The sequence below is a fragment of the Anabrus simplex genome, chromosome 14 (genome assembly GCF_040414725.1).
Source record: "Anabrus simplex isolate iqAnaSimp1 chromosome 14, ASM4041472v1, whole genome shotgun sequence".
Lineage (NCBI taxonomy): Eukaryota > Metazoa > Arthropoda > Insecta > Orthoptera > Tettigoniidae > Anabrus > Anabrus simplex.
Window position 1 is genome coordinate 50,129,011 of NC_090278.1, and position 62,774 is coordinate 50,191,784.

Here is a 62,774-nt window from a genome sequence, read left to right on the forward strand (position 1 = left end):
CAATAATCTTTTGAAGGTTCGACACTTCCTATCGGATGAGGACATGCAGCAGGCAGTTACCGACTTCTTCACGCAGGAGGGCACGGTGTTTTACCACACAGAAATTTTCAAACTGGTTCATTGGTGGGATGAGTGCCTCATTGTTTTCAGCAAATTTGCCTGATTAGTATCATGATTCGGGACTGTACGGCCGTCGGAAGAAAACCTTTTGATCATCTATTCTTATACCTTAAACCTATATCCATGGTTACACATAACTTGTGCAAGGTAAAACCTGCCTTGATATCCGAGTATTGTAGCTGGTCTTGACTCCAAACTAAATTACTATTAGTCCAGCCCCGCGGTGTATGGAGCAACGCGTCCGCCTGTCACCCGACCCCGGGTTCGATTCCCGGCCGGGTCGGGTTTTTAATTGCAAATTATTAATATCCCTGGCCTAGGGACTGGGTGTTTTTGTCGTCCTTAATGTTCCTTTCCTCACATTCAACAATTTACACTTCTGCAATTTCCAAATACACGCAGGTTCATAACATATGCAAAGTAGAGGCAAGAGACCTTTTTAGGTCGAAGCCCCGAATAAATAGCTTAAAAAACGTACTATTACAGAATGGACAGTAACATCCATCTATCAGGTGTCAGCATGTAAATAATCTCTGGGAACACATTTGGTTTTTATCCAAACTAAATAGATTAAAACTCTAACGTAGACAACCAATTAAGGTTAGGTTATTCTGCCAAATTGTAACCTTACAGTGAAACGGAACGTGGAGATTGAAATGCTTGCAGACGGTAGCAGAGGCATTATGATTATTATTATTATTATTATTATTATTATTATTATTATTATTATTATTATTATTATTATTATTATTATTATTATTATTTCGCCTAATCAAAAGTTTAAAACAAACGCAGTGACTCGTTGATGTGCGATGCGAAGTTCTATGATGAACTAGAAATAAATAAATAACAAGTCAACGTTACACGACATACGTAATAAATGTGTTTTCTTTTTCTTTTTTTTAGTTTGAAGCATACGATTAGTTGTTCGTAGTTTAAGAGCGAAATACATTCAATATTCATTTCTTTGTGCATTGCTACCATAGTACTCGTGATTTTTTTTCCGTTCTTTTCACTGAACATATCCATTACGTCGTACGAGGTCATTTCATAATTAAATTTACTTATTTTCTTCTTCTTGCGAAGTCTCACGAATGACATTTTAGTCAGGTAAAATAGGCCTAATACAATTTCAACTATAGTTCGTGAACCGTTTCTTGATACGTGAGCTCCCTAGTGCTGAATCGGAACTTGGTATAAAGAAAAGGTCCCCATTGCATAGCAGGTTAGAAGGTGTAAAGAAAGAAAATGTCAAAAATGACAAAAATTACGTGTGAATATGTGTGTGTATGTTTCAGCATAGTTCTCAACCAAACTAGATACACATATAACTTACTATCTGGAAAATTTACTGTAGGGGCAAGAAATTCCTCGCACCCCTACAGAAAGGGGTGAAATGTAAAAATCCAATAATGACCGATATTAGTGGCAAGTTCATAGTCGTTGTGGTAGCTGAGATGAACTGTGACACTCTGGATGCCATTTGAGCCAAAGTTCATTCCCAATCGGGTTGGGGGTTAGAAAGGGTGAAAGGAATGTCCAAAATGACCAAGATCACGGATGTACGTGTGCATGTTCCAGCATAGCTGAACCAAACATGATACTCATGTGACTTACTGTTTGGGAAAGAAAACTGTAGGGTAAGACACCCCAACGGGCAGAGGTGGAAAGGGAGTGAAATATTAAAATAATAGAAAATGACCAATATTAAAAGTGAAAATGATGTATGTTAATAAATATAGTTTTTCTTTTGCATTTAATTAAACGGTTTAGAAACATCGAACATGGTTGAAATAATAAATGCTGGTGAAACCGCAGGCACATGCTAGTTGGTTATAAATGGTGTTGAAAGCCTTCAGCCTCTTTCCTCTCAAGTAAGGTTTTCTAAATTTGTTTTATAAACTCCCGATATGTAAGTTAACCATTGTGGGAAGATCTTAGATGTAATCTATTCTAAAAAAGATGAAAGGGATATATTCAGATGCCTTATAAACTCTGATAGAGTTTTGAATTATGGTTGAGCGTGAGTGAATTGGGCACATCAGTTTCCCTTTAGAATGTACAGTTAATCGTATTGGCCATTCTTTTTACAAAGAAAGGATAAAATCGTAGATTAAGAATGAGTATATTATATTTCTAGCCATTGTCATCTCTTAACTGAGGTCACCCAGCCTAAAAGTCCTTGAAACCATTAAGATTAAAGAAACCTTGTTCAAATTCAAAGAAGGTCACTAGTATATTTTCAACAAGTCCCAGTACTAGAGAACTGATGTTTTCATGGTATTGTGACTTGCGTCAAGAGAAAAGACGAGTATATCCGTCTCACGAAATGGTTGGGTCACTTCTAAGTAAGGTTATGCACACCTCAGAATGGAACTAGAATTCTCACACTATAATAGGAGGATTGAAGCAAAGAAAGTGGAATCTACTGAGTCAATAAGCGTGGAGAAGATTAGGTGATAGATGTAAGGAGGGCAAGGTAGTACACAAGGAGTTCTGTTTGCCAAGTGTTAGAGAGGAATAGGGCAGTTGTTGAGTGAAAATCTTCTTCTGTGAATCTGTCTTGAGACAGGTATCAACTGGACAGCGTCCATGATTGTCTATCCGGAGCATCTTACTTCAGTTGTTCATATTTTCTCCCTTGTTTGACATCAGTTAACTTTCCAAACCTTCCTCTTCCTTTTCTTCTATCTATTTTTCCCTCCATCAGCATTTGTTGAAGACAATTTCTACGTAGTATGTGACACAACCAGAATATTTTCCTCTTCCTTATCATTTTCATCAGATGTCTCTTCTACTTTTCTTAGAACTTCATCATTCCTCAGTTTATCTGTCTACTTCACTTTTTACATTCTTCTCCCCAACCATATTATAAAACTTTCCAAATACTTTGTTTCTTTCTTTCTTAATGTCAGTGTTTCAACCACATGTGGCACTACACTCCACACAAAACACTTTGCGAACATCTTTCTTAAAACAATAGAGATTGCCTTAGATGTCAAAAGCCCTCTCACCTTTCCAAAAGCTTCTTTATCCATATATATTCTGCTTTTTATTTCTTCTGTTCAGCTTCCATTCTATTCCCAAATATTGGAATGACTTAACTTGTTCCAATTTCTTTCCCTCTAGTGTTATGTTAACAGCAATCTCCTCCTTTCCTATTCTCATTACTTTAGTCTTCCCAATGTTTATCTTCATTCCAAACTCTTTGCCCACTCTCTCAGTATTTTCCAACATGACTTGCAGATCTTTTTCTGATTCCACAAATATCGCCACATCATCTGCTTATTTTTTGGTCTTTATTGGTTTTCCTCCCACTACAATGCCTCTTGCTTTTTCCAGGGCATTCTGTAACAATTTTTCTACATAGCCAGTGACATGCAACATCCCTGTCTCACTCTTCTTCCGATACCCACTTCTCCTGTTTCATATTCATCTACTCTAACCATCACTTTCTGATTCTTATACAACTCTTTTATCAGTCTTCTGTCTTTCTAGTCTACACCAGTATCTTTCAGAAACCTCATCAGAATGCACCAGTTCAATCTGTCAAATACTTTTTCCCAATCACTGAAATGTATTTACATTTCCCTATTCATTTCTAACATCCTTAGGCATCCAATTGCATCTCTGGTTAGTCTTCCCTTTCAAAAACCAAACCTGTCATCTCCCATTTTCTTTTCTATTTTCTTTTCTATCCTTCTCAGCACTATCTTGGTCACTGCCTTAGTAACATGACATATAAAACTAGCTGTCCTGTAGTCTTCACATTGTTTAGCATTACATTTCTTCAGTAAGGGAACCATAATGCTCCTAAGATGATCTTCTGTTCAAATGTCTGTATCATATATTGTGTTCACCAGATTGCGAGGGTAGAGGTAGGAAGGGGTTGGCATATGAAAATAATCAAGAATAGTGTCGTACCCATAGGTTTTGTGGTCACTGAGGTGAATAGTAACACTCCAGATGTCATTTAAGCCCAAGTTCAGCCGTATCGGCACGGTGGTGAGAAGGGGCAAAAAAGAAAATATCTAAAATAACAGAGATTACGGATAAATGTGTGTATGTTCCAGCATAGCTCTCAGCTAAACATAGTACATATATGGCTTACTATAGCTGAGGAGCTGTTGTATGGTATACCTTTACCAGGCATATTTCATCAGTTCATTTTTTGTTTCATCTCTTCCTGGTTGCTTTTAAGTAGGGAGTTTCTGTACTGCCTTGTTGGAAAAACTAGCATTCAAAATAGCTGTAGTGATCATTCTAATTGTTATATATTTCCATGATGTGCTCATCTTTTTACAGATTCCTTTTCATAATGGAGCAGCCAGTTTATATCAAATGTGAGCCTGGATGTGTATCGGGTACAGGAAAACTGAATAATGCTGTAAGTGGAATTCAAATCTCACTTGCATCGTTTATTATTTTAATCAAATTTTTTAAAATTTCCTCATCAGTATTAAATAAATGACTATTTTTTTTAATGTAATGCCATCCTCCTACTTACTCTCTCCTCACTCTACTTTTCACTTCCAGGTACAGTATGGACTGTGATTTTGCATAACTACATTCTTAACAGCAACAAAAATTTAGATTCTGGTTCTCCTGAAAGCACTGTTAGTGACCGTATATGGGTAGACTTTAGTTACGTCATGCAACAATCTTAATCATTGATACTGTAAAGGGGGTTAGGTTACTCTTAGTGATAAAATTATGGATATTGTTAGATCCTCATTTAGTAGAAAGCACTGTTAGTGACGTGGTAAGATGAAGTTCAGTTAGGTTGTAAACTGACCATAATACCTATTACTTTTGGTGTCAAGGGGCCTCTGAGTGGAATTCCAGATATAAATGTAGTTTCAGATACCTTAGATAATAATCTGCAGACCAACATGTAGCTTAATTACTGGAGTTTTTATAATGTTGGGGCTCTCTCTGTCAAGGGGTTACAAATATAAAGAGCGCAGGTGAAATTCATGTTTCAGCAATTAAGACACATTCTTGTGTGCTGTCCTTGTTTCCTCATTTGACGACCTTCAGAAGAAGAACCATTTAAGACTTACGATCACCCAATTTCCAAGGATGATGGCCAGTCAAGGCCAAAACTAGTCCCATTATCACAATAAATGTAATATTATCATTACATAATAAAGGTATTGAGAAAGTGGACCATTCAGATATAATTGTTACTATTGCATTAGAGGCAGTGGAGGGGGATAGGTTACCTAGGAGAATAATGGACTCTTGTTATGGGGGGTGAGAAAAGTAGAGGGAGACCAAGATAACAATGGTTGGACTCAGTTTCTAACAACGTAAAGATAAGAGGTGTAGGACTAAATGAGGCCACAGCACTAGTTGCAAATAGAGGATTGTGGCAATGTTTAGTAAATTCACAGATGCTTGCATACTGAACCCTGAAAGGCATAATGGTCTATAATGATAATGTATGTATGTTGCAGTTTACAAGTGTTAAGTTCTTCAGTGTGCCAAAACCTACCCAGGAATAATAAAACACAACAACTTCATCAAAAACTGAATTGTGTTATCATATGTTATCTTTTTTAGGTACTTTCTAATTTTTGTAAATGGACAGAAGTTATCCTTTTTTTCACAATATCAGAAAGGTAATAAATGAATTGCTAAAAAGTCTGACCTTCAACATCTAAGAGGATCGAGAGCATAAAAGTAATGGCAGAAATGGAGGTTGTATGGAAGGAATCACGGGGACAATCGGTGGCAATATTGATATTTTGGCATTTTTCCTCAGTCACCGCCCGTTTCTTTCACGAGTTGGAAATGAGCAGCATCATATAAAACGAGGCCATAATGCAAATGCTTTCTGTTATCAAGGTTGTGAGGTTTCGAAGGAAGTCCATTGTCTGGCTTCAGAAGGAACGCTGATTCATTTTGCCCTAGAATGAAAGACTTATCGTAGATAGTTTGTTTTCTGAACTATTCAGTTACAAAAACATGTACATGAATGTGCCAGTGCAAAAGGTCATAAATATTGTTTATTAAGAATGTGTTATAAACTGAACAATTCACTGACTACCATAAAATCCCACCATTGGCAGCCTTGAACATGACTTCCTTAGGTTTTCCATTTCCACATCTGGCAAATGCTGAGGCAATACCTTAAATGAGGCCGTGGCTGCTATCGTGCCATTTCTGGCCCTTTCCCATCCATGCGTTGTTGAAAACCCTTGACATGTTGGTGCTATGTTAAAGAACCAGTAGAACAGTACTAAAAAAAAGGAAACCAAAAACAGAAAATATTGAGAAACACAATATGAATACCTCCTCATGGTGTTTATGTTTCTTATGCTAAAACTGCCTATAAAAATAATTAATTTATTTTTACATTCCTTTATACAATCTCTGGAAATAATGGCTACTTGTGCTAGTTCTCTAAATATGCCAAGCTAAGGTATATGGATGATTAACATTTTTTTTAAATGTTCTGTTCATTAATTTTATCTGCAACAGTTGTAAGGAAGTTAAGACAAAACCTCACACTTTCGGTAAAATCCCACAGTACATTATAATGATTCTGTAAAATATTACTGTAATTTACATAAGGCCTACTGAAGCAATAATTTCCATGGAAACTTCTATGTCAGTATTTTCTACCATTTTATGCCAATTATCACCATTTACTTATCCAAAAACTAAGTAAGTTGGCCGTGCGATTAGGGGCGCATGGCTGTGAACTTGCATTTGGGAGTAGTGGATTCAAACCTCACCATCGGCAGCTCTGAAGATGATTTTCTGTGGTTTTCCATTAACACACCAGGCAAATGTGACTATCAACTTTGCAAAACCATCCACAACAGAGTTATATCAAATATGACCTTCAAAAAGTTCTTGTATAACACAAACTGAACTTCAGTCTGCATTAACACGAGATAAGTCAGGACCAATCTGTAGCGCTCGGCTGGGTAAATGCACGAGCCACATCGGCATTGTTTTTAAAGTATACATGTCCATAGATGGTGATTGCTTCTGAAATGGAGACATATTTCATTATATTCGATAATCATTCTTTATGCTTACTACCAATTGCTGAGTAGTCAAAGGTGCATTTTTTTAAATATGATTCTTGTACTACCATGTGACCTCTGTGTCCTGTGTGGATATATATTGTATGTATTCTGTGTTGTTCTTGTGCTATGCCCTTACTTAGTCCATACTTTATTAGTGCTCGTGTAAAGGACTCTTATTTTTTTTTTTTTTTGGCACATATGTATGAAGTAGTTCTGACATCTGATGACTTGGACTACTTATAAGTAAGGTTTTAAGCCCATGTATTATGTAATGTTAAAAACTCAGTTTTATATTACAATTGTTCATTTGATCCCATGCATTAATTTCCTAGTAAGGGAAAGTTTTATGAATTTTAACACTATGAAATTAGCAGGTATGCATTTGAATTTGAATTTCATTTCCCTCTCTGTGTTGTTTCTTAGGATCGTGATATGAAACTGCCTACTGATGAACAGATGGATATGAAGACTGAACCTGAAGATGTATTTTATGAACCATTTATAAAAGGGGAACTTGGAATTCAGGTTAAGTACCCTACATGTCAATTCATAATATATTTAGATAATACAGTTTTTCATATAGCGCTTTAGTGTTAGTGTATTATATCAATAATGTGGTCAGTTTGTGGAAAAACATGAGTTGATATGTATGCAATAGCTTAGCAGGATGATCACTACCTGGACAGTGATTTGAATCTTTATCACTTCACATAGAAGTCACTAACATCTATTTCAACTTGTTCAGGTCCTTTGTCCTGCAATTTCAGTAATACAGTCTTGTAAAATTCCAAACTTGGTTGATGTGTTTTGTACTCAAAGAGGTTTTGGATTCAGATCCTTCTGATATTTGGTTGACCATTTTCGTTCAGTGCTTAACATTTCTTTTGCTTGTAGTATATATACCCTAAATGCAACCTTGTAAGCTGGAAGTTTATGTAGAGTATAATGCATTCTTGAAAATTTGAAATGTTCACCAGGAGTAGTGTAGTGGGAGCAGAACCAATAAAGACCATCAAATACACAGATTATGTGGCGGTATTAGCGGAATCAGAAAAAGATCTGCAAGTCATGTTGGAAAATATTGAGAGAGTGGGCAAAGAGTTCGGAATGAAGATAAACATTGAGAAGACTAAGGTGATGAGAATAGGAAAGGAGGAGATTGATGTTAATATAACACTAGAGGGAAAGAAATTGGAATTAGTAAAGTCATTCAGATACTTGGGAAGTTTGTTGACATGGTACGGAAGCTGTAGAGAAGAAATAAAAAGCAGAATATCTACTGGATAAGAAGCCTTCGGAAAGGTGAGAGGGCTTTTGACATCTAAGGCAATCCCTGCTAATTTAAGAAAGAGGTTTGCGAAGTGTTTTGTGTGTAGGGTGTAGTGTTGTATGGAGCTGAAACATGGACGTTAAGAAAGAATGAAACAAGGTATTTGGAAAGTTTTGAAATATGGAGAGGAATGGAAAAAGTGAAGTGGACAGATACAGTGAGAAATGATGAAGTGCTATGAAATGTAGGAGAGAAGAGACACCTGATGAAAACAATAAGGATGAGAAAAATATGGTTGGGTCACATACTACTTAGAAATTATCTTCAATCTGTCTCAAGACAGATTCACAGAAGAAGAATTGTAGAGAAGTTGATATAGGATTTGTAATAACATATGACAGTGATGACTACAATCAAAAACTTTACTATTCTATTTATATGATACATTTTTTAAAATTTTATTTTGTTTATTTGCTGCGGGTATCCACAAGGATAATAGCTATATTGATGGTTATGAATTTCATGTTTTTGGTCCGTATTGAACTGAGAATAATATATAAGTAATAATAATAATAACGTAAATGTTTCCACCTTTTCAATACAATATATTCACAAAATTACAAAGTTATACGAAACTAGTACCGTATAATTTTGTAATTTTGTGAATATATTGTATTGAAAAGGTGGAAACATTTACGTTATTATTATTATAATAGCTATATAACAGGTGGAAGGTATCTTAAAAGTAAATAAACTGTTGATCACAAAAAATATTAAATACTGTTAAAAAATATGGTGGTTCAAGTTTAATATATATTTTATGGCCAAGTTGTGAGGAATATTAAGATATCTGACCTAGTTTGAAAATATATGTCTATAAATCATATATATGAAGTTTAGTTGCTCTCCCTAGGCCACATTCTGTGAGAAGTGCACCTTCAGAGAAAAATACAGTAAAAAATAATTTTTTACACATTAATTTTTAAAATAAATGCATAAATGATATATTTTTTTGTTTAGGGTTAAAGAACTATATACCAGGCGAGTTGGCCGTGCGCGTAGAGGCGCGCGGCTGTGAGCTTGCATCCGGGAGATAGTAGGTTCGAATCCCACTATCGGCAGCCCTGAAGATGGTTTTCCGTGGTTTCCCATTTTCACACCAGGCAAATGCTGGGGCTGTACCTTAATTAAGGCCACGGCCGCTTCCTTCCAACTCCTAGGCCTTTTCTATCCCATCGTCGCCATAAGACCTATCTGTGTCGGTGCGACGTAAAGCCTCTAGCAAAAAAAGAAAAAAAGAACAATATAGTGCTGTGTAAAATTTGAATGTTCTATGCTTAATAGGATTGGATTAAGGTGGCATCTTAAAAACTTGTTTTGTTGTGCTTAGTTACCCAAATGAGCCTCCGTGGCTCAGACTGCAGAGTGTCGGCCTCTCACCGCTGGATACCGTGGTTCAAATCCCGGTCACTCCATGTGAGATTTGTGCTGGAAAAAGCGGAGGCGGGACAGGTTTTTTCCCGGGTACTCCGGTTTTCCCTGTTATCTTTCATTCCAGCAACACTCTCCATTCTCATTTCATAGCATCTATCAGTCATTAATACATCACTTTGGGAGTGGCGACCCTATCGTACTAAGAGCATATATCTGCTTCATTCATTCCATCCCTGACCCGGTCAATGACTGGAAAACAGGTTGTAGGTTTTCAGTTACCCAACTCTACCTTGTGTCCTTAAGACAAAATCTCAAACTTTTGGTATATGCCACAGTACATCAGTACTGTACTTGAGAATAAAAATATGCATACATATTGATGTGACATAATGATTCAGTGAATTACTATTCTAATTTAAATAATACCGAGCTCGATAGCTGCAGTCGCTTAAGTGCGGCCACTATTCAGGAGATAGTAGGTTCGAACCCCACTGTTGGCAGCCCTGAAGATGGTTTTCCGTGGTTTCCCATTTTCACACCAGGCAAATGCTGGGGCTGTACCTTAATTAAGGCCACGGCCGCTTCGTTCCAACTCCTAGGCCTTTCCTATCCCATCATCACCGTAAGACCTATCTGTGTCGGTGTGATGTAAAGCAACTAGCAAAAAAAAAATTTTAATAAGGCCAACTGAAACAATTATTTCCATGGAAACTTCTATAGGAGTATTTTCTACAGTTTTATCCCAGTAATCGCCATTTACTTATCCAAAAACCAACTAAGTTGGCCTTGCGATTAGAGGCGCATGGCTGTGAGCTTGCATTCGGGGGATAGTGGGTTCGAACCCACTTTTGGCAGTTCTGAAGATGTTTTTCTGTAGTTTCCCATTAACACACCAGGCAAATGCGACTATCGAACTTGTAAAACCATCCACAACAAAGTTATATCAAATATGACCTTCAAAATGTTCTCACATAACCCAAAATTAACTTCCATCCACAGTCACATGAAATAACTCGGGACCTGTCTGCAACGCTCGGCTGGGCAAATGCATGGGCCATATCCATGTTGCTTTAAAAGTATACATGTCCATAGATGGTGTTTGTTTCTCAAATGGAGACATATTTCATTGTATTTGGTAATCATTCTTTATCTTTACTACCAATTGCTGTGAAGTCAAAGGTGGAATCATGCTAGTAACATTTCTGTACCTTAGGTGACACATGATGTTGGTGTCCTGCGTGGATATATATTGTGTGTATTCTTTATTGTTCTTGTGCTATGTCCTTACTTGGTCCATATTTTATTAATGCAAGTGTAAAGGTCTTTTTTTTACACACATGTACGAGTTATTAGCCCACAGCAACCCGAGCTTGGTGGTGGGACTGCCACCTAAGCCTCCAAGACTGCTGTTTTCTGTAGGGGTTGTCTCTCTTAGCCTTTGAAGATCCCTCTTCACCACAAAGCAGTGATTCCCCTTGTTTTGACATCTGATGACTTGGACTGCATACAAATAAGGTTTTAAGCTCTCATATTATGTAATATTAAAAACTCAGTTTGATATTACTATGGCTCATTTGATCCCATGCACTAATTTGCTGGTAAGGAAACGTTTTGTGAGTTTTAATACTATGAAGTTGGCAGGTATGCACTTGGATTTGAATTTCATTTCCCTCTTTCTCTGTTGTTTCTTAGGATATTGATGTGAAGCTGCCCACTGATGAACTGATGGATATGAAGACTGAACCTGAGGATGTATTTTATGAACCATTTATAAAAGAGGAACTAGAAATTCATGTTAAATAGCCTACACCTCAATATATATTATATTTAGATGGTAGAGTTTTTCGTATAGCACTTTAGTGTTAGTGCATTCTTATATCAATATCAGTAATATGGGCAGTTTGTGGAAATACATCAGTTGATATGTGCAACAGCATATCAGGGTCATCACTACCTGGATAATGATTTCAGTCTTTGTCACTGCACATAGAAGTCACAAACCTCTCTTTCAAATTGCTCAGATCCTTTGCCCTGTGATTTCAAGAATAGAGCCTTGTAAAATTCCAAGCTTGGTTACTGTCTTTTTATTCAGGAAGGTTTGGGGTTCAGAACCTGACCCATTTTCCCTTCCTCCCCTTCTGTTCCCAGAAGCAATGCAGTGGCATGTGCTCTGGTATAACAAATACAGCAAGTTCATCAGTTTGAATCACGCACTCGGAAGTGACAAAGTAACCTTGTGCTTTCAAGGATCATTTTAGAGCGGGTGAAGGATGTTGTGGAATTGCGCCTTAGAAGGGAACAGCCTGGTTTTCGTAAACACCATAGCTGTGTTGATCTCATAAACACTCTGAGAATCATCCTGGAACAAAGTGCAGAATGGGAGAACACACTCTACTTGACTTTCATTGATTTTGAGAAGGCCTTCGACTCTGTAAATAGAAGAGTTATGTGGCAAACACTTGAAGAATATGATATACGACAAAAGATTCTGAATATTATAAAGGATATGTACGAGGGTTATAAATGTCAGGTTCTGCATATGGGAGATCTTACTGAACCAATAGATGTGACCTCGGGAGTTTGACAGGGCTGTATTCTTTCTCCGCTTTTCCTACTTGTATTGGATAGTGTGCTCAGGAGAGTGTATCCAGGTTGGAAAAGGGGGATCCAGTGGGGCCTACAAGATAGGTTAGAAGATCTTGTTTTTGCAGATGACATCTGCCTTCTGGGTCAATGGTTCAGAGATATGGAAGAGAAGATTAAGCGGTTGAAGGAGGTGGCAGAGGATGCTGGACTTTAAATAAATATTAATAAGACCAAGGAGATGAGGGTCAATTCCAAGATTGATGATAAATTGTCTGTAGATGATAAAGAGGTAGAAAAAGTATACTCCTTCAGATACCTTGGGAGTATGGTTACTATGACTGGAGGAGCAGAAGACATTAAGAGTCGTATCAGGAAAGCAAATGGTGCTTTTGTTCAATTGTATCCTATATGGAGAAACAAGATATTTCTGGAAAAACTAAGCTACGACTTTTTAACACAAATGTTAAGTACGTTCTGCTTTGCAGCTGTGAAACTTGGAAAGTTACCCAGAAGATGACTAAACAACTGCGTGTCTTCGTGAATCGCTGTCTAAGACATATCATCAACAGAAGATGGCCGGATGTTATTCCTTTTTAACACAAATGTTAAGTCTGTTCTGCTTTACAGCTGTTTCTTTAAACCCCATGGGAAGGTTGCCTTGCCTGCCAGATTTGCCATTCCAAAAGTATCTTTTTCTACCGCATCTGCCATTGAGGACTTCACCAGAGCCCCGCTAGCTGTCACATTTCAGGGTTCCTGTAGGGCCTTCACAGCTACCGTAGTGGTCACGGGGCACACACAGTCCCCGATGTACATCACCCCTGCAGGCAATCCCTTACTTCATGCCGTTGCCCACCTCCCATGACATGGACGAGGAGTTGGACTTATGGGAGGCATTCTTTTATTTGCTGCAGACTTATTTCAGTGTCCTGCCTTTTCTTCATGTCTGTTTGTTATGTAGTCGTTCCTGCGTAGGGGTGGAACATAACACTGATCCATTTGATCTGTGTGTGTGTTGAGTTTGTTTGTGGTTTTTGATTAGAGGCCTTTTATATTCTTTTCAGCTTTGATGTCTGGCTTGAGCTTATATTCTGTAATATGGTTTAACATTAATGCTGTATGATGCATGTTCACTTTTATGGGCAGTATGAATGTGTTATGTAGTGTGTGTGTTGTTATTTGGTTATGGTGTTGACTGGGTGAACCTGACCTATATTGCGGCATCCCCGATATCTGATCTGTGCTCTCAGATCAAGCTCAAAAGCCATCGACTGACCCTTGTCTTGCTGTTAAAGTTCTTATCGTAAAGTTTCTTGATACTATATTATTTATTCTACTTTTCATATTTGGTATCTGCATCTGTGCGTGGGTGTAGGTGTTGTGTGATTGTCAGATTTCTGTTATTTTTCAGTGCCTTATGGATATTGCTTTTATCATTATCATTATTATTATTTTATCTTACTATTGTTCTCGCCTTGCTCAGCCAGTTTATTTGCCTGTTTTCGGATCTTACTCTCAATTCCACTTGTTTCATTTGACTCATGTTTATTTGCTTCCATAACTATGGCAACTCCTTTCAACCTCCTTGTGTTTCATATTTGTTCTTTTTTTGCCAGCTTTGGTTCTCTGGTGTTTCGATTTCTGGGGAGTACATTCTCTTTGGAGATTGTTATGAGCCATGTTCCTTTTAAAATAATTGATTTAACCTTGTCTTATCTGGGGAGCTGCGTAAATAATATTTTTCTCTGGTGTGAAAGCTGCTAATTTCACCTCTTATTGACATCTTGCTCTTGAGAAAGAAATGCTTTGCATCAAATTTTAATTACCACTGTCTGGTAATAATGGAATATAACTGGGTCAATTTTCACAATACTTCTGCTGCGACAGTGTAAAACTTCTTGAGATTGAATTTAACGAGTCGAATGACTCTATTGTGGTTAAGATACCCTCACGGACTATGTATATGAGTATTCACCTCCCTGTATCTCCCCGTTTTGCTTGTTTTGTGCTCACATTTTAATTCTTTTGCCAATCTTATGTTAATAAAACTTATTCATTTTTATTTGGTCTCTGCTTTGGGTACATGCCTTTTATACTTTTTCTCTCTAGTCTAAGAGGCGCGGATTCAGCTCCTGGCAGTTTCTAGCCACTTTCGACCGGTCCACAGTAGATAGGCAGCTAGGGGGGTGGTGTACACCAGAGTAGCCATGCTTGGCGGTGTTGTGGTGTCAGCGGTAGCCTGACCAGAAGCACACATGATCATAATCCTGCTGCAAGCAGATGGTTCCAAATGGTCCTTGGTGACACAGCAGGTGCAACATATGACTGAATCTCTTTTCTGGAATATGTTCGGTTGGCCAACGCTGATCACACAATGCGTCGATCTTGACATGTCCGCAGACATCCGGAGCCTGGTCTACTAGTATGGTTGTAGGAATATTCCACAGACCACTGCTGAAAGCAGCGACACACCTTTGATACAATGTGCCCAACATGTTTAGCAATCCATCAATACGTCCATCCAGCTACCCACAGGCCCTTAATATGGCGCCATTCAAATGGCTGCAGTTCTTCAACAGGAGCATGCACTCGTCAGCAGGGCATGGTTGTACCCTGGAATGCATATTGCAAACACGTTCACCTGTAGCATCAGCACAGTTACTTCCTGCACATGCAGAATAGAGTTAGCACGGACTAGCGTCCTCAGCACCACGTGATCACTGATGTCGGTGACCAGTGAATTACTAACACAACAACCCTTCAGTATGCAGATAATATACCCTGGTGCCACCGAAAGCAGTCCTTGAGGATGTTGCATGGCTTTTCTCTGGCAGTGTATATCTGGTATTACATGGTGCTTAGTACGTGGTTATCCTCTTGAATGGCCTGGTTTCTCAAAGTAACAGTCACGTTACCATTGGAACTTCATTGATGGTTTGCACTAGGTCACTCACAGCTTACCATACATCTGTCATCTCCTTAACATAGCTTCTCAATTTTATGTCACAGCCCTTCCAACCCTTTATAATAATGCAAACCAACCAGCCAACATTATGAAACGATAATTCAAGAAAGGGACCGCTAGATTGAGAAGATATTGAGAATGGTGCTGTTTCTAAAGTTTTAAATTTCATCTGTGTTTTTTCCTTGTTACAGGCTTTTCGCCTGCATGTTACATCAGGTTTGATTTCTCAAATTTTTTCGCTCCCACTCCCCTCCTAGCCAATTCGATGTGATGGGTTTCTACAAAGACAGATTTTCTGCCTGAATTTTCGACAGTGATTTCAACCTGTTTTTGTTATTGTTACAAAACCAATATTTTGTAAACTATGAGGTCCCAAACCTCACCATGTGCACCTATTGTTCATTTCCATATATCATTTCTTTTCATTTCTTTTCTTCTTAGGTTAACACTTTTTTAGTATCAGTTATTATTTTTGCTTTAACACCTGTTTCACTGAATTTTGTCACTCCACATAATGATGTAGATATTGTATATTTATGCTATTTTGTTTCTGCCTACGCTCTCTTTTGTTTTTTCATTTGTTACTTCATTGTGTTTTTTTTGGCATTTTTAACTTTTGTTTTGTAAATTATTTCAACCCCCCTCATTTTCACTGAAGATGGCTCAAATTAGCCGAAACATGTTTAAATTTGCTTACTCCGTCTAATGAGGGAATATATGCTGTATTGAATTAGGAGGATACACTCATTTTTTCACCTTTGTAAAGTGAAAACTGTCATTAGAGAATGATTCTAATATCTTGTAACGCTTGTTATTTCACTAAACATTGCATGTCTCAAGTCTAAATATTGTACTTTGATTTGCAGTACCACACACTCTCTGCACGCTCTGAAATGCGGCCGGCTATCTCTGGGCAAAACAAAAGTGCCCGTCAGTGTAAAGTATGCGGGAAGTATCTCTCCTCTAACACGAGTTTAAAGGAACACCTCCTTGTACATTCTGGGCATAAACCTCGCGTAATGCAAAGAATGTGGAAAGTCATTCTCACATCGTTCAGCATAGTGTGTACACAAACTAGTACACTCTGGGCAGAAAGATCACATTTGTCCAATATGTGGCCATCGTTTTAATGTGCGATATATCCTGAAATCTCATCTTATTACTCATTCCAAGGAGAAACCTTACAATTGTGCATATTGCGGGAAGGCGTATGCTCGTAAACAGTTTCAAAAGACACTTGATCGTTCACACTATTAATCCTACACCTACTGTAAGACCGAAGACTTCTGAAATCTCTTTCCCACAACTTAAAACTATTACTAGAACATTTTGCATTTACAAGTAACTATATAACACTACAGATCTTGAGACTGCATTATATTTTGATTGTTATGAATTCTTCAATTTCCAAGGTAACTAAATTTATTCAGGTTATCTTTAACTAGATCAGTGGTGTCTTATAGGTATATTTACATTCATTTTTTATATGAATTGAGTGAACGGTCAGATTGTGTTTCCATTCTAATATTTTAGTGATATTACAAAATTCTGCTGAATTTTTAATTGACGTGTTGGCTAAAGAATGCTAGTGTTTCTTTAGTTTTTTAATTGTGATATTTTATAGGTTAGGCTGTTATTACAGTTTATTATTGGTCTAGTAATGACACTTTTTTTTTTTTTAACTTTTAGGCATAGCTATAGCTGAGGGAAGCCGTGGGCTCATAGTGGTTAAGTTGGCAATTTTTTCTTCTTCTAAGGAGAAATTAGTATTTTTCAAGATATGTTTAAAGTTCCTTTGTATTTTGTTATTGGGGTCTTTGTTCATTTCACTGAAGTTATTTTCTGTGAAGAATTTGGATTTTATTGATATCATTTTTTGCTAGAATAACTGTAGCGTTCCCTTTGTCAGCCTTAATAACTATTAGGTCATTATCTTAATTTTCTGTCTTGGATTGTTTAGGTGTTTTTTTGGGCCCGGTGAAATTTTCTTTTATTAGTTTATTGTGTACCTCATTCAATTTTCTTTTAATTTCACATCAACCTCATCCTGTTTATCCAAAGGGATGTCGTTAAGGGGTAATTCTGCTTCTTCTCTAGTGGTAGCAAAATGATGGTTCATTGAAGGGATCACCCAGTTATATTTGGGACCTTTGCTTAGGATACCTTGATCCATCTCATTAAAGTGAACACTAGTTAGGTTTTTTAATTGGAGAATGAAATTCATGATTACTCAATGTCTGAGAAGCTGAGTCAGCTTTGGGGGGTGACTTATTTCTGAATTTATCAAGTTGTCTAATTTCTTATTCAGGGTTTGCCTTTCTTAGAAATTATATTAGATAATTTAGAATTGATATGACATTAGAACAAATACCATTCTAATGGAGCCAGCATAAGGAGTGCTTCTAAGTGAGTTTCATATAATTTATCATTCAACAACACTTTTTGTTAGTGAAAGTTGATTTCACTTTCTAACCAAATATCATTAGTTCATATTTGAGACCTTCTCCATTTTGCTTCTTTCTGTTCCCTCTGATTGAATTTTAAAAATTTGGGGATGACCCCATTAATCATGCACTGTTTAAAAAAAATTCAAAGCTCGACATTTGCAACAAATATCATTATTCAGGAAAAGTGATTTTTATTTTCACATAGAGGCATATGCATGAAACATTTCAAATTTTTATCGATTTTAGTTCCAATACAAAATGGGGCGGGATAGATTTTTCTCTGGGTACTCCTGTTTTCCCTGTCATCTTCCATTCCAGCAACAGTCTCCGTTATCATTTCATTGCATCTGTTAGTCATAAATATATCACTTTGGGAGTGGCGACCCCATCGTAATAATTGCCTATACAGTAGAACCTCGATAATTTGAAATCTGTTAATTCAAAATCTCGCCTAATTCGAAGAAGCTCTCGTTCGCGCAAAAATGAGATACATTTTGCATGTTATTTAAATCGTTTAATTCGAAACACGGATAATTCGTAATTCGAAGTACAATGCCGGCCCCATTACCGAAATTCAGACTTTTAATTTGAAACTGCCTTTACAGTTTTAAACAATAGTATGTTTCAGAGTAATTTTAACTCAAAATTTATTCGCATCATAATACAACGCGTGTTCCAGAACGCTGAGGGGTAGCTTTCTGCACTTACACTCACTTCGGTGGGTCTACAGTGCACTTCATGATTGCTAAATTGAATGAATTCGGAATTCTTTTGTATTCAAGCTTTTAAGGAACGCTGTAATATCACGCAATAAGCAGTGCATAGAAAAACAGAATCAGCGAACCCTGGCGATGCCGACAGTTGACGAAAAAACGTGGGTCATATAATAAATTCGTAGGCACCGAACAATATTGTCATTGCCAACGAAACTGCATTGCTTTATTTTAATGTGAGCCCTAATGATCTCATGGTTTAAAAGCAGAATGTGCCAGCCAGGGAATAGTACAATGGTTGGGGATGGGGGTCATTGTAGTACGTTGCAATGCACGTGGAGGCAAGAAACTTTATCCCCTCGTCATAGGAAAGTTTGATATGCCACAGAGTTATAAGGACATCGGGTACTTTCCATGCCAGCACAAAGCATCTAAAAATGCAAACAGTACAGAAATCCAAAAAGTAATGCATTTGCACAGGGGAACCAGCATAATTTATCCCCATCTTCGAATTGCGAGATTTTTTTTTCTTTCGTTGCGTGAGGTTATGTTTGTCAGTGATTTATCCAAGTACATTATTTGAACATTGTAAATGCACCTTGTTAGACATATTTCGGAAATAGTTCTTTCCATGGCATTTGAAAAGTTTAAACTGTGAATCTATGTGATTGCATGTATTAATGGGTCTTAGAACACTTTGTGACGCGGCAAGTGTTTACATTTCTGAAGTACGAAAGAAGTGCCATGGCGGGAAATCATACAAGGATAGAGTCATAGGAAAGTTTGATTTTAAGGGCATCGGGTACTTTCTGTGTAAATACAAGGCATCTAAAATGCATACAGTATAGTAATCCAATGAATAAAGCACTTGCACATGGGAGCCAGCATAGATTTCTCCTCGTCTTTGAATTGTGCTTTTTTTTTCTTTCTTTCGCTGCGTGAGGTTATGTTTGACAGTGAGATTACATACAATTTACAAAATATTCGTTTAATGTTAACCTAGTCAATACTTACAATACCACATTTTGTGGTTAAATAATTATAAAAAATAGAAAGATCATGAACACGTTTTGCTCTTCTTAATGGGCATCATCAGCACAATGGATAACCTTAAAACAAATAATTACAATTAAGACTGTTTACAATTATTGGTCATATAAAATTGGAATGAGACGTTGTGATGTTAAAAGTTATTTTCAATATCATGATTAAAAAGTTTGACATGAATGTTATAAACACAAGTTAAAACTATTGTAGTACAATTTTACAATATTGTCTAAAAAATATATATTTATATTGGTGAGAAGTTTTTTAATCGGCATTCGTCTGGAATTGAAATGGATCCTTTTCTTTTAACTGTTTGATGAAAGTCAATATTATTGTCATGTTAACTACCAAGTAATTTGAAGAATAAAATATGTATCAAACATATGTTTCTATTGTAGAAAATTAGATCAGGAATGAACATTTGGTGTTTCTTCTTGAGTTAAATTGGTTAAAACACATTCAGGTGAGAATACGTTAAAATGGAATATACGTTGAAAATGTTTTTCCTAAGTATTGGTTGGAATATTTATCACTATCACAGTAGTCTTCCCATTTGTTGTGTAAATCTCAAAGGTTAGAATGTTGATAAGCTGCAAAGAAATATAAAAACGCATTTAATGTGTATGTATAAATAATGGAAGTGTCCGACTCGTTGGCTGAATGGTCTGCGTACTGGCCTTCGGTCCAGAGGGTCCTGGGTTCGATTCCCAGCTGGGTCGGGGATTTTAACCTTAATTGGTTAATTCCAATGGCCTGGGGGCTGGGCGTTTGTGCTGTCCCCAACATCCCTGCAACTCACACACTACACGTAACACTATCCTCCACCACAATAACACGCAGTTACCTACATATGGTAGATGCCGCCCACTCTCATCAGAGGGTCTGCCTTACAAGGGCTGCACTCGGCTAGAAATAGCCGTACGAAATTATTATAATAATGGAAGTGATTGTATAGTGTTATGGGTTACGTAAAAATGGATACATACTCGAATGCCGTAGAGTGTCTATCTTGTTCTGTTATTAGCGTTAGTCTGACTGGCGTTCCTGCTACACGTATTGTATGGGTGTGGTGGAGGGATGGGGACGGGTTGAGGGAAGGAAGAATTATGCGGAGTAATACGTATTGGTATCGGTACGGGAGGGGGAACCGTAGGTTTAGTATTCGCGGGGGTAGATGGAGTTGTTGAATTGGCAACTTTATATATATGCAGAATTTTCTTTTGATTTGGGATAATTGTTTTTAACAACTTAGGTATTAATGTGTATAAAGAACTCTTAATCTCCGTGTCATCATTAAGGTTGCGGTCTTTATTAAATGTTTTATCCAGATAAATATTTTCTAGTTCATTTAGTAGTTTTCCCTTGTTAGTATTCCTTATTATTGTCAGATCTTTTTCTATTGAGGTAAAATGGTGGTCCGTTTCCTTCATGTGTGTACTCATAGTGGAATATTTGTTATGTTTGTCGGCATTGAAGGTACAAGGTACAAAACAGAGTAAATGACATTTGGTTGAGGAATGAAATTAAAATAAGATACCAGAAGAAAGCCCATTTGAATTTTCAACTATATAAAACGCATTTAATAGTATCCCAAGAATTAGTCCCATTAGAATGGAAGTCATTCCAGCAGGATGTAAACAACAAACTAACGCAACTAATGGACAAAAAACAGACAACACTCGACAAAAAACTTATGCAGCTAAAAACAACCCAAACTCAACATCCTAGGCTAAATACAGATAAACAGAAGACAAATCTAATGCATTCCATCACACCTGTAGTAACAAATTTGACGAATATACAGTTTTCGAATGAAGAGATAGAACTCATACAAAGGTCCCAAACATAATTGGCCTAACAAAAATAAAGAAGTCGATATTATAGATACCATAGCCGAAATAGAAAGTAACATTTCCAAATTACCTTGTGATGTACAAAATGATTTAAGATCTGATATAAAGAAAAAACTCCCAAGGATAGCAGAAAACCTGAACACTAATTTTGACCATGAACAACATACATTAATACAGAACATGAGCACAAAAATAGATAATAACAACATCATTGTAACCAAAGCTGATAAAGGAGGCTCAATAGTTCTATTGATAACAACTATACAATAGTAAACAGTCCCGATAGCAAAAATGCAACGAAACATAATATCATTGCTAAAAGAATCAACTTTTCTTTTTAATGACCAGGAACAACAAAGTCTCATAAACATGAATCCCAGCCTCCCTAAAGCTAGAACCCTCCCCAAAATACATAAGAAAGATATCCCAATACGTCCCATCATTAACTGTCATAATAGTCCAACGTACAAAATTTCTAAATATATTCATAGCTTCCTCAAAAGACACTATACATTTAATAACAAGCATCCATTAAAGAATTCAATTGATTTTTGCAAGACCCTTAACGATTTCAACTTACAATGCCATCACATAATGTGCTCTTTCGATGTAGTTAACATGTTTTCAAATATTCCGATTAAAGACACCATTGATATTATATACAACAATATCAGTAAATACAGTAACCTCAGTAAAATGGAGATCGAAGAATTTATGACTATATTAAAATTTACATTAGATAACTATTTCACGTTTAATGGTAGAATTTACAAACAGAATGACTTGGCGATGGGAGACCCTATTTCTGGTATCCTAGCCGATATCTGTATGGATACGTTAGAGCGCACAAAAATTAAAACCAACATAAAAGGAATTAGTTTATGGTTAAGGTTTGTGGATGACACATTTGTCATAATTGCAAGAATGTCACCAATAATAATGAAATATTAAATTAATTAAACAAGATCAACCCCAACATAAATTTTACAAAAGAAGATGAAGATGGAGGCTCTTCAATTTTTTTGGATATAAAAGTTACCCGATCTAATAACTCTTTAGAATATCAAATTCACAGAAAGCCTACACACTCGTCAATTACAATAAATAATTCTTCATTACATCCTTGATCGCAAAAACAGGCATCTTTTTACAGCCTAATATATCGAGCCTTAAGAATCCCCTTATCTCCTGTAAATTTGAGAACTGAATTAAATTACATAAGAAATCTTGCAGTAACCAATGGATACAAAATTGAAATGATAAACCGTCTGATATATAAAATAAAAAACAAGCTATCCACTAACCTCAAACCAGATAGGCCCAACAGAAATAAACATGCCATTTTCACATATAATAGCCCAACTATTCACCAAATTACTAACAAGTATAATATAAACGTAGCTTACAGAACAACCAATATTACACAGAACATATTTTTTAATTATAATAATAACAGCAAATATTTAAGTTCAGGAGTATACAGATTGACATGTTCGCAGGGTGGTTATTGATACGTTGGCCAGACTGGGCAAAGTTTTATTACAAGATATATGGAACATTTCATTGCCGACACACATAACAAATATTCCAGTATGAGTACACACATGAAGGAAACGGGCCACCATTTTACCTCAGTAGAAAAAGATCTGACAATAATAAGGAATACTAATAAGGGAAAACTACTAAATGAACTAGAAAATATTTACATTTATCTGGTTAAAACATTTAATAAAGATCGCAACCTTAATGACGACACGGAGATTAAGAGTTCTTTATATACATTAATACCTAAGTTATTGAAAACAATTATCCCAAATCAAAAGAAAATTCTGCAGATATTAAAAGTTGCCAATTCAACAACTCCATCTACACCCCCCCCCCCCCGCCCGAATACTAAACCTACAATTCCCCCTCTGAATAATCCCCTCCCATACCGATACCAATACGTATTACTCCGCCCAATTCTTCCCTCTCTCAACCCGTCTCCCTCCCTCCGCCACATACATACAATACACAGAGCAGGAACACCAGTCAGACTAACGCTAATAACAGAACAAGATAGACACTCTACGGCATTCGAGTAAGTATCCATTTTTACGTAACCCATAACACTATACAATCACTTCCATTTTTTATACATACACATTAAATGCGTTTTTATATTTCTTTGCAGTTTATCAACATTCTAACCACTGAGATTTACACAACAAATGGGAAGACTAGTGTTATAGTGATAAATATTCCAACTAGTGCTTCGGAAAAAATTTTGAACGTATATTCCATTTTAACGTATTCTCACCTGAAAGTGTTTTAACCAATTTAACTCAAGAAGAAACACCAAATGTTCATTCCTGATCTAATTTTCTACAATAGGAACATGTTTTATACATATTTTATTCTTTAAATCTACTTGGTGGTTAACACGACAATAATATTGACTTTCACCAAAAGTTAAAAGAAGAGGATCCATTTCAATTCCAGACGAATGCCGATTTAAAAACTTCTCACCAATATAAATATATATTTTTTAGACAATATTGTAAAATTGTACTACAATAGTTTTAACTTGTGTTTGTAACATTCACGTCAAACTTTTTAATCATGATATTGAAAATAACTTTTAACATCACAACGTCTCATTCCAATTTTATATGACCAATAATTGTAAACAGTCTTAATTGTAATTATTTGTTTTAAGGTTATCCATTGTGCTGATGATGCCCATTAAGAAGGGTGAAACATGTTCACGATCTTTCTATTTTTTATAATTATTTAACCACAAAATGTGGTATTGTAAGTATTGACTAGGTTAACATTAAACGAATATTTTGTAAATTGTATGTAATCACTGTCGTCAATACGGACCTAATCAAGGTTAACTGCATGCAGTAACGGACCTTAGAACATTTTGTAATGCAGCAAGAGTTGGTACTTCTGAATTGCGAATTGGCGGTTAATTCGAAATCACGTAATTCAAAGTCCAATTTTTTAGTCCCAACGACTTCGAATTAATGAGGTTTTACTGTGTATGGTTCATTCATTCCATCCCTGACCCGGTCACTGACTGGAAAACAGGTTGTTGGTTTTCGTTTTCATTAGTTCCAATAGAGACAAGCATGGTACCTGAATAGATCTTGTTAAACCTTAAAAGGGTGCATGAGATGAGATTAGAAGACATACTTGCCAACTTTACAAAACCAAAAATTGGGAGATTTGGATATGAAAATCGGGAGATACAATTGGTCAAAACTGCTTATTCTATATATTTTGTGTAATACAGGAGTACTATTGTATATTATAATACTTATTGTCTGAAAACATGACTGTTACTATACGAGGCTACAAGGTTACACATCGCTAGTCCCTCACGGGAAGTATGTGAGTGAGATGATCTGCCTCTGATAAGTCATTCAAAAATAGTACCTGAACTTATGCTCCACATGTGTGAATCAGTCATGCATTTACTGTAGATGCCATTACTTAGCAAGTGCACAGAATATATTGCATCACCCACCCGCGCGATTATGCAAATCGCAATACTATTTTTTTCAAGCGATAAATTAAAGTTCCCCAGAATTGTCTCCGAATGGGCCCTAAAATCTCTAGAAAAGTCACCAGTCACTATCTTTGAAATTCTGTCTAATTTATTAAAAAACTCCAAACCTAGTGGCTAGTCTCTACAACTGACTAGACTGATGTGAACGAACACGAACATAGCACGCGAGAACAAGAGATTGCCGATCGAAATACGTGTTGTGATATACTGGCTTGAATAAACATCGCACATTCTCATCTTAATAAACGTCCATATTTAATTTAAAAGCGGCAGTGAGCGAAGGACTTCTGGCCACTTGTGTACAACGCTGAAATGGCGGGATTTGAAAAATTTTTCTGAAGTTCACCAAAAAAAAGCTAAAATCGGGAGGCGGGAAACACTGTCGAAAATCGGGAGTCTCACGCCTAAATTGGGAAAGTTGGCTAGTATGAGAAGATAATTTTCCCAAGTTTTTCAAAAGTCGATATATGCAAATATTCCGGTAAATGTGAACTTTACATTAATACTCTAACTGAATGATATAGTTTTGTTTATGGAATTATTTACTTACTTTTATTTTTGCTATTTTGTGAATAACATTTTTTGAATATTTATTGATTGTTGAGCACTGTTGTAATACATTTCATACTATAGGCTACTTGGTATTGTAATATTGCATAATATTATTGAATTCTGATATACTTAGCATCAAGCAGTGTAACACAAAACAAAATAAGGTATTAACTTATATTATCAATCATATTGTAACTTGCATGAACACATTAATATCACACAGGTTAAATTAAAATTGTCTTACAAAATAAAGTCTACTCAATTAAAATCTGAGAACTCATCACAACACACAGCCATCAGAAAGCAGTTATGTGTCTTCTAACATGACCCTGTAGAAGTCCACAGCATCATCCGGTATTTCAAAATATTTCAGCAGAGCTTTAACATACTTCTTCCTTTCTTTGCTCACCATATTTTTATTTGGTAAAACAGAGTATGTTAGCAATGCTTCATGTCTGGATTTCTTTTTCAGAACTTCAACTTCCACTGGGTATGCAAAGTAGGTATCCTGTACTGATATGGAGACCCTCTTATGTCTTATTATATGTGATAACACTTTCACTATTCATTTTAAATGACAACCCATTTCTATACATGGTAAATATCAACTTATGCAAAATATGATTGTGCAGGTTGGTGAGCAAGGTCAAACTGATAATATTAGATGCATAACTCAATTTTGAAAATATCTGCATTTATCGTGTTTTAAAAAAATGCTCCTCAATTATAAACAAATATCGGAAGCTAGTTGTGAATGTATTATAGACATCCTTCTGAAGACCATTAAAAACACAGACATCAATCTATGTGTTGTGGACCAGAATTTCATTTATCTGATTACTTTTTAACATTGTTGTCTTAGCCTGTTCAAATCTGTTCTGTTACCATTTTATATAATTGCTAAGGAAAAAAGCAAGTATATGGTATTGTATGCTCCTCGCATTTGATGTTTTATTGGAGTTAATTTTAAATATTAGCAAAATACAATTCACCTCCTGTGTAGATGCAAACCCTTTGAATACCCACACCAAACATTATGGGTCGATTGCAGAAATGGAATTTAGATGATGTTTACGGTTAAACCATGTCCAAGTATGGCAGCCGCATTGAATATACGTTATTTATCACTTAGACACTATATGAAACATATGTTCAACTGACTATGCTTAAACATGCTTAAACACTGCCGAGAACATGGTTTAATCTCAAATTATAGGAGTGAATCACATTCAGAGGTTATATACCATGAAGTATATGACACAAAGGACAGTCCGTTAGCTATCAACTTGACTACAATTCTTGGCTACTGATATATTTTATGATATTTTTGTGATAATTTCCCTGGAATTAACAGGTCACTTCCACTACATCCTTATCAGAGTCCCGAGCGTCAGAAGGCCGTCACATATTTCAACCGGGAGGGATTCAGTTATTACATTTACTGCCAAGTAAGCATTCATAACAGTGACACTAAAAAGTATGTTGTATTTGTGGGTTTATCAAGGAGAATCGTTGCACAAATTCAGGTAAGAGCCCGGCAACTATGAGAGATGAAAAGGCAAGGAGTGGGAAGGAAGATTCGTGGTCATAATAACAGCCCCAGTATTTGACTGATGTAAAAATGGGAAAACTATAATCTTCAGGGCTGCCAATGGTGCATTTTGAACATGTTGTACGGGTCATATAGATGTAGGTATGAGATCATACACAGTACTATAGTTCCATCTTCCCATTGCAGAAACTATTTAGATTACACTCACCATAACAACACTACTCATGGGTACACTTCCTCGTACGGTGGTGTGTCATTTTAGTGTTGATATTATTGTGAGATTTTATTTCTATCAAAAGCAATATTCCTATCTGTAAGCAAGTTTTGCTCATGCTTAGCCACATTTGAGTAATGTGTAGGAAGACGACAGCTGACTAATGTTTGGCGCATGCACCAACGAATTTCATTGGTTGTGACAAGCAATGAGTTGCATGGAAGATATACCAATTTTCATTTTCGAACCAGTATTGAAACTTTCAAGGATGTATAGCTAAACACCGGCTAAATGTTGTTTACGAAATGGAAGATTGTGATCTGCTTAGACATTGTTTAGGTAAACGTTGTCTAGGGCTTAAAACTAGTCATCGTCTCTGCAATTGGTCCTATATCTATAGGTTCCTTTGTTTCTGAGAAGATTGTACATGTAAGGACCTTATACGATACTGTTTTATTTTTTTGTGATTGTACATTCACCATGTAAAATCTTTCTTCTCTGCAGTCGTCATCTGCTTGTGAGCATTCGTCAGAGCCAGAATCCCTGTCTGTAGCAACTTGAGCGCTAACCAAGTGCTTGCGAAACTAAAAACCGTTTCTGCTCGGAGGAAAGTAGCCAACTTAAAGCAGCTAATGGATTATTTCGGTCAGCAGAATTAGTTTCTTTCTTCATCTTTTACGTCCTATCCCATAGTACCAGAATAAAGACTCTCTTCCACATTCCTTACTCCCGGAATTCTCTCACCAAAAGGCCTTCCCTATACATATTCCAGCATTGTTTAATACCTTATCTATAAACGAGAACCTAGATACATTCCTATTGTGTCCTTCCTACTGACATGATATTTTTAAAGTTATTTAATTTTCTTCTTGCTCTTTCCTGTCTATTCTCTTGTATTTAAGTGTGTGCTTCCTGTGTTTATATCATTGTTTATGTAAATATGTAAAATATAGGATTGTACAGTTTTTATTGGGTACATTTGTGTCCTTTATAAATATTTGTATATTTTACATTTTAGATTGATAACTATTTTACATATTAAGGATCTTTTTGTAATTTGGTGTTCTGATCATAAATAAATAAATAAATAAATAAATAAATAAATAAATAAATAAATAAATAAATAAATAAATAAACTTCAATGTATTTCTTCATTGTCATGTACAATCTTTGAATTGGTTTTATGTCAACTTTTGATACATTGTACCATATATGAAGCCTTGATTAAAGTTGGATGAATAAATTCAGCTTTTTAATCACCAAACACCTGGCACATTTTCAGAAAGTGCCTGTTACGTACAATTAATCACCCTGTTTTGGAATAGCCTTTCAGCTGATGGATTGTGTTGAGTAGAGGTAATACATGCTGAAATGGTGTTAAGGAAGTTTACAGATCTCTCTCTTCACATGGTTATGAGAGTATTTAAGGGTTGTAGTACCAGTAAGGATGTAAAGGGAAGGGCATATAAGTCTCTGGTAAGAACCCCAATTAGAGTATGGTCCCAGTGTATGGGACCCACACTAGCACTACTTGATATGAAAACTGGAGAAGATACAAAGGAAAGCAGCATGATTTGTTCTGTGTGATTTCCGACATAGCAATTCTGTTATTTGTAAACTTTATCTGTATGAATGCATGTAATATATTTCTTATTTTTAAACCCCTGTGTGAGGGGGACACAGGTGTAGAATACACCCACCGATATCCCCTGTCTGTCATAAGAGGCAAGTAAAAGGAGCGACAAGGGATGATTGTATTAGAACCACGGAACTACTTGTGATTAGTACCATCACACAGGGAACACCATAGGTCGCCTTTACTTGCAAGTAGTACCACTAAGTTGGGTACACAATAGATTTGTGATTAATAGCAGCAGAGAGTGTTTTGCTGTGGGTTTCTAGTATCCATGATAAGTCACAATGAGCGACACCATGGGTCTGCTTTGCCTGTTATTAATACCCACTATATGGGGAACACCACGGGAATATTGACGCCCATGATTACTACACCTAGGTGAGGAACACTGGGTTTGCGTTGCTTATGAGCCCCATTATGTGAGAAACGCCATAGGTCTGCGTTACCTGTGCGACGTACAATACTTGTGAGTAGTACCATTATGTGTGGAACACTGTGAGTCTCTGCTACTTTTGATGAGTACCACATGATGACAAATACCATGGTTCGAATTTACTACCGATAAGAACCATTATGAGGGGCCATTGATCTGGATTTTGGACCACTTTAGACAACAAGCATCCTCGATACAGGATTGTGCTTTAGAAGCAGTCCATTCATAAGTAATACTATTGTGTATGATAGTTTCTGGTTCAGATCCACTAATTGTTTTAAATTCATATTTTTTATCCTGGTCAGTGGATGATTCTGAACTTTTAAGTTGTCATTAAATTTCATACCATTAGAGCTGATGACCTAGATTATAGGCCCCTTTAAAAAACAAGCATCTTCATCTTATTTTTATATTTGAGCTGAAGATGACTCCATGTTGAGTTGAAACTGTTCCTCTAGTGTAATTAACTAGTTCAGTACTTAACAACTGTTGATTTGGTGGAAAATCTTCGTAAAGGTAGTTTTGAAGAAAATGTTGCAAACAATAGCTGGGAAAATATTGAGTAAGAAGACGAGATGTTAGACTATGTGGTATATTGAAACTAACTGGCTACAGTTAACACTTCCAGTGGTAGGATAACACGGGCAAGGAAGGGAACATTCACACATTTTTAACACTACAAGTTGTATAACAGACATCGAATATCACAAGCTTACTGGTTCTCCATGCATAACATCATGACAATGAGCAATAATCCCCATAAAGGATGTTCCCTTCCAAAGAAACAAATGTATTATCGGCACTGTTTATCTTGGTGCTTTTGTGTACGGGGGTGAGGAGTAAGGAGGGAGCAGTCCCGGTTATGATAGTGCTGCCAACTGAATGAAAATGAAATCTGAATTGAATCGAGAATATGATCGATCGATATGAAGTTTCTAAACCGTTATTATCTTAAGCCAACAACTTTGTTACATACACATTATATAACATTTCTCTATGCGAATCTTGTTCCTAGCATGAATTCTATAGTTTGGCTTTGCTGTGTAAACAACAACAGTACTAGTATGTAAAGTGCACGCCAGATGTCGCACAACTATGCTTAAGCGATTCATAGTTTGTGTTTCAAAGGTTGCCAGTACGAATCTCGAAGATTGCCGAGGTCGAACGATTCAGCACTAGGGTGTAAATGCACCAAGATAAAGTGTGCCGATAATACATCTGATATTAGATATAACTTTCTAAAGAAGACCCATTTGACATTAGTTTAATCTATACCAGAGAAGACAAATATATCCACAGTTCACAGAAGTGTTAAGAGTTCTACAACAAATACTGCAGCGTAACTTATTTATTTGTAACAATGATTAATTTCAATATGAGTTTTTAAATCAGAGACACCTTTATTAATGTAAATAACAGGACATTGAGGAATAATTTTCCACAACACACCACAGTTTGATAATATGTAATATATGATATTTTATTATAACTTTTATCTGTATGTATTGTATCCATACTGCGTAATTTAGGGCAGCTATTACATAATTCGGTTTCACAAACAGATGTATAGATGGAATTGTTGGATGAGAACCTTCAGAAGTTACTTCCCAGGCTTGAAGTCTCGTCCTCCCTACTTTCATTACGTCATCGGCTGAACTCATAAAGTATAAAGGCAATGGAATGTTTGAGAAAGAAAATAGGCACTACATAAAATATAACGAAAGTAGGATTCTCTATAATGTGAGAGGAATACACTAATATTATTAAATGAGAAGAATCTTCGTTGAAATATTTTTGCTAATCATTTTATTATACTGATAAAATCACATGATTAGTCCACGAGATGATGCCATATTACAACATATAAACAAAGAAATGGTCAAGACTGAAGCAATAATTATATATAGTATGCCTTAACGTCCTTTTAGTTTATTCACAGTTGTAGTTGTTGCTTGGCATACCTTAAATCATTTGATTCATACGCACTGATACGTGGATTTATTTATCTGTGTGTGTGTGTTTGAGTCATCAGTCCATAGACTGGTTTGATGCAGCTCTCCATGCCACCCTATCCTGTGCTAACCTTTTCATTTCTACGTAACTATTGCATCCTACATCTGCTCTAATCTGTTTGTCATATTCATACCTTGGTCTACCCCTACCGTTCTTGCCACCTACACTTCCTTCAAAAACCAACTGAACAAGTCCTGGGTGTCTTAAGATGTGTCCTATCATTCTATCTCTTCTTCTCGTCAAATTTAGCCAAATCGATCTCCTCTCACCAATTCGATTCAGTATCTCTTCATTCGTGATTCGATCTATCCATCTCACCTTCAGCATTCTTCTATAACACCACATTTCAAAAGCTTCTATTCTCTTTCTTTCTGAGCTAGTTATCGTCCATGTTTCACTTCCATACAATGCCACGCTCCACACAAAAGTCTTCAAAAACATCTTTCTAATTCCGATATCAATGTTTGAAGTGAGCAAATTTCTTTTCTTAAGAAAGCTCTTCCTTGCTTGTGCTAGTCTGCATTTTATGTCCTCCTTACTTCTGCCATCGTTGGTTATTTTACTACCCAAGTAATAATATTCATCTACTTCCTTTAAGACTTCGTTTCCTAATCTAATATTTCCTATATCACCTACCTTCGTTCGACTGCACTCCATTACTTTTGTTTTGGACTTATTTATTTTCATCTTGTACTCCTTACCTAAGACTTCATCCATACCATTCAGCAACTTCTCGAGATCTTCTGCAGTCTCAGATAAAATAACAATATCATCGGCAAATCTCAAGGTTTTGATTTCCTCTCCTTGGACTGTGATTCCCTTTCCAAATTTCTCTTTGATTTCCTTTACTGCCTGTTCTATGTAAACATTGAAAAGGAGATGGGACAAACTGCAGCCTTGCCTCACTCCTTTCTGGATTGCTGCTTCTTTTTCAAAGCCCTCGATTCTTATCACTGCAGACTGATTTTTATACAGGTTGTAGATAATTCTTCGTTCTCGGTATCTGATCCCTATCATCTTCAGAATCATAAATAGCCTGGTCCAATCAACATTATCGAATGCCTTTTCTAGATCTACGAATGCCATGTACGTGGGCTTGTCCTTCTTGATTCGATCCTCTAAGATCAGACGTAAAGTCAGGATTGCTTCACGTGTTCCTACATTTCTTCTGAAGCCAAATTGATCTTCCCCCAACTCAGCTTCAACTTGTTTTTCCATTCTTCTGTAAATAATACGTGTTAAAATTTTGCAGGCATGAGATACTAAACTAATAGTGCGGTAGTTTTCACACCTGTCAGCACCGGCTTTCTTGGGAATAGGTATAACAACATTCTGCCGAAAATCGGATGGGACTTCTCCTGTCTCATACATCTTGCACACTAAATGAAATAACCTTACCATGCTGGTTTCTCCTAAGGCAGTCAGTAATTCAGAGGGAATATCATCAATTCCAGGTGCCTTGTTCCTATTTAGGTCACTCACAGCTCTGTCAAACTTTGACCTCAAAATTGGGTCTCCCATTTCATCAGCATCAACAGCCTCTTCATGTTCCAGAACGAAATTATCTACATCGTTACCTTGATACAACTGTTGGATATGCTCCTGCCATCTTTCTGCCTTGTCTTCTTTCCCTAGAAGTGGCTTTCCATCTGAGCTCTTAATATTCATGCACCTAGATTTCCTTTCTCCAAAGGTTTCCTTGATTTTCCTGTATGCAGCATCTACCTTTCCCAGGACCATACAGCCTTCGACATCCTTGCACTTCTCCTTCAGCCATTCTTCCTTAGCTACCTTGCACTTTCTATCCACTTGATTCTTTAATCGCCTGTATTCTTTTCTGCCCTCTTCATTTCTAGCATTTTTGTATTTTCGTCGTTCATCAATCAGGTCTAGTATCTCCTGAGTTATCCACTGATTCTTAGTTGATCTTTTCTTCCTTCCTAACATTTCTTCAGCAGCCCTACTGACTTCATTTTTCATGACTCTCCACTCTTCCTCTACTGTGTTTCTTTCGGCCTTTTCATTTAGTCCTTGTGCAACATGTTCCTTGAAACGATCCATCACACTCTTTTCTTTCAACTTGTCTAGATCCCATCTTTTTGCATTCTTTCCTTTCTTCAATTTCTTCAACTTCAGATGGCATTTCATGACCAACAAGTTGTGGTCAGAGTCCACGTCTGCTCCTGGGAAAGTTTTGCAATCCAACACCTGGTTTCTGAATCTCTGCCTAATCATAATGAAGTCTATTTGATACCTTCCAGTGTGTCCAGGTCTCGTCCACGTATACAGCCGTCGTTTGTGGTGTTTGAACCAAGTATTGGCGAGGACTAAATTATGGTCAGTGCAGAATTCAACCAGCCGACTTCCTCTTTCGTTCCTTTGTCCCAATCCAAATTCTCCTACTGTGCTACCTTCTCTTCTTTGGCCTACCACTGCGTTCCAGTCTCCCATCACAATTAGATTCTCGTCACCTTTGACATATTGTATTAAATCTTCTATCTCCTCATATATTCTTTCAATTTCTTCATCATCCGCTGAACTAGTAGGCATATAGACCTGCACTATTGTGGTGGGCATTGGTTTGGTGTCTATCTTGGCGACAATAATTCTTTCACTATGCTGGTCGTAGTAGCTTATCCGCTGCCCTATTTTCTTATTCATTATTAAACCTACTCCTGCATTACCCCTGTTTGATTTCGTGTTGATAATTCGGTAGTCGCCTGACCAAAAATCCTGTTCTTCCTGCCAACGTACTTCACTTATACCAACTACATCTAACTTTAGCCTATCCATCTCCCTTTTCAGATTCTCTAACCTACCACAACGATTCAAACTCCTAACATTCCACGCTCCGACTCGCAGAATGTCAGTATCCATCTTCCTGATGATCGCCCCCTCTCGTGTAGTCCCCACCCGGAGATCCGAATGGGGGACTAGTTTACCTCCGGAATATTTTACCCGGGAGGAAGCCATCATCAGTACATCTTTCATACAGAGAGAGCTGCATGTCCTCGGGAGGTGGTTACGGCTGTAGTTTCCCGTTGCTTTCAGCCGTGTAGCAGTATCAACACAGCTAAGCCATGCTGAGTATTATTACAAGGCCGTATCAGTCAATCATCTAGACTGCCGCCCTTGCAACAACCGAAAGGCTGCTACCCCCCTTTCGATGAACCATTCGTTAGTCTGGTCTCTCAACAGATACCCATCCGATATGGTTGCACCTGCGGCTCGGCTATCTGCATCATTGGGACACGCAAGCCTCCCCACCGCGGCAAGGTCACATGGTTCCCAGAGGAGGTTATTTATCTATAACAATGATATTAAATGGCATCTATTACTTTAATAAGCTGATCAAAAATGGATATTAAATGGCATTTATCCTGTTAATTATGGAATCATTAATCATGTATTTAATTATCATCATTAGTCATGTATTTAATTATCATGGTTGTGGAATGTATACATTCCCACAAGTACATTTCCTTTTAAACACGAGATTGCATCGCCGTATATCAAACTCATGGTCCATTTGACCATGACAATTATATATTACACTAAACACATACGTGTATCCTGGGTTTACCTAACAAATTATATTCAAAGAAAAATCACCCACTGCTGGTATCGAACCCATCACCATAAAACACTTTGGGGATAACAAAACACGTAAACACATTACATAGAAAAATATCAAACATATAGCACACAATACATCTTGAAGATATGGCTTAATCAAGCAATAGTATCGGGTTAAATTCTTCGTTCCAACATAAGTCGAACCCAAATACTCCAGCTTCCGAGGTAAAAAATTTAAAACTTCTATCACGAGCTTTAATGCATAAAAATGGGAAGGGGTTTATCCTTCGCAAAATCAAAATTATCCGCGTTACTCATAACGTATCATTAGAATGGAATTGATACTGCATTGGCAAATGAACGGGATCCTGCAGGTAAACATTAAGCTTGTTGGAAACAACACAATCTTCCTCAGACCCTACAAGTCCTTACGTCGTAAATCCGTCAACCATGACAATAGCTGTGTGTCTAGATCTGCGGCTACAAAAACACATTGAAATCCTCATTTATTTATTTATTTATTTATTTATTTATTTATTTATTTATTTATTTATTTCTTTCTTTCTTTCTTTCTTTCTTTCTTTCTCTTGTATCATCTCGGCTCGTTATCAAGTAGGCATTCATTTGAGTGCCATCACTTCGTATTATTATTCTTTATCTGGCTATATATTCAGCCTAATTCAATATACACTGACTGACAGAGCAAATGCAACACCAAGAAGGAGTGGTCAGAACTTTATGCCAATTGCAGGGTAGACTGACGTCACTGAGGTATGCTCATGATGTGAAATGCGCCGCTGTGCTGCGCACGTAGCGAACGATAAATGGGACACAGCGTTTTCGAATGGCCCAATTCGTACCGTGATTTCTCAGCCGACAGTCATTGTAGAACGTGTTGTCGTGTGCCACAGGACACGTGTATAGCTCAGAATGCCATGCCGCCGTCAACAGAGGCATTTCCAGCAGAGAGACGACTTTACGAGGGGTATGGTGATCGGGCTGTGAAGGGCAGGTTGGTCGCTTCGTAAAATCGCAGCCGATACCCATAGGGATGTGTCCACGGTGCAGCGCCTGTGGCGAAGATGGTTGGCGCAGGGACATGTGGCACGTGCGAGGGGTCCAGGAGCAGCCCGAGTGACGTCAGCACGTGAGGATCGGCGCATCCGCCGCCAAGCGGTGGCAGCCCCGCACGCCACGTCAACCGCCATTCTTCAGCATGTGCAAGACACCCTGGCTGTTCCAATATCGACCAGAACAATTTCCCGTCGCTTGGTTGAAAGAGGCCTGCACTCCCGGCGTCCGCTCAGAAGACTACCATTGACTTCACAGCATAGACGTGCACGCCTGGCATGGTGCCGGGCTAGAGCGAATTGGATGAGGGAATGGCGGAACGTCGTGTTCTCCGATGAGTCACGCTTCTGTTCTGTCAGTGATAGTCACCGCAGACGAGTGTGGCGTCGGCGTGGAGAAAGGTCAAATCCGGCAGTAACTGTGGAGCGCCCTACCGCTAGACAACGCGGCATCATGGTTTGGGGCGCTATTGCGTATGATTCCACGTCACCTCTAGTGCGTATTCAAGGCACGTTAAATGCCCACCGCTACGTGCAGCATGTGCTGCGGCCGGTGGCACTCCCGTACCTTCAGGGGCTGCCCAATGCTCTGTTTCAGCAGGATAATGCCCGCCCACACACTGCTCGCATCTCTCAACAGGCTCTACGAGGTGTACAGATGCTTCCGTGGCCAGCGTACTCTCCGGATCTCTCACCAATCGAACACGTGTGGGATCTCATTGGACGCCGTTTGCAAACTCTGCCCCAGCCTCGTACGGACGATCAACTGTGGCAAATGGTTGACAGAGAATGGAGAACCGTCCCTCAGGACACCATCCGCACTCTTATTGACTCTGTACCTCGACGTGTTTCTGCGTGCATCGCCGCTCGCGGTGGTCCTACATCCTACTGAGTCGATGCCGTGCGCATTGTGTAACCTGCATATCGGTTTGAAATAAACATCAATTATTCGTCCGTGCCGTCTCTGTTTTTTCCCCAACTTTCATCCCTTTCGAACCACTCCTTCTTGGTGTTGCATTTGGTCTGTCAGTCAGTGTATCACAACAGCCATACTTATTACAGTCTTTTATCATTTCAACATCTCAAACATCTCACAAACTTCACCTTGCCATATCATACCACTGCATCTCAAATCCGTTCTATTAATTTACAGAGAAGACTCCATTCCTACAGGTTATTTAATTCTTCTCGCATATCTATATAATTCACGTAATACCTCGGTTTGAACATCTACAATGATCATTTATTATTATATGGGATTTGTAAATACCTGAATCACCTTGAAGCAAACATATAGTTTATATTCAAATTACTATGAAAATATTTACCAGATAGTAACATTACGAAGAAGTTATAACTTTAGCTAAATCGCTATTCTTCTCAAAATATGTGCTTCATATACACTAAGAATTTATGGGATCTATATACACTGACTGACAGAGCAAATGCAGCACCAAGAAGGAGTGGTCAGAACTTTATGCCAATTGCAGGGTAGACTGACGTCACTGAGGTATGCTCATGATGTGAAATGCGCCGCTGTGCTGCGCACGTAGCGAACGATAAATGGGACACGGCGTTGGCGAATGGCCCAATTCGCGCCGTGATTTCTCATCCGACAGTCATTGTAGAATGTGTTGTCGTGTGCCACAGGACACGTGTATAGCTAAGAATGCCAGGCCGCCGTCAACGGAGGCATTTCCAGCAGACAGACGACTTTACGAGGGGTATGGTGATCGGGCTGAGAAGGGCAGGTTGGTCGCTTCGTCAAATCGCAGCCGATACCCATAGGGATGTGTCCACGGTGCAGCGCCTGTGGCGAAGATGGTTGGCGCAGGGACATGTGGCACGTGCGAGGGGTCCAGGAGCAGCCCGAGTGATGTCAGCACGCGAGGATCGGCGCATCCGCCGCCAAGCGGTGGCAGCCCCGCACGCCACGTCAACCGCCATTCTTCAGCATGTGCAAGACACCCTGGCTGTTCCAATATCGACCAGAACAATTTCCCGTCGATTGGTTGAAGGAGGCCTGCACTCCCGGCGTCCGCTCAGAAGACTACCATTGACTCCACTGCATAGACGTGCACGCCTGGCATAGTGCCGGGCTAGAGCGACTTGGATGAGGGAATGGCGGAACGTCGTGTTCTCCGATGAGTCACGCTTCTGTTGTCAGTGATAGTCACCGCAGACGAGTGTGGCGTCGGCGTGGAGAAAGGTCAAATCCGGCAGTAACTGTGGAGCGCCCTACCGCTAGACAACGCGGCATCATGGTTTGGGGCGCTATTGCGTATGATTCCACGTCACCTCTAGTGCGTATTCAAGGCACGTTAAATGCCCACCGCTACGTGCAGCATGTGCTGCGACCGGTGGCACTCCCGTACCTTCAGGGGCTGCCCAATGCTCTGTTTCAGCAGGATAATGCCCGCCCATACACTGCTCGCATCTCCCAACAGGCTCTACGAGGTGTACAGATGCTTCCGTGGCCAGCGTACTCTCCGGATCTCTCACCAATCGAACACGTGTGGGATCTCATTGGACGCCGTTTGCAAACTCTGCCCCAGCTTCGTACGGACGACCAACTGTGGCAAATGGTTGACAGAGAATGGAGAACCATCCCTCAGGACACCATCCGCACTCTTATTGACTCTGTACCTCGACGTGTTATGCGTGCATCGCCGCTCGCGGTGGTCCTACATCCTATTGAGTCGATGCCGTGCGCATTGTGTAACCTGCATATCGGTTTGAAATAAACATCAATTATTCGTCCGTGCCGTCTCTGTTTTTTCCCCACCTTTCATCCCTTTCGAACCACTCCTTCTTGGTGTTGCATTTGCTCTGTCAGTCAGTGTAATAATTCATGCAAATAAGCCTGCTAAATATCAAGATTATTCTTAAATCACCTGAAAACCCTAATTAAAGTAATAAATAATATTTTCCCAGTCACACGCGTATAGTGTTCCCTATATTTAATATTATTAATTATAACATTTTAATATTTACAAAATAAAAATTGCTACTGGCATGCAAATCTCGTGGCTTAATGTATTCAAATTATATGTACTTATCGAATGCTGGGCATGGTTTGCCGTCATCTCGAGGTACACCTTAGATTTTTACATGACCATGATGAATGTTCTCCTCTCTGATAGTCCTTGGTTCCTCTTAATCCTGACACGATCCATGTCTCGAACTGTGGTCTTCTTAGTTGAGTCTCTAGACGTTCCCTGTAGAAATGAGTGTAGGCACTTAGGCGCGTTTCTCGTAGGCTCCAGTTCTCGGGTTCGATGACCACTCACGAACATACAGGCAAAAATGGGAAATAAGTTACTTAACACTGTTTATGTACTTTCAAAGGAATCTACTGGTGATAAAATCCACTAATAACTTTAAATAGATTAATGCAAATACTGGCAAGTTTGTAGAAATCACTGTTCATCTCCCCATTAATCACACAGTCAATCACAGACACACGAGTGTCCATGGCGTATGCAAACGCTAATTTTATCAGGAATAATTCTTTAATTTAACTGAACGTCACTCACTCTTAAAATGCTTTAGATCGGTCACTATTAATTACTGAACGTAATTAGCTGTCTCACTACTTCTAAACAACCAGATGCGTTTGCCCTTTCACTAATGATTGCATCATGAGCAGCAACGATGACTGTCGCTGATATTTAAAATATTAAATGTTGAGATAAGGCTTCTATTCATCTCCATTGTACACTATCTTGTACCACACGGCTTATTTCGCGATATTTTACATCGCACTGATGTCTTTTTCTTCCTTGACACAACACTTCATACACTGGTATCCAAGTTCACTCCTAACGTGTGAGTACTGCGGCTACACAAATGACAATGGGATACTGTATCTAGGTCCTGGTTCTGCTTATAGCATCCGGACTAAATGGTCAGGGGGGAGGTAAATCATGCCCCTGGTTGAAATGAAGCTCCGGTAATTGGAATCTTTCAGTGACGTGAAAACAATCAAATTATAGCTTGTGGTCCCTATTTTCTACTGACCTCATATTAACGTAAAATGATCAGTGGATCATTCACAATCTCAAAAGCGTCCTTTTAGAAATTCACGCGTCATGATTCATCACGCAAGACCTCCCACTTTTTTCCACACGTCAGATTTCGGCAGTCATCTTTAATCAGCGTACTACTGTGAGAGGCGTCATTACCGATCCACTATTCAAATATTGATTTATATGCATCAACAATTAGCATTAAATACATCGTTTCGAATGAGATCTGACTCATAAATTTCCAAAAATTATCTCAGATGAAGGTGTTCTTCTTCTTCTTCTTTTTATTAAATTACGGTGAAGTGGCACCAATGAATGCGGTGTTGAATTAGTAGAGGACATTTATTTCTCAGTGGTTAACACACCTTAATTCAGCCCACTCTCCGACAACCTGCATTTCCACGCGTAGCGTCATCTCTCCTTCTCGCTCGCTCGAAAAGAGAGCGCAATTTCAAGGTTCATCAGTACTGCGCTATCCTTTTCTCGTTACAGCGCAGAAAACTGCTCCCTTCGGGCTGGGATATCGCAAATCGCATCCCGGTTCGGCATGTAGACTGCTAATTACTACATTATATGTCACAGAATGTTGCGGAAAACGGCATATATAATTGACTAAACCTCCTGACATGCCTATGGCATGGTAATGAACGGTCACAGTATGTATGTATGCATTTAATTGTATAATGATTGTTGATTTTAATATTTGAGCTGAAGATGACTCCATGAGGAGTGAGTCTGGTCCTGTGGTGTAAAAACACCAGTTCAGTACCTCGCAAGTGTTGATTTGGTGAAAGATTATGTGGTATGCTTTGAGGTTTCATTGGACAGATGGCTTGGAATGATATTAGTAGACTACAAAGCTTGATCGAAGCTTTTAAAAGAATGAAAGTATGACGATAAAGTTAGAATTGAAGAGGATAAATTCGGGCAAATATTAATTTACAGGACAAGGAGCAAGGGACTGGAACAAATTATTAAGGGATATATTCCATAAATTTCCAATATTGAAGAAAACTAAGTAAATGATTAATTGATTGACTATTGATACATCGCCCCTGGCTTCATCCTGGCCAATATCAATGGCAGTAAGGTCTGAAACTGCAGATTGCCTTGCATCAGTGCTGCTAAAGACTGTGTCCATTTCACCTCCCTTTAAAAATTATGTGAAACCACTAGTATCAAACTACGGCAAAGTCACGCATTCATATCGGAACAAATCTTTCGAATCAGTATATATGGCACTTTAAATCATATTTTGTTCCAATGTAACAAAAAACTACAGCAAACAAATTTAATTGAAAACTTGCTTACTTCTCGCTTTCAATTTTCACTAGAAGTTTCTTGTTTGAAATTTATTATACATTAGTTCATATGGTAGAATTACTAACAAACTTCTTTACCCAGTGCAATGTAAAAATATAATACCCTATACCAAGGCCTCTCAGGGTGCATGCATTCTGCACGGTGCAAAAGACGACTTCGCTTGGTTGACCAGAGTGCAGATCCCCACTCGTCGATTTGGAGCAATAGCGCTGTCTCTCTCTTTCACCACGCCTGCCTCGCTCGCTCCCCCTGTCTCCCTCTTCCACACTTCCTCTGTAGTGCTCCAAATCCAAGCTGAGTTGAGCCGAGCTTAACCGAGTAGTCCAGAGACAAGGCGTTGTACCGAGCCGAGCAGGACCGATGCACTGTGCACAGGAACAGTGCGCCGCTGTTTGCACGTGTGAGATTTTAGACGTTTGAGAGGCCCCGCCCTATACTATTAAGTTTTGGTATCCCTATACTTTATTGGTCATCTGGTAATGTATGTGAATGTAGTAAGACTCCATAGTAGAACATACTGGCCCGAAGATATTGTACCATGTATCCCTGTTCTATACAAATGTCTCTCAAAATCAATTACCAAATAAAATGAAAGTATGGTGTGTAAACCTCGTTGTTGTGCTTGTTGTTCATACATATGAAACTCCAACCCAGAACAACTACAATATTCAAGACACTATGGATAAAAATGCTTCCAAAGTGGGCCAGAGCTTATATGATGATGAGAAATTTAACAATGGTTATGAGTATTTTTCAGTATGGCAATGTTCATTGATATATACAAGATCAAAGGTAATTTCATGAGCACATTATCTAGAAGAGTACGATGCATAGAGCGGGTTTTAACGTTGCTGAAGACACTGAAGTAAACGTCTAGTTTCACTCTTTTCTACAGCATTATCCACGATAGCTTCAACAATGGAATTGGAGGTAATTAAGGATTCACCTTCACACTCGGCCTTCAAAATTCTTGTAAAAGCACAGTCTATAAATTTAATTTTCTCACATAGTTCAGTTTTGCTGAATGTTTCAAATCCTTCACTGTCCGAAACGTTAAAAACTGGCCGCTTAATTAATCCCTCATTGAACATTTCTCCTAAAGGTTCACATTTAGAATATTCCGCGGCAACATTTTCAGGTTTTCCCCATTGTTTCAGGAACGAAGTCTTCGAAGAATATCTCTCTTTATAGCTGCCTCTGTGGATCAGTGGTAGAGTGTCGGCCTCCGGATCCCAAGATAGCGGGTTCAAACCCGGCGGAAATAGTCGGATTTTTGAAGGGCGGAAAAAAGTCCATTCGACACTCCACGTCGTACGACGTCGGCATGTAAAAGATCTCTGGTAACACATTTGGTGTTTACCCGACAAAATTCATTAAATTTCAGCCATAGACGCCCAAGAGAGTTTCGGTTTACTCGGTCTGCCATCTAGTGGGCCTGGAGTAAAACGGAACGTCGAAATTGACGAGCAGACAGCCAGATGCCGTCAAATTGAAATGTCTGCACACGGTAGCTGAGGCCATACGATTATTATTATTATTATTATTATTATTATTATTATTATTATTATTATTATTATTATTATTATTATTATTATTATTATTAATATAAATGCAAAGCGCAGCAATGTGCTTACATCAATTGGAAAGGCCTTCTTTGCATTCACACTCGGCTGACTGAACATTCCTGTTGCAATCGATCTATCAAATAGTAAAACAAGACTAGCATTAAAACGAAAACATAATTTACAACGATAATGGACACAGCAAATATGTACTGTATAATAAGGTTACATTTAAAATTAATAGTCTATATATACATGTGATTTATTGTGCAAGTTTAACAGCATTGCTATTGCTCATTTCTCTCAAACAGAAGCTGGATATTTCTTCTCCCAATCGTTCTTTCCCGTGGAATATGTGGTAACTTTCATTGACCTGTTCTTTCTTTAGCGTAGAAGCTCTGAAATACGACTTGTCCCGCCAAATATTCTGAAATACCACATAAATCTCTAAGGACGACGCCATTTCAGCTTCAAATAGCATCCTTCTATGTCACACTTTATTCTCCTGCACCAGCCACAACACACACACTCGTCACATGTATTGTCTGCGTGAGTTGCCGCTAGGAGCGCCAGCAGGTAAAATATCGCCATACGCACGAGGTCTATACAGTGGACATTGAAAAATGAGATGATTAGAGTCACCATCAGTTCAGTCACATTCACAGAGGGGATGGTTGCTGAACTTAATCCGAAATTTATATAGAGGAGTTAGTGCATGATTGAATCGAAGTCTGATTATATTAATTATGTGTCGACGATATAGGATGTTTTTTATCATACCAATGGGTACCGGTAGTAGGTATAAAGGCTAACGTCGATGGTAGAAATTCCCTTTCAGGTGGGCAGAGTCCGTCCAAAAGTGTTGTCATGAGTTCGTTTGTTGTTTTTTTAAACTCCTGAAACAAAGTCAGAGGCTGGGGCTACAAAAGTTATAAGGAGGGGGCGGGGGTGCAGAAAGGGGAGCCTCTTTGACTAAGCTGTCTGCTTTCTCGTTCCTAGGAATGTTTTTATGTGCAGGAATCCATATTAGCGTTATATACACGCCTGATTGATGTATATCATATAAAAGGTGTTTTACATTGTAAACGTTCGAATTTAGAGTAACATTTGTGCATGTTAGGGATTGTATGACGGATAAGGAGTCTGTAAAGATATTGGCCGAGGAGAGAGATGAATTTTTAATAAACAGTAATGTTTGTCGGATGGCAGGCAGTTCAGCAGAGAAGATGGAAAAGTGTGTAGCTAAGTGATATAACTCAACGTGTTGTGTTTGCTAATAATAGAACGCAGCTCCGACACCACAAGCATTCTTAACCCCGTCCGTATAAAAAGTTTCACATACATTGGAGTATGAGATGCGAAATTATTTGAAGATGATGGAAAGTTGGTAACTCGATGAGGGAGCATATTAAAATAAGTAGGTTTTGATATGATAGTAGCGGGAGAATATTGTATGACGTCATACGCAACGGAATAATGTGGTAATACTGGGCTCCTTATGATATGAGATTTTAATGAGGAGACGTACTCATATGCCCAGATTAAGGCTGGGGCTCTTTTTTTGGACATGGAGGGGGAGTGTTACTGAGCATTAAGGAGCTGAAATGTGGGGACAAGATTATTGGATACTGTTGGAAAGCGCTTGAGAAGGTACTTTGAAGTGAGATATTGTCAGGGTATCTTCAGGGGAGGTTCTCCTGTTTCGACTAGTAGAGCATTCTTCGGGGTAGAAGGTAAGGCGCCAAAGCAAGTACGTATTGCTTAATGTTGGATGGTATTTAGGGAGGTAAGTGCAGATGGAGCAGCCAGATCAATGATGTGAGCACAATACTCTAAACGAGCGCGTATTGTAGCGCGATAAACTAACTTGGCTGTAGTGGGATCAGCTCCCCACAAATGGCGTGTGATATCTTTCAATATTTTAATGTATGTGGCAGAAGTATGTCGTAGGCAATTCACATGGAGGGAAAATTGTAATTTTGTATCAAGAATAATGGCAAGGTATTTATGATTTGAACGAACAGGAATTTGATACGAGGCGAATGTTAAGTGTTCGAAGTTGAATGTTCGTTTGTGAGTAAAAATGAGTGCAGATCATTTAGAGGGAGTTACTGAGATTCCATGGGTGTGGAGCCAATGCTTTACGCTGATCATGATTTGAGTAATGGAGTGACGAGCGGTATCAATATCGTTTGCGGTTGTGTAAATGACTATGCCGTCTGCAAGAGTATGATCCTCGCGGATTGTAATACTAATTGTTCTAATTCAGAGAGATATAGAGCGAAAAGGATGACACTAAAAATGTTACCCTGAGGAAGGCCAACCGTAGCTTGACGTGCATCTTAGGTACGAAAGGGGGGTTAAATAATGAGGGTGCGCTGGCTAAGGAGATTTCGAAGAAGCGTGATAAATGACGTCGGGATACCTTTTCGAGATAACAAGTCCCATAAAAGATGAAGTGGGACGGAATCAAAAGCTCCTTTAATATCTAAGAACACTGCCACGGTGTGTTGTTTACGTGTTTTAGCGAGTAAGATATCAGTGATGAGAATAATAATTGCGTCCTGACAGCTTCGGCCTTTAAAATATGCGTATTGATTTTTGGGTACAATGGAATAATACTCCAAAAACGAAACGAATCTTTGAAGTAGGATTTTAAGAAAGAGTTTGCGTATGCAAGAGGCAAGTACTATCCCTCGAATATTATTAGCGTTTGTCATAGGTAGACGAGGTTTTGGGATAGGTATTAGAAAAAGAGTATTCCAGTCAGCGGGATGTGTAGAGGAACGTAATACTATATTAAAGAAGCGGACAACTTCTAGTGTGGCTTTAAGCGGTAGTGCTTTTAACATATTATACGAAATGTGATCTGGGCCAGGAGTAGATGGTGGACAACAAAGAGTGTTTGTGAACTCACGGAGGGTGATAAGACATATTAAGACTGAACATTGTGTTGCAGAAGAGTGGCAAAATGGATTGTAAGGTGGAGCCACATAATCTGGCATTAATGACGAAAGAAAGTCGTCAAGAATGTTGGGCTGTATAGTAAGACGTAGGACTTGATTAGAGACCCTTGTAAGAGCACGTACCGCATTCCAAAGACGTGTTGCCGATAGCTGCTTATTAAATGAAGTTATGAAGAGTTTCCAGGCTTGCCGTCGTTTGTGGTGGAATGTTTTGAGGACCGCTATGTGACGTTTAAGACGGAAATAATGAGCAGGAGTTAGGGTTTTTCGATATATTGTAAAGAGCCTTTTCCTTGTTTTACTAATTGATGGAATTCGGAATCCCACCATGGTGGATCTGCGTGATAAGTCGATGAGTTCGATGGCTTTTTGAAAGGGTGATATACTTGAAGATACTGGTATATCATATGTACAACGGAAGGGTTGGTAAGCTCTGTTTCTCAGCCTGTCGCTAATTGTTGTAGCATGAAGGGCGTAAAACATGATGCATCAAAATTATGGAGGGATCGGACAGTGAGGAGTTGGCGGTTCGACTCCATATGTAATAAGTATGGGGTAGTGATCACTGTTATGCGTATCTATTAAAGTTCTCCAGGTAGTTATCGAGGCAATGTTATAGCTGCAGATGGAGATACCTATTGCGCTGGTGGAGAACCGGGTGGCGTAAGTCTTGTTGGTGAAGCATCATTAAGAAGGACTAAATTACACTGATGTATAGCGTTGAGGAAGTGATTTCCTCTGGCGGTGTCGACTAGAGATCCCCATTTTGTGTGGTGAATGTTCAAATCGCCGAGAATAATGAGTTGGCTGTAAGGTGGGAATTGTTGAAGAAATTTTCTCCATTGAGCGTAGGTGATGTATAACTCTGGAGGACAATACACATTAATAAAAGCAGTATAATTGGATGGTTCTGCCGCCACCACCACCACAGGCTCCCAGAGGCCTCCTCCACCACCACCACAGCCAGAGGCCTCCTAGAGGCCTCCTCCACCACCACCACAGCCAGAGGCCTCCCAGAGGTCTCCTCCACCACTCGCGGGAAATTTGAATTGGTAAACAAAGCCACGTGCTTTTTGACAGCTGTCATCGACAACAACGCATCGCTAGCCTCACTGCTGCCATCTTGACGGGCCTAAAACCTCAGTGGTACCAACTTAACCTCACAAGCGCGAGATTTGAATTTGTAAACAAATCCACGTGTTTTTTGACAGCCACGTGCTTTTTGACAGACAACAACGTATCGCAAACACCAGTGCAGCCATCTTGACGGACCTAAACCTCAGTAGGACCAACTTAACCTCACTAGCGCGAGATTTGATTTTGTAAACAAATCCACGTGCTTTTGTGACAGCTGTCATCCGCCATCTTTAAACTACAGAGCACCGTGCTGCCCTCACTATCGCAGTAGCTGCAAATTCGTCACCTGTCATCGGCAGTGCTGCCATCTTGGCGGGCTTAAACCTTAGTGCTACCAACTTAACTTCACTAGCGCGAGATAAACAAATCCACGAGCTGTTTTGACAGCTGTCATCCGCCATCTTTAATCAAGAGGGCACAGTGCTGACCTCTTTAGCTACTTACCTTTTGAAATGTGGTGGCGGATAATTTTAAAAATGCTTTTTGACACCAGCTATCTTTGAGCACCGTGCTGCCCTCTTTAGCTAGATACCATTGAAATGTGGTGGCAGGCAATTCCACGTGACAGCAGCCATCTTTGAGCACAGTGCTGCCCTCTTTGTGGTGGCGGCAAATTCCACGTGCTCTTGTTTGGAAACAAACTCACGTGCTTTTTTCTGACAGCTGTCATCCGCCATCTTGCATCACAAACCTCAGTGCTGCACTCTTTAGCTAGATATCTTTGAAATGTGGTGGCGGCAATTTGAAAAATTCTACATTCTCTTGTTTGGAAACAAACCCGTGCGCTTTTTTGACAGCTATCATCCGCCATCTTTAATCCAGAGAACACCGTGCTGCCCTCTTTAGCTACTTACCTTTGAAATGTGGTGGCGGCAAATTCTACGTGCTCTTGTTTGGAAACAAACCCATGTGCTTTTCTGACAGCTGTCTTCCGCCATCTTTAATCCGGAAAGAACAGTGCTGCACTCTTTAGCTAGATACCTTTGAAATGTGGTGGCGGATAATTTGAAAAATGCTTTTTGACAGCAGCCATCTTTAATCCAGAGAGCACCGTGCTGCTCTCTTTAGCTAGATACCTTTGAAATGTGGTGGCAGGTAATTCCACGTGACAGCAGCCATCTTTAAGCACCGTGCTGGCCTCTATGTGGTGGCGGCAAATTCTACATGCTCTTGTTTGGAAACAAACTCACGCGCTTTTTTGACAGCCGTCATCCGCCATCTTTAATCAACAGAGCACAGTGCTGCCCTCTTTAGCTAGATACCTTTGAAATGTGGTGGTGGCAAATTCCACGTGCTCTTGTTTGGAAACAAAGCCACGTGCATTTTTTTGACAGCTACCATCCACCATCTTTAATCAACAGAGCACTCTGTAGTTGAAATGTGGTGGTGGCAAATTCCATGTGCTCTTCAGCTGTCATCCTCCATATTCAATCAAGAGAGCACCGTGCTGCCCTCTTTAGTTGATATGTGGTGGCGGGTAATTTGAAAAATGCTTTTTGACAGCAGCCGTCTTTGAGCACCGTGCTGCCCTCTTTAGCTACATACCTTTGACATGTGGTGGCGGTAAATTCCACGTGCTCTTGTTTGGAAACAAACCCATGTGCTTTTCTGACAGCTACCATCCGCCATCTTTAATCAACAGAGCACCGTGCTGCACTCTGTATTTGAAATGTGGTGGAGGCAAATTCCACGTGCTCTTGCTTGGAAACAAAGCCACATGCTTTTTGTCATCCGCCATCTTTAATCTAGAGAGCACCGTGCTGCCCTCTTGCGTCAGCTGACATCCGCCATCTTTAAACTACAGAGCACTATGCTGCTCTCTGTAGTAGCAGTTAATTTGAAAAGTTCTGTCAGCTATCATCCGCCATCTTTAATCTAGAGAGCACCGTGCTGCCATCTTTGTGGTGGTGATAAATTCCACGTGCTCTTGTTTGGAAACAAACTCACGTGCTTTTTTGACAGCTGTCATCCACCATCTTTTATCTACAGAGCAAAGCGCTGCACTCTGTGGTGGCGGACAATATGAAAAGCTGCCAAGAGAGCATCGTGTTGGCATCTTTATTCTTTGACATGTGGTGGCGGCAAATTCCACATCCGCCATCTTTAATCAAGAGAGCGCAGTGCCGCACTCTTTGTGGTGGCGGCAAATTCTACATCCGCCATCGAGCATCGTGTTGCTATCTTTAGTTGAAATGTAGTGGCCCACAATTTAAAAGAATATGTCAGGGAATACCTTTGTTCTAAGAGAAAAAATAAAAAATCTTTCAGCCCAGGAAGGGCAAATAGCCGTAAAACAATAGTTCAAGAGACTGTGTTTAACATCCGGCTGTAAAACAGATTCTTGCGTTAGGAAGGGGGTGGCATTCGGCTGTAAAACAGGTTCTTACGACTTAAAATCTCATGTCAGTAAGGGCATCCGTTCGCAAAACAGGACTAGGAGAAGGAGAGCAGCAGCTAGCTGCTTCCTAGTGCATTTCAGGCGTTATACCTTTCGAGTAGGTATGTACTAGCACCGGGTTTCGAATAAGCAGACTTTAGAGTACCAGAACAAAAAAATATCTGGGATGTGTGTGTTTTTAGATGGAATTTGAAGCAAGACTACACAGACACACACACACAAGCTACATCCGGCTAGCCAGCTCCTACCGGAATATGTTTGCCTCAGCAGAGTACGTAGTTCACCGCACGCGTCTGCAATTCTTGATATCCGCTTGGTAACAAGGAGCATATTTACTCGCTGCAGTCTGCGTGAAGCGCTCACAGTTCTTTGTGTGTGTTTATTACGTGCACATCTCCCGTCTAAGTACTGTCTGCTGTGAATATTATTCTTCAGCCTTCAACTTAAGGTAAGCCTGAAGTGTTAGTTACTGTTTGCAAAGCAACTTCTACGCTACGTAATAAACATCTACATTCATATATTTTCTTTTCTTTTTTAGGTACAACTAGAATATTATCATTCGAGTTACAGGCTTGAAAGTACGCATTTTATTCATCCGAGTAACAGTTTGCAGCGCGAATATTTTAAGGTATGTCTGACCTCTATAGGTTGAAACTTGGTTTCTTCCGAACATCGTAACTTTAGTCTATTGATAAATAGTTGTTCTCTTCAATCCACATTCTGTAGAAGATGTTAATCTTATAATTTAAAACTCACAGCAATGTCTGACCAATAAAGGTTCAAACTTGGTTTCTTCCGAACATAGCAACTTTAGTCTATTGATAAATAGTTGTTCTCTTCAATCCTCATGCTATAGAAGAGGTTAATCTTATAATTTCAAACTCACAGCAATGTCCGACCTCTATACGTTGAAACTTGGTTTCTTCCGAACATCATAACTTTAGTCTATTGATAAATAGTAATTCTCTTCAATCCACATGCTGTAGAACAGGTTAATCTTATAATTTCAAACTTACAGCTATGTCTGACCTCTGTAGGTTGAAACTTGGTTTCTTCCGAACATCGTAACTTTAGTCTATTGATAAATAGTTTCCCTCTTCTATCCTCATGCTATAGAAGATGTTAATCTTATAATTTCAAACATACAGCAAAGTCTGATCTCTATCGGTTGAAACTTGGTTTCATCCGAACATCGTAACTTTAGTCTAATGATAAATAGTTGTTCGCTTTAATCCACATGCTATAGAAGATGTTAATCTTATAATTTCAAACTCACAGCAATGTCTGGCCTGTACAGGTTCCAACTTGGTTTCTTCCGAATATCGTAACTTTAGTCTGTTGATAAATAGTTATTTCCTTTAATCTGCAAGCCATAGAAGAGGTTAATCTTATAATTTCAAACTTACAGCAATGTCTAACCTCTATAGGTTGAAACTTGATGTTTGACCTCTAAAGGCTCAAACTTGGTTTCTTCCGAACATAGCGACTTTAGTCTATTGATAAATAGTTGTTCTCTTCAATCCTCATGCTATAGAAGAGGTTAGTCTTATAATTTCAAACTCACAGCAGTGTCCGACCTCTATACGTTGAAACTTGGTTTCTTCCGAACAGCATATCTTTGGTCTATTGATAAATAGTTATTCTCTTCAATCCACATGCTGTAGAACAGGTTAATCTTAGAATTTCAAGTTTACAGCCATGTCTGACCTCTATAGGTTGAAACTTGGTTTATTCCGAACATCGTAACTTTAGTCTATTGGTAAATAGTTTCCCTCTTCTATCCTCATGCTATAGAAGATATTAATCTTATAATTTCAAACTTACAGCAATGTCTGACCTCTATAGGTTGAAACTTGGTTTCTTCCCAACATAACAACTTTAGTCTATTGATAAATAGTTGTTCTCTTCAATCTTCATGCTATAGAAGAGGTTAATCTTATAATTTCAAACTCACAGCAATGTCTGACCTGTACAGGTTCAAACTTGGTTTCTTCCGAACATGGTAACTTTAGTCTATTGATAAATAGTTATTTTCTTTAATCAGCATGTCATAGGAGAGGTTAACCTTATAATTTCAGACTTACAGCAATGTCTAACCTCTATAGGTTGAAACTTGATGTCTGACCTCTAAAGGCTCAAACTTTTTGCTTCCGAACATAGCAACTTTAGTCTATTGATAAATAGTTGTCCTCTTCAATCCTCATGCTATAGAAGAGGTTAATCTTATAATTTCAAACTCACAGCAATGTCCGTCCTCTATACGTTGAAACTTGGTTTCATCCGAACATCATAACTTTAGTCTATTGATAAATAGTTATTCTCTTCAATCCACATGCTGTAGAACAGGTTAATCTTATAATTTCAAACTTACAGCTATGTCTGACCTCTGTAGGTTGAAACTTGGTTTCTTCCGAACATCGTAACTTTAGTCTATTGATAAATAGTTTCCCTCTTCTATCCTCATGCTATAGAAGATGTTAATCTTATAATTTCAAACTTACAGCAAAGTCTGACCTCTATAGGTTGAAACTTGGTTTCATCCGAACATCGTAACATTAGTCTAATGATAAATAGTTGTTCGCTTTAATCCACATGCTATAGAAGATGTTAATCTTATAATTTCAAATTCACAGCAATGTCTGACCTGTACAGGTTCAAACTTGGTTTCTTCCGAACATCGTGACTTTAGTCTATTGATAAATAGTTATTTTCTTTAATCTGCATGCCATAGAAGAGGTTAATCTTATAATTTCAAACTTACAGCAATGTCTAACCTCTATAGGTTGAAACTTGATGTCTTACCTCTAAAGGTTTAAACTTGGTTTCTTCCGAACATAGCAACTTTAGTCTATTGATAAATAGTTGTTCTCTTCAATCCTCATGCTATAGAAGAGGTTAATCGTATAATTTCAAACTCACAGCAATGTTCGACCTCTATACGTTGAAACTTGGTTTCTTCCGAACATCATAACTTAAGTCTATTGATAAATAATCATTCTCGTCAATCTACATGCAGTAGTAGAGGTTAATCTTATAATTTCAAACTTACAGCTATGTCTGACCTCTATAGGTTGAAACTTGGTTTCTTCCGAACATCGTAACGTTAGTATATTGTAAATAGTTTCCCTCTTCTATCCGCATGCTATAGAAGATGTTAATCTTATAATTTCAAACTTATAGCAATGTCTGACCTCTATAGGTTGAAACTTGGTGTCTTCCGAAAATCGTAACTTTAGTCTGATGATGAATAGTTGTTCGCTTTAATCCGCATGCTATAGAAGATGTTAATCTTATAATATCAAACTCACAGGAATGTCTGACCTGTACAGGTTGAAACTTGGTTTCTTCCGAACATCATAACTTTAGTCTATTGATAATTAGTTATTTTCTTTAATCTGCATGCCATAGAAGAGTATAATCTTATAATTTCAAACTTACAGCAATGTCTAACCTCTACAGGTTGAAGCTTGATTTCTTCCGAACGTCGTAACATTAGTCTAATGATAAATAGTTGTTCTCTTTAATCTGCATGTTATAGGAGAGGTTAATCATATAATTTCACACTCACAGCAATGTCGACCTGTACAGGTTCAAACTTGGTTTCTTCCGAACATCGTAACTTTAGTCTATTGGTAAATAGTTTCCCTCTTCTATCCGCATGCTATAGAAGATGTTAATCTTATAATTTCAAACTTACAGCTATGTCTGACATCTATAGGTTGAAACTTGGTTTTTTCCGAACATCATAACTTTAGTCTATTGGTAAATGGTTTCCCTCTTCTATCCACATGCTATAGAAGATGTTAATCTTATAATTTCAAACTTACAGCTATGTCTGACCTCTATAGGTTGAAACTTGGTTTGTTCCGAACTTCGTAACTTTAGTCTAATAATAAATAGTTGTTCTCTTTAATCCGCATGCTATAGAAGAAGTTAATCTTATAATTTCAAACTTACAGCAATGTCCGACCTCTATAGGTTGCAACGTGGTTTCTTCCGAATATCGTAACTTTAGTCTAATGATAAATAGTTATTCTCTTCTATACACATGCTGTAGAAGAGGTCAATCTTATAATTTTAAACTCACAGCAATGTCCGACCTCTATAGGTTGAGACTTGGTTTCTTCCGAACATTGTAACTTTAAGCCAATTGTGATGTGAAAATGGGAACTAATATTTACTGGACATAACTGAATTATAACATCAAAGCATCTAAGAGTATTTATTTATTCATCTGTCATGTCGACTTGTGTATCCAGCCGTTATCTATATTATCGGCCATTGTTGGAACTGTTACCTAACTGTGGAGGTTACCAGACCAATTTAATTCAAGTTTCTCATCCATTATTGTCACGCATTTGACTGGACTATGTGATGCGCTGAATTATCATTTTTAACTTCTGCGCACCTTCGCGGTGCACGCGTTGAATTATGGGACTGGCTACTTTTCCAGCTCAGTGTGAGCTCAGTAGTCTGCTCGCTGCTACAATCCAAGATGGCTGTGTTGTGTGAAGCTCCCAAGTGGACGGCTTGGCAAGAAGGGAAAGCGATTACAATGGAGCCTGACTCCGGAAGGTTAAAAATGATGATGTTAGGGCTAGGCCCTGTTATTCTTTTGAAAGTTATCCAGTGTGCTCCAACCTTAATATTTTCTTAATGTAACATGTAAACTTGGTGCTGTGAGTTAACCGTTATCGGTATGAAAAGTTTTAAGTGTCTTGTAAGTTGGATATCTTAACTCCTAGTAAGTACTGAAAATTATAATTTATTGAAGGGATCCCATTCGTTCAGACACTAGAGTGAGTAATTTCATCGTGGACATGACCAACATCATAAACGCAACTTTTGGTATAGTGTAACCTTGTAAGCAAAATTTGATATATATGTGAACTGAATCCGTCGGAAAAAGAAAATTAATGTAATGTAGGGAGATCGGGATCGCTAGTTATGCGTCCATGAGGTGGTATTTTGTGTAAGTGATTTTATCTTATGGTTTTGTTGGTGTGCATTATTGCCAACTGTTTTTCTTGATGTTCATAATGATGATGAATATTATTATTATTATTATTATTATTATTATTATTATTATTATTATTATTATTATTATTATTATTATTACTTTTATCCTTTTAGTAATTCATTTCTCTCCGTGTTTTCTCCCTTAATTTTTCCCTGGTCGGTGGTATTTGCTGTCTGATTTTGTCCTATTGCCTTTGTGGCTGATTATTTGTATGTGATTATTATTGCATTGTTACGGGCGTTAATTAATGACACCTCATATTCGCATCGTAGCGGAATCCAGGGCCCCCTTTGTTCTAAAGTATGTAAACCGCTGGTGAATTGATTAACTAAAGCTAATGTAAACTGGTACTATCACCTCTTGGATAAATAATAATTATTATTATTATTTTTAATAACTTAAAATCTTAAAATTGAAATTTGCTGGTCGAAATTGTTTTATATGGGGTCTTCTTTCGTTGTCTTATAACTTTTCTCCCATTGTTTGTGTTCCTTGCTTTTGTCTTTATTGCGTCATGTCATCCCTTCTTATCTAATCTGATGATACGTTATTTTTTGGGGTGGCTTTGATGATTATTATGGGATCTTGGTTTCGCGTCGGTAACGGGTAGCTCCTGTTGTGTGCTTCAGTGTTCTATTATTATTATTATGTGCGCACCGTTAATTGTAAATTTCCTTTAATATACTTCATTTTGTTGGGGTTGCTGTGCGCTATTATTTTATTGTGTTTTCATCTAGCTCGTTTCTTTGGTGTAATGTTAATTCGCGGTTGGAGCCACTAATTTTTTTCCTTTTTCGTGTGTCCTTGTGTGCGTCTTGTAATTTAGCATTTTAGTAGTGTAGCAAATTTCAATTTTACAGAGATTTTATATCGCGGCCCGCATATTGGTTGCAACCAATTTTTAAATAAATTTTAATCTTTCTGTATGTAAGGTAATGAGTTAGTAATGAATTTTTAAACCTTAATTTTGGCGGAAGCCTATGTTAATGCGAGCTTCATTTCATCTTAATTTCAACTTTATTTTAAAATACTGTTTCTCTCATTTAGTTTAATTGCATTTTTAAATTTTGGAAAAAGATATATATATATTTATTGTTCTTATTTTATACCATTTTCAAATTACATTTACTTAGTAAATTTTCTTCATTTTAAATTTATCTCGTGTGTCATTTAGTAGCTAGCAATATTTACCTGGCAACCTGTCAAAGTTATGTAAGACCCTGGCCTTTTTATTTTCGCCTTTGCCCTCCACGCTTCATATTTTATGCTACTGCCCTACGGTAAGTATTGTGCTTGTTTTCTTCTTGATGTTTGTGCTTTTCATTTGGATGTTTTGTTTACTAATTGGTAACATTGCAGTAGTGTTTGGTAGCTTTCGCCGTGGTTGTTGTTGTTGTTCTAACACCTTGATAAGTTGCCCAGGTAAACATTGCTAGTTGCTAAAAATAAAATAACTGGTATTTAAACTTGTATTTGTAAGACCAAGTGTAAAGTCTAATCAAACTGTTGTCTGTTTCATGTCAATCATGGAGTCTCGCCCCTTGCCAGTTCCTAGAATGTTGCGGAAGCTGGAGTTAAGCTATGAGGTGCAGATCCGTGGTAGGAAGCCATCCGGTACTATCCAGGGTGACGTAGAATTACTTTCAGAAATTGCTGATCTCCCCATTGTTGTACGTGACATGTCAGAAGCAGAGATTGGTGAGTCTGTTTTGTTCATTACTGATGCCTTAGATGAAATAAGTGAATTAACTGAAGCCTTTAAAACATCTCAACCTTCAGAGTACCAGGTACAGAGACAAATAGCTCGTGTAACGCATTACACGAATCGCCTCCAGGATCTGTTTACCTTAAAAATGGATCGGTCCACTCTGAACCAATGTACTGTGTTGCTAACTAAGACTGTTAACATGCATCACTGCAGTTACGCGATATGTATAAAGGTATTCTCAAACATGTCGTATCTTGTTCTAGTCTCGATCACTTATCTAGTGTTTTGAACACATCAATTAATGTTCTGATCACATCTTAAGGTTAATAATATCAAGTGCAGTGTTCGATTCTAGTATTGCTATGTTTTAATGTTCTAATCACATGTTGAAGTCAACAACATCGAGTGCAGTGTTCGCTTCTAGTCTTGTTATGTTTTACAATCTTGCTTTTGCAATGCATGTTCGATAGAGATGTACCTTGACAGAGCAGGAAGAGTTCGATTCTAGTCTTGCTATGATTTAATCTGATGTAATGTTCTAACCACATGTTGAAGTTAACAACATCGAGTGCAGTGTTCGATTCTAGTCTTGTTATGTTTTACAATCACAGAGCAGGACGAGCAGCTCAGTAAGTATGTTGAGAAGAGAATTTTTTCTTTCTAAACAGCGCTTGATTCCAGTCTTGCAATGTTGTGTTCTACAACATCGAACTATAGTATGCGATTCTAGTTGTAATAGATTTTCTAACAGTAGTATGTGTGTTCAAGACTGAACATGCATCACCGCTGGAATTTGCCGCCACCACATGTCAAAGAATAAATATGCCAACACGACGCTCTCTTGGCAGCTTTTCAAATTACCCCCATGATAGCAGCACGATGCTCTCTTGATTAAAAATGGCGGATGACAGCTGTCAAAAAAGCATGTGGGTTTGTAAAGCACGTGGAATTCGCCACCACCACAAAGATGGCAGCACGGTGCTCTCTAGATTAAAGATGGGGGATGATAGCTGACAGAACTTTTCAAATTACCCGCTACTACAGAGAGCAGCATAGTGCTCTGTAGTTTAAAGATGGCGGATGTCAGCTGACGCAAGAGGGCAGCACGGTGCTCTCTAGATTAAAGATGGCGGATGACAAAAAGAACGTGGCTTTGTTTCCAAGCAAGAGCACGTGGAATTTGCCTCCACCACATTTCAACTACAGAGTGCAGCAAGGTGCTCTGTTGATTAAAGATGGCGGATGGTAGCAGTCAGAAAAGCACATGGATTTGTTTCCAAACAAGAGCACGTGGAATTTACCGCCACCACATTTCAAAGGTATCTAGCTAAAGAGGGCAGCACGGTGCTCAAAGATTGCTGCTGTCAAAAAGCATTTTTCAAACTACCCGCCACCACATGTCAACTAAAGAGGGCAGCACGGTGTTCTCTTGATTAAATATGGAGGATGACAGCTGACGAGCACATGGAATTTGCCACCACCACATTTCAACTACAGAGTGCTCTTTTGATTAAAGATGGTGAATGGTAGCTGTCAAAAAAATGCACGTGGCTTTGTTTCCAAACAAGAGCACGTGGAATTTGCAACCACCACATTTCAAAGGTATCTAGCTAAAGAGGGCAGCACTGTGCTCTGTTGATTAAAGATGGCGGATGACGGCTGTCAAAAAAGCGCGTGAGTTTGTTTCCAAACAAGAGCATGTAGAATTTGCCGCCACCACATAGAGGCCAGCACGGTGCTTAAAGATGGCTGCTGTCACGTGGAAATACCTGCCACCACATTTCAAAGGTATCTAGCTAAAGAGAGCAGCACGGTGCTCTCTGGATTAAAGATGGCTGCTGTCAAAAAGCATTTTTCAAATTATCCGCCACCACATTTCAAAGGTATCTAGCTAAAGAGTGCAGCACTGTTGTCTCCGGATTAAAGATGGCGGATGACAGCTGTCAGAAAAGCACATGGGTTTGTTTCCAAACAAGAGCACGTAGAATTTGCCGCCACCACATTTCAAAGGTAAGTAGCTAAAGAGGGCAGCACGGTGTTCTCTGGATTAAAGATGGCGGATGATAGCTGTCAAAAAAGCGCACGGGTTTGTTTCCAAACAAGAGAATGTAGAATTTTTCAAATTGCCGCCACCACATTTCAAAGGTATCTAGCTAAAGAGTGCAGCACTGAGGTTTGTGATGCAAGATGGCGGATGACAGCTGTCAGAAAAAAGCACGTGAGTTTGTTTCCAAACAAGAGCACGTGGAATTTGCCGCCACCACAAAGAGGGCAGCACTGTGCTCAAAGATGGCTGCTGTCACGTGGAATTGCCTGCCACCACATTTCAATGGTATCTAGCTAAAGAGGGCAGCACGGTGCTCAAAGATAGCTGGTGTCAAAAAGCATTTTTAAAATTATCCGCCACCACATTTCAAAAGGTAAGTAGCTAAAGAGGGCAACACTGTGCCCTCTTGATTAAAGATGGCGGACGACAGCTGTCAAAACAGCACGCGGATTTGTTTATCTCGCGCTAGTGAGGTTAAGTCGGTAGCACTAAGGTTTAGGCCCGCCAAGATGGCAGCACTGCCGATGACAGGTGATGAATTTGCAGCTACTGCGATAATGAGGACAGCACGGTGCTCTATATTTTAAAGATGGCGGATGGCAGCTGTCAAAAAAGCACGTGGATTTGTTTACAAATTCAAATCTCGCGCTAGTGAGGTTAAGTTGGTACTACTGAGGTTTAGGTCCGTCAAGATGGCTGCACTGAGGCTTGCGATACGTTGTTGTCTGTCAATAAGCACGTGGCTGTCAAAAAACACGTGGATTTGTTTACAAATTCAAATCTCGCGCTTGTGAGGTTATGTTGGTACCACTGAGGTTTAGGCCCGTCAAGATGGCAGCAGTGAGGTTAGCGATGCGTTGTTGTCGATGACAGCTGTCAAAAAGCACGTGGCTTTGTTTACCAATTCAAATTTCCCGTGGGTGGTGGAGGAGACCTCTGGGAGGCCTCTGGCTGTGGTTGTGGTGGAGGAGGCCTCTGGGAGCCTGTGGTGGTGGTGGCGGCAGAACCATCCAATTATACTACCGGAATTGCCCGCAAGAGTGCGGTACGGTGCTCTGTAGTTTAATGATGGCGGATGACAGGTGACGAAATTGCTCGCAAGAGTGCGGCACGGTGCACTGTAGTTTAAAGATGGCGGATGTCAGCTGACGCAAGAGGGCAGCACGGTGTTCTGTGGCTTAAAGATGGCGGATGACAGCTGTCAAAAATGCACGTGGCTTTGTTTCCAAACAAGAGCATAAAGAATTTTTCAAATTGCCGCCACTTCATTTCAAAGGTATCTAGCTAAAGAGTGCAGCACTGAGGCTTGCGATGCAAGATGACGGATGACAGCTGTCAGAAAAAGCACGTGAGTTTGTTTCCAAACAAGAGCACGTGGAATTTCCCGCCACCAAAAAGATGGCAGCACTGTGCTCAAAGATAGCTGCTGTCACGTGGAATTGTCTGCCACCACAGGTATCTAGCTAAAGAGGGCAGCACGGTGCTCAAAGATGGCTGCTGTCAAAAAGCATTTTCAAATTATCCGCCACCACATTTCAAATGTAAGTAGCTAAAGAGGGCAGCACTGTGTTCTATAGATTGAAGATGGCGGATGACAGCTGTCAGAAAAGCACGTGGATTTGTTTACCGATTCAAATCTCGCGCTGGTGAGGTTAAATTGGTAGCACTAAAGTTTAGGCCCGCCAAGATGGCAGCACTGCCGATGACAGGTGACGAATTTGCATCTACTGCGATAAAGAGGGCAGCACGGTGCTCTGTAATTTAAAGATGGCGGATGACAGCTGTCAAATAGCACGTGGATTTGTTTACCTATTCAAATCTCGCGCTAGTTAGGTTAAGTTGGTACTACTGAGGTTTAGGCCCGTCAAGATGGCAGTACTGAGGTTAGCGATGCGTTGTTTTCTGTCAAAAAGCACGTGGCTGTCAAAAAACACGTGGATTTGTTTACCTATTCAAATCTCGCGCTAGTTAGGTTAAGTTGGTACTACTGAGGTTTAAGCCCGTCAAAATGGCAGTACTGAGGTTAGCGATGCGTTGTTGTCGATGATAGCTGTCAAAAAGCACGTGGCTTTGTTTACCAATTCAAATTTCCCGCGGGTGGTGGAGGAGGCCTCTGGGAGGCCTCTGGCTGTTTTGGTGGTGGAGGAGGCCTCTGGGAGGCCTCTGGCTGTAGTGGTGGTGGAGGAGGCCTCTGGGAGCCTGTGGTGGTGGTGGCGGCAGAACCATCCAATTATACTACTAATAAAGTATGTATGATGAGACCGAATACCGAGGACATAGGTGTTTGGTATGTGATACTGTGGGGTAAAACGATTGTATTGAATCGAATGATGTATCAACAATGCTACTCCGTCATATCCAATGCCGTCATGTCGTACCATAGGAGAATTTTTAAAAGCAAAGGTAATGTCTGGTGCGAGCCAAGTTTGTTGGAGGGCGACTAGTGAGGGTGAAGCTTCCTTTACAAGAATTTGTAGCTCATGATATTTGTTGCGTATGTTTCTAGCATTCCATTGAATAATTCTTAGTACCACCCTCAAATATGAGCTGTAAACTGTCACGTAATTGTCCACTCACGGGTAGGATATTGGGTTGATCCCGAAGCAATTGAGTGAGCTGAGAGTATTAGATTATGAATACACTGTTGTACTTGTACCTTCTGTGGTGTGGAGTTAACGTATGGTATGGGGTGTTGTGTGGATTGCAGCGCTATGTCTTGCCGAGACGTAGAGGGTATCGGCTGAGAAGAAGGAATATGGTGTGGCGAAGACTGGGTCGCATTAAACGTGATACATGAGACGGTTGTACGATTTGCAAAAATCTAGTCCTATCATACGCTTGTGGTGGTTTGGGAGGGAGGTCTTTGACAATGACCTGTGTAAATTTGCGTTTACGAGGTGTCTCAGCACTGGAGGGAGATGAGTGAGCAGGAGGGGGGGAAAATGTTGTAGATTGTCATATTGAGCTAACGTGGGTGGATATGTTCGGGAGGCGGTTTCTGAAAACGATACATTCTCAATACACATTAGTTTCTTTATTTCTGCTTGTCGCTTCTGGACAGCGCACTCTGGAGAACCTGTTATATGTTCCTGCTGACAATGTAAACATTGTATGACGTTAGAAAGACAGTCAGATGTAGCATGGTTAAGTGCACAAGTGCGCCATCGAAAAGTAGGAGATTGGCAATTACAGAGTGTGAGACCGTATCTTTGACATTTTGCACAAAGAATAGGGTAAAAGATAAACGGAGTTACATCTAATAAAACTTGATAACTGGATACATATTTAGGTAGGGTTATTGAACAAAACATAATCTTAACTGATCCAGTGGGCAGGTAAACGACCTTGCCATCTCGAATTGTTTTTCTACTTAAACGATGAACGGACTGCACTTTGATATCACTCTCGAGTAGGGGTAGGGTGTCAGGTTGTTAACGCCTTGTCGACACCTCTGATGATGCCATTACGAAATATATTGGAGTGTAGAATAAATGCTTGTAACTTTTTAGCAGCAAGAAATGAGCTATGCAAAAAATTATTTGCATGGGAGGCTGAAGGGAATGTTACTTGAATCCTGTTCCGTCCTTTTGGCTGAATAGATTTCACGGAAAAGTATCTTTCATAAAGTAGTCGGCCAAGGGCCATGGGGTGTAAATTACCAATGTTCGTTGTACCTTTAGAGGGAAAAAAATATATAGGGTCCTGGGTGATTACCTGGGTATGTATAACAATCAACTTTAGGTGGAGTGTTAGTAGTAAGAGTAGAGTTAGAGTTACACGGGAGTGAATTATTCGTTAGGCGATTTGTCGTACGTGAATCCATTCGTACAATTTCTTCACGACCCACAATACTATTAGAGGCCGGATCGCTCTCCTCTTCACCACCACTGTCTTAATGCCACAACACTTAGTACACTCAGCAGGAGTTGTAACAGAATAGTAAATTCGAGAAACAGCACGAATACACTACGCCTCGCACACCAACCGCACTACGCGAAGGAGTAAACGAGACTGTATAGTACATGTACTGAAAACAATATCATTCTAGTCCGTACAAACTACTGCCTGCTCGATACGCACCCGATGGCTGCTTATACTGCCTGCTCATTCCATGCTCAAACGTGTAACATGACTTAAGAAGAATCCACCGCTAGATGGCAGCACCAAATGGCCCTAGTTATCGCGGGAATACAGGTAGGTAAGCACATAAGCGAAGATGAAACTCTGAAAATAAAGTAGAAAACGGAAAGAGTTTTACTTATTAAGTAGTGCTCTAGAGATTTATATCTTCAGGACTCCTCGAAAAGGATGCTTCGACAGACAAGAACATCTGGAAACTGTCTGGCTCCATGGCTTAATGGTTAGCGTGCTGGCCTTTGGTCACAGGGGTTCCGGGTCCGATTCCCGGCAGGGTTGGAAATTTTAACCTTAATTGGTTAATTTCTCTGGCACGGGGACTGGGTGTGGGTGTCGTCTTCATCATCATTTCATCCTCATCACGACGC

General features: G+C 38.9%; 1 protein-coding gene across 3 annotated transcripts; it reads left to right on the forward strand.

Annotated features, from left to right (window-relative positions):
• The first annotated feature begins 1,092 nt into the window (after window positions 1-1,092).
• LOC137502962 (uncharacterized) lies at window positions 1,093-28,478 on the forward strand. Of its 3 annotated transcripts, XR_011018964.1 has the most exons (5): window positions 1,093-1,230; window positions 4,426-4,507; window positions 7,587-7,688; window positions 16,285-16,830; window positions 27,857-28,478. XR_011018964.1 is itself a non-coding variant. In XM_068230208.1 (4 exons), the coding sequence occupies exons 2-4, from the start codon at window positions 4,439-4,441 to the stop codon at window positions 16,546-16,548; spliced, it is 435 nt and encodes a 144-aa protein (XP_068086309.1). In that variant the 5' UTR covers window positions 1,093-1,230; window positions 4,426-4,438; the 3' UTR covers window positions 16,549-16,932. The 3 variants fall into 3 exon arrangements, 2 of the variants coding, with proteins under 2 accessions (XP_068086309.1, XP_068086310.1); XM_068230208.1 differs by lacking the exon at window positions 27,857-28,478 and having other exon boundaries at window positions 16,285-16,932; XM_068230209.1 differs by lacking the exons at window positions 16,285-16,830; window positions 27,857-28,478 and adding an exon at window positions 11,560-11,946.
• The last annotated feature ends 34,296 nt before the right edge of the window (window positions 28,479-62,774 follow it).

Bases quoted from the DNA above. Each gene is read 5' to 3' on its own strand.
- LOC137502962 (XM_068230208.1), top strand. From the start codon at position 4,439: ATGGAGCAGCCAGTTTATATCAAATGTGAGCCTGGATGTGTATCGGGT. The intron at 4,508-7,586 runs GTAAGTGGAATT...GTTGTTTCTTAG, and splicing joins CAGGAAAACTGAATAATGCT to GATCGTGATATGAAACTGCC. The intron at 7,689-16,284 runs GTTAAGTACCCT...TTTGATTTGCAG, and splicing joins AAGGGGAACTTGGAATTCAG to TACCACACACTCTCTGCACG.